This window comes from Gopherus flavomarginatus, chromosome 12 (genome assembly GCF_025201925.1).
Source record: "Gopherus flavomarginatus isolate rGopFla2 chromosome 12, rGopFla2.mat.asm, whole genome shotgun sequence".
Classification (NCBI taxonomy): Eukaryota; Metazoa; Chordata; order Testudines; family Testudinidae; genus Gopherus; species Gopherus flavomarginatus.
The window spans coordinates 19655087-19727175 of NC_066628.1; the positions used below are offsets into that span (position 1 = coordinate 19655087).

At 43.7% G+C, this 72089-nt stretch overlaps 2 protein-coding genes and 3 pseudogenes across 2 annotated transcripts; all 5 read left to right on the top strand.

Moving 5' to 3' along the window:
- The first annotated feature begins 2022 nt into the window (after nt 1-2022).
- LOC127032565 (olfactory receptor 14A16-like) lies at nt 2023-2943 on the top strand. Its single transcript, XM_050919862.1, has one exon. The coding sequence runs from the start codon at nt 2023-2025 to the stop codon at nt 2941-2943; it is 921 nt and encodes a 306-aa protein (XP_050775819.1).
- Nucleotides 2944-18347: 15404 nt separating this feature from the next.
- Nucleotides 18348-19313, top strand: LOC127032506 (olfactory receptor 49-like; annotated as a pseudogene).
- Nucleotides 19314-24291: 4978 nt separating this feature from the next.
- On the top strand, nt 24292-25274 carry LOC127032134 (olfactory receptor 10A7-like; annotated as a pseudogene).
- Nucleotides 25275-32129: 6855 nt separating this feature from the next.
- LOC127032611 (olfactory receptor 5V1-like) lies at nt 32130-33083 on the top strand. The gene has a single exon (XM_050919898.1). The coding sequence runs from the start codon at nt 32154-32156 to the stop codon at nt 33081-33083; it is 930 nt and encodes a 309-aa protein (XP_050775855.1). The 5' UTR covers nt 32130-32153.
- Nucleotides 33084-65993: 32910 nt separating this feature from the next.
- Nucleotides 65994-66935, top strand: LOC127032135 (olfactory receptor 6F1-like; annotated as a pseudogene).
- Nucleotides 66936-72089: the final 5154 nt, after the last annotated feature.

Below are 72089 nucleotides of genomic sequence, written 5' to 3' on the forward strand. Positions count from 1 at the left end.
GAAATTGACAGACAGTTTTTTAGAATGGATTAAGGGGTTTACATTAAAATAGTCCAAAAATTGTGATAAACACTATCAGCTCATTGATACTTTTCTCTCTGTATATATTAGTTTGTTGTAATTACTGTCTGTCTGTCTCTTTGTACTTTTCTCTCTCAATTAGTTTGTTTTTACTTCTCTATCTATCTGTTAGTTGCTGTTAGTTCTCTGTGTCTCTCTCTGTATCTGGTCTTTTCTTGATTGTGTCTCTCTGTTAGTTTGTTGATCTATCTATCAATCAATCAATCAATCTATCTGTCAATCAATTTGTGTCTAGTTCTCAGTTTATTGTTACTTCTGTCTATTAAAAGGCTGCAAGGGCAGTTGAGTAAAGTGGCAAAGAGTAGTGGTGACTAGAAGCAAGGACTCTTGGGTTCTATCCCCAGCTCTGGAAAGGGATTGGGGGCTAGTGGGTAAGAGAAGCAGGGATGAGAGCCAGGCCTCCTGAGCTTTATGTGTGGCTCTGGGTGGAAATTCAGTCGAGTGTGTAGAAGAGAGGAACCAGATATGGGTGTTCTACTTCTGTGTCTCATAAGGACTGTGGGACAGGAGCCCCTCATAACTTGAAGCTGAGTGGTTAGGGCACTCTGCTGGCTTGTGAGAAACTCAGGTTCAATCCTTCCCTCTGACTGATGAGAAGAAAGGGTTTGAATTCTCCCTTTACAGGAGGGTACCTGAGCCACTTGGCATGAGGTAGGCAACCTATGGCATGCATGCCGAAGGTGGCACATAAACTGATTTTCAGTGGCATTCAGAGTGCCTGGGTCCTGGCCACCGGTCCAGGGAGCTCTGCATTTTAATTTAATTTTAAATGAAGCTTCTTAAAAAATTTGAAAATCTTATTTATTTTACATACAACAACAGTTTAGTTATATATTATAGACTTATAGAGACCTTCTAAAAATGTTAAAATGAATTACTGGCATGCGAAACCTTAAATTAGAGTGAATAAATGAAGACTCAGCACAGCACTTCTGAAAGGCTGCCGACCCCTGCGCTAGGCTATCACCTGTTCTGAAATGAGACTGTCTCAGTCTCTCCTATTGAAGCTGTTCCACTTTTTATGAATAATTAGTCACTGGAGCAGGGACTTAAAATCTTCCAGACAACAGGTGAGGGCCTCAAGCACCACGCTGCAGAATCATTCTCACTTGAATTCGTTAGCCCAGTGACTCTCCATTGTCACTCGCAGCAGTCATTCATGATGGCAATGGAGAATCACTGGGACAGAGGATGAGATACAGTCTGATGCAGTCGTTAGAGGAGGGGACTGGGAGTCATGACACGTCACTTGTGTTCCCAGCTCTGGGAGGGAGTTGAGTCCAGTGGGTAGAGCCAGAACTCTTGGCCTGTATTTTCAGCTCCAGGATGGGTTTTGGATTTACTGGGTTAGTACAGGGGGTGAATTCGGAGTCAGGACTCCTGGGTTCTCTTCCAAGCTCTGGAAGGGAGTTTAGTTGAGTGGTTAGAGAAGCAGAAGGGAATCGGAACATCTGTCTCTCACAGTGAGCGTGGAAAACTGTCTAGAACAGGGGATGGAGCATCAGAGCTCCTAGGCTGTATTCCTAACTCAAGTTTACCGTGTAATTATGACTGGGTTGGGTCACTTCCATGTGAGATGCTGCTCCAGGTTAGAGCAGTATAAAGTGGGAGTAATTCCATGGCATGCAGTGAAATTACCCACATTCACAGCAGTGCCCCAGCAGCAGAATCTGGCCAGGCAGTCCCCCAATTCACCTCGGTACACAGAGAGTAGTAACATTTGTAAACTGTTATCCAGAGTTCGCCCACCTCTGGGTGACAGAGGTATACAAATACCTTGAAAGCAATTGTTCCTAATTCTTCTCTCCATCGCCCTGGTGTAAATTAGGAGTAACTCCACTGGAGTCCATTGAGCTGATTCTACTTGCTCTCACCCCAGTGTAAATCAGGAGTTACTTCACTGGAGTCACTGGGGCTGTTTTCCCCATCCTGAGAACGAAAATGTCCAACCAAACCACTGTGACTGTGTTCCTTCTCCTGGGATTCTCTGAAATTCGGAAGCTGCAGATTTTGCACTTCGTGGTGTTTCTAATGATTTACCTGACAGCCCTCATGGGGAATCTTCTCATCTTCATGGTTATAGTCTTCGACCACAACCTTCACACCCCCATGTACTTCTTCCTGATGAATCTGTCCATCGTAGATCTTGGCTCCATCTCTGTCACCATCCCCAAATCCATGGCCAATTCCCTCATGAACATCAAGTCCATTTCCTATGCTGGATGCGTTACTCAAGTCTTTTTCCTCCTCTTCTTGCTGGTAGCAGATTATTCCCTTCTTACCGTCATGGCGTATGATCGATATGTGGCCATCTGCCAACCACTGCACTATGAGACAATGATGAACAGCAGAGCTTGTGTCCAAATGGCAGCTGGTGCCTGGATCAGTGGGATTCTATACTCTGTGCTACACACTGGGAACACATTTTCATTGAGCTTCTGTGGAGGCAACATGGTGGATCAGTTCTTCTGTGAGATCCTCCAGCTACTCAAACTCATCTGCTCTGACTCATATATGAGTGAAGTTGGGGTTATTGTCTTTAGTATATGTTTAGTCTTAGGCTGCTTTATTTTTATCACTATGTCGTATGTTCAGATCTTCAAATCAGTGTTGAGAATCCCCTCTGAGCAGGGCCGGCATAAAGCCTTCTCCACCTGCCTTCCTCACCTCACTGTGGTCTCCTTGCTTGTTTGCACTGGCATCTTTGCCTACCTAAAACCCACCTCCAACTCCCCATCTGCTCTGAATCTTGTGATGGCTGTTCTTTATTCTGTATTGCCACCAATCATGAATCCAATTATCTACAGCATGAGGAACAAGGAGATGAAAGCTGCTCTGAGGAGACTGACTGGGTGTAAGTAATTCACTAAGAATTAATTTTCTGTTTTTCTCTAATAAAAGTTTGCTTTTGTAGTATTTGTTCATTAATGTCCGTGATTTCCATGACCAAACAGCTTGCACACAACTGGGTCTCATTCTGATCTCAGTTGCACCAATGCAAATCCAGATTAATTCCCCTGATATCACTGCTGCTGGGGTGACTTTCACCAGTAGAAAAGCTGGTCCAGTTATGGAGTTAAATGGGTGTATATTGTGTGCAGAAAAGGAATCAGAGTTTCATTCTGTGCGAAAACAATACCCGGTACACTGCTTGGCCCCTAGCACGTGTTCCATGGCCACTGAAAACAATGATTGGAGTTGTCTTGCTTGTGTGCATAAATCAAGAGTGGCTTCATTGGAACCTGAGAAGCCAGATTGTATCAGCCTGGCTTACATGTACATTTGGTCGTGTGAGTGATGGGGAGACTGGCTAGAATTTACCAGGAGGTTTCTATTAACCAGTGGGGCGAGATTCTGGAGCAGCCTCCAAATAGAAGTTGTGAGGGGCAAGTGACCAAATTCATTTTAAGAGAGAGCTGGACACATGTCTGAGTGAGATTGTATGACGGGGCTGGAGGGCAGGGCTCAGCAACCCTAGGTTCCACTTGCAGTGTATGTCTTATCAGGAAGAGATTCTTCCCCCCCATCCAGTGTATTCTGGGACTTTTTTTTTAATCTCTGAAACATTGGGTGTGATGTGCCAGGGCTCTGAGGTGGCACTGAGCCATTATCTCTCTCCCTTGGGTTGTTGGCTGGCTGGTTCTTGCCAACCTGATCAGCGTCTAACTGATCATCATGTGTTGGTCAGGAAGAAATTTTCCCCCTGGTCAGATTGGCAGGGACCTTGCGGGGGGTTCGCTTTCCTCTCCAGCATGTGGTGCGGATAACCTACCATGATTTTCTGGGTGTATCTCAATCATTTCCCTCCCATTGACAGATGCTGCTATGTTTTTAGCTGAGTTAAACAATCTGCCAATGGCTTGGAAAAATGTTGCCCAAGTCTGCCCTCAACTAGGTTGGCCACTGATGTATTCCTAGAATATCGGACATTCTGATACTTCTGGGAAAGCTGTGTCCTCATCCACCAGTGTGACCTTGCATGATTCCCTAGTCCGTGATACTGGACAAAACCACATCTGATTTTCTCTCAGTACCAGATAGGGGACAAGCCCCCAAAGAGGGGACTTGTGAGGGCCTGATGTAGATGAAGATGGAGGTGCTGTACCCAATGGTAACCATAGTGAAATGAGACACACAGGTGGAGAAAGCTTCTCCCTGCACTTCGTAGATGGGATACGGATGATGGTGCAGATAATATACAAGTAGGAGATGACCATCAGCAGCAGGGAGCCTAGCAACAGAGACAGCGAGATGATGAAGTCGATGAATTGCACCAGCTGGATGATGGCACAGGTGAGGTATAAAAAGTGGGCATGGTAGCAGAAGAAATGGTTGATGATGTTGGGGCCACAACAGGGCAATTCAAGTTTGATCATGGTAAGGACCAAGATGGAGAAGAATCCCCACATCCATGATCCCATCATCAACCATACGCAGACCTTTCTATTCATGATGGTGCTATAGTTCAGTGGGTAACATATGGCCACATATTGATCGCAGGACATCATGGCCAACAAGATATTCTCTGAAATGCCCAGCAGGAAATAGAAGTAAGACTGAGCCAGGCAGCCATAAAAGGAGATGGTATTCCTCTGATAGGAAGTTCTCCAGCCTAGGTTTGTTATCCAGAACATTCTCCTTTCAGCAGCCATGGGGCTGCGAGTCAGAAACAGCTTTCAACCAGCTCCTCCTTTCGCCATGCAAATTCACAGTGCAATCTGTTTGGCGTGACTCCAACCACTTCAAAGGCTGATGCCTAACTGAGAACTAAACATTGTGGTTGATAACGCTGCCACTTTATTTCCCCCAAGGGTGAGTAGGTGGACTGAACTCTGCTGAGCTTTGGAGTTCCCGGTGTGAGGATCTGAGCCCCAGTTTGATCTCTAGCCGTGCACAATAAATAGCACCCAAATGTACCAACAGTAAGAAAAGTTAGAAATAATTCAATACAGTCAACTGATTTCCCTCTCACTCATCCTGGTAAAAGCAGCAAAGAATCCTGTGGCACCTTATAGACTAACAGACGTTTTGGAGCATGAGCTTTCGTGGATGAATACCCACTTCCTCAGATGCATGTAATGGAAATATCCAGGGGCAGGTATATATATGTGTGCTAGCAAGCAAGCTAGAGATAACGAGGTCAGTTCAATCAGGGAGGATGAGGCCCTGTTCTAGCAGTTGAGGTGTGAAAACCAAGAGAGGAGAAACTGGTTCTGTAATTGGCAAGCCATTCACAGTCTTTGTTCAATCCTGAGCTGATGGTGTCAAATTTGCAGATGAACTGAAGCTCAGCAGTTTCTCTTTGAAGTCTGGTCCTGAAGTTTTTTTGCTGCAGGATGGCCACCTTAAGGTCTGCTATAGTGTGGCCAGGGAGGTTGAAGTGCTCTCCTACAGGTTTTTGTATATTGCCATTCCTAATGTCTGATTTGTGTCCATTTATCCTTTTCCGTAGAGACTGTCCAGTTTGGCCGATGTACATAGCAGAGGGGCATTGCTGGCATATGATGGCGTATATTACATTGGTGGATGTGCAGGTGAATGAACCAGTGATGGTGTGGCTGATCTGGTTAGGTCCTGTGATGGTGTCGCTGGTGTAGATATGTGGGCAGAGTTGGCATCGAGGTTTGTTGCATGGATTGGTTCCTGAGCTAGAGTTATTATGGTGTGGTGTGCAGTTGCTGGTGAGAATATGTTTCAGGTTGGCAGGTTGTCTGTGGGCAAGGATTGGCCTGCCACCCAAGGCCTGTGAAAGTGTGGGATCATTGTCCAGGATGGGTTGTAGATCCTTGATGATGCGTTGGAGGGGTTTTAGCTGGGGGCTGTATGTGATGGCCAGTGGAGTCCTGTTGGTTTCTCTCTTGGGTTTGTCTTGCAGTAGGAGGCTTCTGGGTACACGTCGGGCTCTGTTGATCTGTTTCCTTATTTCCTCGTGCGGGTATTGTAGTTTTGAGAATGCTTGGTGGAGATTTTGTAGGTGTTGGTCTCTGTCTGAGGGGTCAGAGCAGATGCGGTTGTACCTCAGTGCTTGGCTGTAGACAATGGATCGTGTGATGTGCCCGGGATGGAAGCTGGAGGCATGAAGGTAGGCATAGCGGTCGGTGGGTTTTCGATATAGGGTGGTGTTAATGTGACCATCACTTATTTGCACCGTGGTGTCAAGAAAGTGGACCTCCCGTGTAGATTGGTCCAGGCTGAGGTTGATGGTGGGGTGGAAGCTGTTGAAATCATGGTGGAATTTTTCCAGAGTCTCCTTCCCATGGGTCCAGATGATGAAGATGTCATCAATGTAGCGTAGATAGAGAAGGGGTGTGAGTGGACGAGAGCTGAGGAAGCGTTGTTCCAGGTCGGCCATGAAGATATTGGCATATTGTGGGGCCATGCGGGTGCCCATAGCAGTGCCACTGATCTGGAGATATATATTGTCATCAAATTTGAAATAGTTGTGTGTAAGTATAAAGGCACAGAGCTCAGCAGCCAGTTGTGCTGTGGCATCATCAGGGATAGTGTTCCTGACAGCTTGTATTCCATCTGTGTGTGGGATGTTTGTGTAGAGAGCCTCTACATCCATGGTGGCTAGGATGGTGTTTTCTGGGAGGTCACCAATGCATTGTAGTTTCCTCAGGAAATCAGTGGTGTCGCGGAGATAGCTGGGAGTGCTAGTGGCATAGGGTCTGAGTAGAGAGTCCATATATCCAGACAGTCCTTCAGTGAGAGTGCCAATGCCCGAGATGATGGGGCGTCCAGGATTTCCGGGTTTGTGGATCTTGGTAGTAGATAGAATAACCCTGGTCGGGGCTCTAGGGGTATGTTGATTTCTTCTGGTGTTAGTGTAGGGAGTGTCCTGAGTAGATGCTGTAGTTTCTTAGTGTATTCCTCAGTGGGATCTGAGGGAAGTGGCCTGTAGAATTTGGTATTGGAGAGTTGTCTGGCTGCCTCCTTTTGATAGTCAGACCTGTTCATGATGACAACGGCACCTCCTTTATCAGCCTCTTTGATGATAATGTCAGGGTGGTTTCTGAGGCTGTGGATGGCATTGCGTTCTGCACGACTTAGGTTGTGAGGCAAGCGATGTTGTTGTTCCACGATTTCTGCCTGTGCACGCCGGCGGAAGCATTCAATGTAGAGGTCCAGGCTGTCATTTCGACCCTCAGGAGGAGTCCATGTGGAGTTCTTTTTCTTGTGCTGTTGGTGGGAGGGCACCCGTGTATCAGTGCACTGTTCAGTGTTGTCCTGGAAGTATTCTTTGAGTCGGAGACGGCGAAAGTAGGCTTCCAGATCGCCACAGAACTGTATCATGTTGGTGGGGGTGGCAGGGCAGAAAGAGAGTCCCCGAGATAGGACAGACTTTTCTTCTGGGCTGAGTGTGTAGTTGGATAGATTGACGATATTGCTGGGTGGGTTAGGGGTACCACTGTTGTGGCCCCATGTGGCAGGTAGGAGTTTAGACAGCTTACAGTCCTTTTTCCTTTGAAGAGAGGTGAAGTGAGTAATGTAGATCTCCTGTCTTATTCTAGTGAAGTCCGTTTGTATAGAAGTTTGGTTATTAATGAGAGTCTCCAGGTTGGAGAGCTCTTTTTTGATGTTTTCCTGTTTGCTGTATAGGATGCTGATCAGGTGGTTCCTCAGTTTTTTTGATAGAGTATGACATAATCTCTCACTGTGGTCTGTGTAGTATGTAGATAGCAGTGGATTTTTTACCTTTAGTCCATTTGGTATGATGTCCATCCGTTTGCATTTGGAAAGGAAGATGATATCTGTCTGTATTTGTGCAAGTTTCTTCATGAGGTTGATGGATTTCCATTCCATACGGCTAAATGCAGTGCCTTGCATGGTGTCAAGTATGAGAGGGTAGCCGTGTTAGTCTGGATCTGTAAAAGCAGCAAAGAATCCTGTGGCACCTTATAGACTAACAGACGTTTTGGAGCATGAGCTTTCGTGGATGAATACCCACTTCCTCAGATGCATGTAATGGAAATATCCAGGGGCAGGTATATATATGTGTGCTAGCAAGCAAGCTAGAGATAACGAGGTCAGTTCAATCAGGGAGGATGAGGCCCTGTTCTAGCAGTTGAGGTGTGAAAACCAAGAGAGGAGAAACTGGTTCTGTAATTGGCAAGCCATTCACAGTCTTTGTTCAATCCTGAGCTGATGGTGTCAAATTTGCAGATGAACTGAAGCTCAGCAGTTTCTCTTTGAAGTCTGGTCCTGAAGTTTTTTTGCTGCAGGATGGCCACCTTAAGGTCTGCTATAGTGTGGCCAGGGAGGTTGAAGTGCTCTCCTACAGGTTTTTGTATATTGCCATTCCTAATGTCTGATTTGTGTCCATTTATCCTTTTCCGTAGAGACTGTCCAGTTTGGCCGATGTACATAGCAGAGGGGCATTGCTGGCATATGATGGCGTATATTACATTGGTGGATGTGCAAACCCAAGAGAGAAACCAACAGGACTCCACTGGCCATCACATACAGCCCCCAGCTAAAACCCCTCCAACGCATCATCAAGGATCTACAACCCATCCTGGACAATGATCCCACACTTTCACAGGCCTTGGGTGGCAGGCCAATCCTTGCCCACAGACAACCTGCCAACCTGAAACATATTCTCACCAGCAACTGCACACCACACCATAATAACTCTAGCTCAGGAACCAATCCATGCAACAAACCTCGATGCCAACTCTGCCCACATATCTACACCAGCGACACCATCACAGGACCTAACCAGATCAGCCACACCATCACTGGTTCATTCACCTGCACATCCACCAATGTAATATACGCCATCATATGCCAGCAATGCCCCTCTGCTATGTACATCGGCCAAACTGGACAGTCTCTACGGAAAAGGATAAATGGACACAAATCAGACATTAGGAATGGCAATATACAAAAACCTGTAGGAGAGCACTTCAACCTCCCTGGCCACACTATAGCAGACCTTAAGGTGGCCATCCTGCAGCAAAAAAACTTCAGGACCAGACTTCAAAGAGAAACTGCTGAGCTTCAGTTCATCTGCAAATTTGACACCATCAGCTCAGGATTGAACAAAGACTGTGAATGGCTTGCCAATTACAGAACCAGTTTCTCCTCTCTTGGTTTTCACACCTCAACTGCTAGAACAGGGCCTCATCCTCCCTGATTGAACTGACCTCGTTATCTCTAGCTTGCTTGCTAGCACACATATATATACCTGCCCCTGGATATTTCCATTACATGCATCTGAGGAAGTGGGTATTCATCCACGAAAGCTCATGCTCCAAAACGTCTGTTAGTCTATAAGGTGCCACAGGATTCTTTGCTGCTTTTACAGATCCAGACTAACACGGCTACCCTCTCATACTTGACACCATGCAAGGCACTGCATTTAGCCGTATGGAATGGAAATCCATCAACCTCATGAAGAAACTTGCACAAATACAGACAGATATCATCTTCCTTTCCAAATGCAAACGGATGGACATCATACCAAATGGACTAAAGGTAAAAAATCCACTGCTATCTACATACTACACAGACCACAGTGAGAGATTATGTCATACTCTATCAAAAAAACTGAGGAACCACCTGATCAGCATCCTATACAGCAAACAGGAAAACATCAAAAAAGAGCTCTCCAACCTGGAGACTCTCATTAATAACCAAACTTCTATACAAACGGACTTCACTAGAATAAGACAGGAGATCTACATTACTCACTTCACCTCTCTTCAAAGGAAAAAGGACTGTAAGCTGTCTAAACTCCTACCTGCCACATGGGGCCACAACAGTGGTACCCCTAACCCACCCAGCAATATCGTCAATCTATCCAACTACACACTCAGCCCAGAAGAAAAGTCTGTCCTATCTCGGGGACTCTCTTTCTGCCCTGCCACCCCCACCAACATGATACAGTTCTGTGGCGATCTGGAAGCCTACTTTCGCCGTCTCCGACTCAAAGAATACTTCCAGGACAACACTGAACAGTGCACTGATACACGGGTGCCCTCCCACCAACAGCACAAGAAAAAGAACTCCACATGGACTCCTCCTGAGGGTCGAAATGACAGCCTGGACCTCTACATTGAATGCTTCCGCCGGCGTGCACAGGCAGAAATCGTGGAACAACAACATTGCTTGCCTCACAACCTAAGTCGTGCAGAACGCAATGCCATCCACAGCCTCAGAAACCACCCTGACATTATCATCAAAGAGGCTGATAAAGGAGGTGCCGTTGTCATCATGAACAGGTCTGACTATCAAAAGGAGGCAGCCAGACAACTCTCCAATACCAAATTCTACAGGCCACTTCCCTCAGATCCCACTGAGGAATACACTAAGAAACTACAGCATCTACTCAGGACACTCCCTACACTAACACCAGAAGAAATCAACATACCCCTAGAGCCCCGACCAGGGTTATTCTATCTACTACCCAAGATCCACAAACCCGGAAATCCTGGACGCCCCATCATCTCGGGCATTGGCACTCTCACTGAAGGACTGTCTGGATATATGGACTCTCTACTCAGACCCTATGCCACTAGCACTCCCAGCTATCTCCGCGACACCACTGATTTCCTGAGGAAACTACAATGCATTGGTGACCTCCCAGAAAACACCATCCTAGCCACCATGGATGTAGAGGCTCTCTACACAAACATCCCACACACAGATGGAATACAAGCTGTCAGGAACACTATCCCTGATGATGCCACAGCACAACTGGCTGCTGAGCTCTGTGCCTTTATACTTACACACAACTATTTCAAATTTGATGACAATATATATCTCCAGATCAGTGGCACTGCTATGGGCACCCGCATGGCCCCACAATATGCCAATATCTTCATGGCCGACCTGGAACAACGCTTCCTCAGCTCTCGTCCACTCACACCCCTTCTCTATCTACGCTACATTGATGACATCTTCATCATCTGGACCCATGGGAAGGAGACTCTGGAAAAATTCCACCATGATTTCAACAGCTTCCACCCCACCATCAACCTCAGCCTGGACCAATCTACACGGGAGGTCCACTTTCTTGACACCACGGTGCAAATAAGTGATGGTCACATTAACACCACCCTATATCGAAAACCCACCGACCGCTATGCCTACCTTCATGCCTCCAGCTTCCATCCCGGGCACATCACACGATCCATTGTCTACAGCCAAGCACTGAGGTACAACCGCATCTGCTCTGACCCCTCAGACAGAGACCAACACCTACAAAATCTCCACCAAGCATTCTCAAAACTACAATACCCGCACGAGGAAATAAGGAAACAGATCAACAGAGCCCGACGTGTACCCAGAAGCCTCCTACTGCAAGACAAACCCAAGAGAGAAACCAACAGGACTCCACTGGCCATCACATACAGCCCCCAGCTAAAACCCCTCCAACGCATCATCAAGGATCTACAACCCATCCTGGACAATGATCCCACACTTTCACAGGCCTTGGGTGGCAGGCCAATCCTTGCCCACAGACAACCTGCCAACCTGAAACATATTCTCACCAGCAACTGCACACCACACCATAATAACTCTAGCTCAGGAACCAATCCATGCAACAAACCTCGATGCCAACTCTGCCCACATATCTACACCAGCGACACCATCACAGGACCTAACCAGATCAGCCACACCATCACTGGTTCATTCACCTGCACATCCACCAATGTAATATACGCCATCATATGCCAGCAATGCCCCTCTGCTATGTACATCGGCCAAACTGGACAGTCTCTACGGAAAAGGATAAATGGACACAAATCAGACATTAGGAATGGCAATATACAAAAACCTGTAGGAGAGCACTTCAACCTCCCTGGCCACACTATAGCAGACCTTAAGGTGGCCATCCTGCAGCAAAAAAACTTCAGGACCAGACTTCAAAGAGAAACTGCTGAGCTTCAGTTCATCTGCAAATTTGACACCATCAGCTCAGGATTGAACAAAGACTGTGAATGGCTTGCCAATTACAGAACCAGTTTCTCCTCTCTTGGTTTTCACACCTCAACTGCTAGAACAGGGCCTCATCCTCCCTGATTGAACTGACCTCGTTATCTCTAGCTTGCTTGCTAGCACACATATATATACCTGCCCCTGGATATTTCCATTACATGCATCTGAGGAAGTGGGTATTCATCCACGAAAGCTCATGCTCCAAAACGTCTGTTAGTCTATAAGGTGCCACAGGATTCTTTGCTGCTTTTACAGATCCAGACTAACACGGCTACCCTCTCATACTCATCCTGGTGTAAATCAAGAGTAACTCCACTGGAGTCAATAGGGCTGATTTCCCAGTCATTCATCTCAAGGTAAGTACATGGTGTTACAGTGACGTATGTCTGGTTTCAGGGAGAGGAGATTCAGGCCCTTTGACTCCAGCCTCTGCTGCATCCACCACCACCTGAATGTTCTTACTCTAGTCCCCGGTTGTCTCCTTCCCTCTGCCTCATACAGCTCAGACCCCCAAACAAAACTCTCAGCCCCTAATCCCCTTCCTCCCCTCTCACAACCCTCCACCTCAAATGCTCCTGGGCCCCGTTCTCTGAGATTCCCTCTCCCATGGCCCAGGGCCAATTCTCAACCCAGAGTTCCTGACTCAGCTTCCTCAGAGTTAACTTGTCCTAACCTTTTTCTGCCTATCTGTTACTATCTACTGCTTTAACAATGACTGTCAATCTCAAGAAATGCTTTTGGTTCAAATAAATGTAAGGGGACTGTTATCCCCTTGCTAACATTCAGTGGGGGTATTTTAGTTGCTAGCTCCCAGCACTAAAAGGGGAGAGATCGATGGTAAATCAGGACCCTGAGACTGACAGTCCCCAGGAACAATGGTGAGAGGCCAATGCTCCAGGTCAGCCTGATTGACAGGGCGGGCAGGCTAATCAAAGAGACAGAAGGCCAGGGTGGGTCCTATCCTCCGTGTGAGCTGAAATTGCCTAGGTCAGACAGAGTGGAGCTGAGCTAAGGTGAGAGTAGTGGCCCAAGCTAAGCTGCTGGGAACAGAACTGCAACCCAAAAAGCCAGAGCACAGCCCAGAGAGAGCAGACCTGCCCTGGGAGGAGAGCTGCAGCAACCAGAGCCAGAGGGGCCAGACAAGCAACCCAGGAAGCAGGTGAGAGCTGAGAGAGAGACACAGAAGCAGCCTGGAGAGCAGACCTGCCCTGGGAGCAGAGCTGTAGCAACTGGAGCCAGGGAGGCCAGAGAAGCAGCCCAGAGAGCTGAAGGCAGAGCAGCAGCAGCAGCGGTACTGAGGCAGTGTGGAGCTGGGGCTGGAGCAGTCTGGAGCTGGGTGCGCTGAGCAGCTGGGGAGAGCGAGGGGACCATGGGCAGTGGGCTCAGCACAGGGAGATGCCTCAGCCAAGAGGCTCTGCATGCCAGACTTGAAGGGTGATCATAGCCCTGACAGAGCAGGGGTGACACTGGGGAGAAGGGTCCTGCCACCAAGAGCCTGAGAGAGTGTGGCCACCACCAGAGCAACTGTCTGACCCACAGAGTCCCTGCAGCACAGCCAGGTCCTGAGAAGGAGGCCTGGGACCTGCAAGAAACAGACTGTGAATTGCTCTGATGTCCAGAGACACTGTTTGTGATGGTCCCTGGCACAGAGCGGGATGATGTGTTTTCCTTTAACCTTTTCCATTTTTCCTTATTCTTTTTTTAAAATTGTTAATTAAATAACTTGTATTTGCTTTAAACTGTATGATGTGATCAGTGGGTTAGGGAGGTGCGCAGTGCAAAGAGAGTACCCGGAAGTGGGGGCACCCTATCCACTGTCCTGGGTGACCACAGCAGGGTTGGGGGTTGAGCCCCCCAGGAATCCTGGGCCCAGCCTTGTTGGGGTTATGAAGACTCTGCCAGACAGGAGAATGGAAAGGGAGTCCTCAAGGGCAGGGAGGCCTCTGGGTAAAGGAAGTGGGAGCGAGGACTCAGATCCTTTCGCTAGCCCACTTCACCGGGATAGTGCAGAAGCCAGGAAAATTCCTCATAATAGTGGGACCATTCCCCCGCTTACATAAAGTTTTGACCTGACCCAAGTCTATTGGCCACAATGTGCTATAGAAAACCCAACAGTTGCCCCCGCACCTTATGTGGAGAAGATCTGTGAAGTTGGGTCTTCCACACTACAAAAGAGAGCCCAAATCATTGGATTATGGGATGGTCTAGTGTAGGGCTCTTTCTCAGTCTTTGATGTTGAAGCTGCTCCACTATGTATAAATAATAAACAGAAACATTAACTTAGCTCTTCTACATCCTAGGTGAATGCTCAAAACACTAGGCTTGAGAGTCATCCTCATGATCTTGTCCCTGGTCCAATGATTATTCATTGTCATTCATAGTGGCAATTCTTAGCCTATCTCATCTGCAGGGTCTGATCCAGTAGAAGTGCTCTGAAGTAGCCCAAATCCACACAGGGGACAGCAGGGGACCTTTAGCTCAATTGCTCACCGGGGGTGTGAGATGCCCTGGTTCAGATTCCCTCTCTGGGTCTCTAACGTCCCAGGTGAGTGTTCTAACAAGTGGGCTAAAAGCTATAAAGCATTGCTTCTTCTTCCCCGGTCATGTCTTGCAAAAAATGACAAGAGAGGATTCACATCTGAAAATCCGAAAAAGCTAGGTGCCTACCTCCAGCCCAGATTTAGGAGCTGAACTCCCTGAGAGGGGCAGGCTTAAGACACATCCCTCTCATCAGCATCTGGCTTTGGCTAATTTAAGCATCTCCCTGCCTAGCATGATGGCTTTTGTAGATCCCATTCTTTGGTGCCTGTCTCTTCCCATTCATTGTATAGGGAGCTTGAGTGCTTAATCAGGACATGTGGATCCACTGGCTGTCTTGGTCTCTTAAAATGAGGTCTTGCCACACATTGCAAGGCCTTAGTCTGTTTGTGGATCTGAGCCTTGGCCACTCAGTGAAAACCAGAAACAAGAAGTTAGGAACATAGAATCCCTCATCTCTCATATGTGTCGTTACCCCTGGGTTACAAGTTATGAGTCGAGTTGGTAGAATTGATTTCTTAAAAAAAAGTAATTTTGAGCAATATTATTGATGTTTATTTTTAAGCTCCCCCCCAATTTTTATTGATTTAGGATTTCAGAGTTTTGCAAAATCAGGGGTTTTAAGCTCTCCCCCATCACCACAATGTTTATCTTTTTAAATTTTCACAATTGCAGGAAATTATGGTGGAGGGGATCATACAATGATTATTTAATGACAGTAGATACTGACTTTCAAAAAGTTAAAGCTTTACAAAATGTTATAATACACATTGTCAACATCACATGTAAAAATATGCAAAGTAAATATCCTTAAATCAAACTGTAATAAGTTCTCAGGTAGCATTTTTCTTACTTTGTCTATCTGTCAATTTTGATTATCAATGGCAATATTTTTTCATTAGTTTGTGGGTGTTTGGTGAAATCGACATTTATTAATTTTCACCAATAAAAATTGAATCCCTCCTAGCCTAGTTATGAGGGAAATCCTCCTTTCTCCCTCCGCTGTTTTGTGTGGATTTTGGCATGCTCAGAACCCACCTACCAGATGAAGTCCTACAGGAGAAAGAAGTGCAGCAATGCCTATGTTCACCTGGTTGAGGATCCGGCTGGGAGTCAGACTTGAGAGGCAACGAGGCACCTCAAGTGAGGCAGCAGTGTGCATGCTTAGAAGCAGAAACATAAGCAGTTAGGGGACTTTTGCAGCAAAACTTTAGGCATCGAGTAAATGAAGATAATTACAGGGTTAGGCAACAGCTAAGTGGAGGCTTTGAGGATCTCAGTGCTGCTTAAATTTTGAACGTAGGTGTCTAAAGTAGTAGTGTTGTGTTAATTAAGATGGAATATGTGGGCCCAAAAAGTCAAAGGTGTTACCATAACCCTGTCACTGTCCAACATCAAACAATGTTAAACAAGGTTCAGGGTTTGATACACACAGACCTCAGCCTGCATAATCCCATGGCAAACACACCATTAAAATCCTTTTAACCTTTTATTAAGGATAAAGAAAAGATGAAAGCATAGTTAAAGCATTTGAAAGGTAAGGTATTAAATAAGGTTTTCATGTTAACAATGTCCCTCGCTCCCTGTCCTTTTAGCTGAAGAGAGTTTTAGAAGGGAAAAAAAAACAACCACCCTTATCTGTCAGTCTCCTAGATGGCATCAAAGATGGTAATAACTGTCCTTTGGAGGGAAAGTGAAGAAATTAGTTGAGATGGGCTGCAGCTATTATTGTTAAAGTCCTTCCAATCCCATTTCATTTGAGGCAGCGGTTGGGACTTAACCTGTTTATAACATTTATTAGTAAACTTTCCATAGTTAATTCCCAAGCAGGCAAAAATGATGGGCCCAATTGTCACAGCAGTAGTTAGGCACCTAAATGCTTTTCTGGATCTGAGTCTTAGTGCTAAAGGACCTGCACTGAGCAAATGGAATACAAATAATTAGAAGTGAGCATCTCCTGTTTCCCAGACCAGTGCATAACCCACTGGACTATGCTGCATACCAAAGAAGTGTAAGGAGCACAATAATTATATGGTAGGAGGCACATGAAATGAATTAAATTGCACATTAAAGGTCTCTGCCATCACTAGTGAGTCTATGACATATTAGCAAAGGCTAAAACATTCTGAAAGGTACCAGTAGTTGGGTTCACAGATGGTAACCTAGTTAAAATTTCCTGGAAAGTGTCATGATTTTTTATCTTTCCATGTACATCTCAAAAAGTAGCTCTGGGGTTCTCCAGTGAGTGGATCTCCTAGGGTACCTGTGATCATTAAAACTAATCAGCCTCACCCAGTTGAGGCAGACGTACTTCACAGAGAATGGCAAGTAGATTGTGAGACTAGAAGAACTAGAGTCAACATATGAAAGTACAATTCGCTTAGATGTGACAATACCCGCTGGACAAGTCAAAAGACCCTGATGTTGCAGGTGCTGTTTGAGGGCTTCTCATGGCTTGACAGGAAGGGAAAAATCAGAATGATTATTACTTTTCACTCTTTGAAGACGTTCAGAATAAACTACTTTAGTATTTAATCCAAAAGAGCAGGGACTAGAATTTAAAAAATTACCCTACAAGAATTTGTTTTACAGTAGTTGGTGATGACTGAGGCACAGGGCTCAATCTGTGTGTAGCCAGCTTGACCTTATGGTATCTTCCTAACATCACAGACCTAGACTAACGTGAGTAGCTGTTCTGCCCCCCTTTCTGTTTATTTATTTCCTTTTCTTGTTTTTCTTTTCTCTCTTCTCTTTCCTTTTTAAAATATCTTTTATCTTCATTTTGATAACTTTTTTTCTTATATTTTCATTTTCCCTTTCTCCTTTCTCTCCTTTCTTTTCTTTCACTCATCTTTTTTTCTTCTTTTTTGCTTTTTTTCTTTCCTTCCCTTTTGTTTTTGGTTCCTACATTTTTCTCCTTTCCTTTTTATTTTCTTTCTTCATTTCTCTCCTTTTATTTTCACCCTCTCCTTTCCTTTCTTGCTTTTCTCTGTTCCTTTATTTTAATTTTACTTGTCCTTTCTTTTAGACTCAGAGACTTAAGGTCAGAAGGGACCGTTATGGTCATCTAGTCTGACCTCCTGCACAACGCAAGCCACAGAATCTCACCCACTCACTCTTATTACTTTTTTTTCTTTCCTTATTTTTAAGGCTAGTCCAAATATTTCTATCGAAACTGTTTTTGAAAAAAAAAGAAATGCGTTTTCAATTAAACTAAAACCTTTGTGGTAAGTGTCTGCTTTCTGTGGACAATTTTTGACTTTTCATTAAGAAAATAAAAACCAGAAATTTTGAAGAGCTTTCAGAAGAAAACTTTTCTTTTTTCTTCCCCTCTCTCCCCCACACCCAAAAAAAGTAAAAAATTTGCCCAGGGAAACAATTCCACCCAGCTCTGCTCTTCTTTATTTTGGGGACTTTTCTCTCCTCCACTTTTCTTTCCTCTTCTGTTTGCCATTTGTTTCCTCTTCTCATTGTCTTCCCTTCCCTTCTCACATTGACTTGTTCTTCCCATCCCACCCATTGCCCACAGGGTAAATTTTTATTTGATGTATTGTTCTTTTGTCTTCTTCACTTTTCTTATTTCACCCTTGTTTTCCTCCTCTACAGTTTATCATTTTTTCCTCCTTATCTCTCTTCTTTTTCCTTTTATGTTCTCTTCTGATCTTTTCTTTCCTCTTCTCTACTATTGTTTTTCTACTTTTCTTTTCTCCTGTTCATCTGACACATTATTCCCTATTCCCTCCATCCTCCCTCTACCCCTCACAGATAGACCTAGTGTAGACATGCGGAACCAAACCACCATGACCGAATTCACCCTCATTGGCTTCCTCTACCCCCACCATCTGGAATGACACATTGCTATTGGCTTCCTGGCCTCTTACTTGCTGATCTTGTCTGCCAATATCATGATCATCACCATCATCCTCTTAGACCGTCACCTCCACAGCCCTGTGCACTTCTTCCTCTGGAACCTCTCCTGTTTGGCGATCCTTATTACATCTTCTGTCCTACCCAAGGTGATTTCCAGCTTTCTGACAGGTGACAGGTCCATCTCCTACCTGGCTTGTATCACTCAGTGCTACTTCTACTTCCTTCTGGGCTACAGTGAGTTTGTCCTGCTGGCTGTTATGTCCTATGACCGCTATGTGGCCATCTGCAACCCACTGCGCTACACCATGGTCATGAATGCTCAGCTCTGCTTCCAGCTCGTGGTGGGGTCTTAGGCAATGGGGTTCCTGGCTGCCATCATCCCCACCATCCCGGTCATCACCCTGCCCTTCTGCAATGCCAACCAGATTGACCACTTCTTCTGCGATGGCTTGGCCTTGGTCAAGCTGTCCTGTGTGGACACGAGCTTTGTGGAGCTGCTGAGTTTCATGACCTCCTCCACCATCCTGCTGGGCTCCTTGATTCTGACGGTGGTGTCCTACACTTATATTGTTGCCACCATCTTCAGGATAACATCCCACTCAGGACACAACAAGGCTTTCTCCACCTGCTCCTCCCACGTCATCAACATCATCATGGACTATGGGCCATGGGCAGCTGCATCTTCATGTATGTCCGGCCTTCAGGCAGCGACATCTCACTCAACAAGCTGGTGGCCCTGCTCAACAGAGTGGTGACCCTTCTCATGAGCCCCTTCATCTTCAGCATGAGAAACCAGCAGATGAAACATTCCTTGAGGGCAGCCTTGAAGAGAAGCATGAACTTCTCAAGGAAGCATATTAACTTCTGAATGGGTTTTGTGAGGGGAAAAGAAGGGGAAATTAAACAAGAATAATAGCTATAGTACTCTTCTAAGTTATAGTACTCTCCTAGGAAGTGTTAGTTCCCTGTTCAAATCCCTTTTCTCCTAAGGCAGAGGGGGAAATTGAAGCTGGATCTTTCGCCTCCTAGTTGAGTACCCAAATGGCTGAGCTAAGAGTGATGAATGAGGCATCCTTCTCACTCCCCAGGCCTCTTGCGAAAAACACCTTTGGTGCCTTACCCCAAGAAAGTGTTCACAGCTGACAGATAGGCACCTCCCTGGAATCTCCCGTTGGCTAGCCTAGATGAGGAACCCCTGAGCATGCTGGCTTTTGTCAATCCCATTTTTAGGTGCCTACCTTTCCCCTTTCATTGTATAGGGAGTCGGGTGCATAAACTGAGTCTTTGTGAATCCCTGTGAATTTCTAGGTACTAAAAGTCAGCTGCTTCAATGATTAGCACTGGAACATCTATATCCCTTTGTGAATCTAGCCCATGTTGTCTTGGTCTATTACTGGGAATGCTAGTTGATCCTGAAATATGAATAATAAATAGTAAAGACTATGAAATAAATGACAGTTCTGTAGGAGTGATTATGGGGTACACATATTGTGCCAGTGCGATGGTGCAATCATGGTGAAATGGACTGTGCATCATTATCTCTCTCAAGCTAACTCATCAAAATATGCAACAAAGAGTCCTGTGGCACCTTATAGACTAACAGACCTATTGGAGCATACGCTTTCACGGGTGAAAACTCACTTTGTTAGATGCATGTGAGTATTCACCCATTAAAGCTTATGCTCCAATACGTCTGTTAATCTATAAAATGCCACAGAACTCTTTGTTGCTTTTTACAGATCCAGACTAACGTGGCTACCTCTCTGATACTTGTCATTGAAATAAATGACTCATCTATTTAACTATTGACTCTATCTATTCAGGTGGTGATTTTCAAAATAGATTGGAGATGCAAAAGTTGTCAATACTTGACTGACTAGAGGTCAGGATTCTGACCTAGATACCTTCTCGGTTTGGTCTGGGGTTTGAGGGCCCCACTGACCACAAGGCCCCACCAATTGGCTAACGCTCCCATGGGACCTGCATGGAGCCCTAGATTGAGACCAACAGACAGATGGGAGTGTGGGCAGGATGCAGAAGGTGTCATGGGGGCTGGAGATAAAACCAAACACTCATAACTCATGCCTTGGGAAGTGGTTTCAGGAGATATTGACAATTGTGATTTCTGGATTTCAGTGCTGATTGGTCAAAGGGAGAGGAGGAACTACCACCAAAAGTTCCTGCCTGTGCCCCAGAGCAGGTGCTCATTGGATGCAGGACCTACATCATGCCCCCCTTAGCACTGCCCCGATCAAGTCTCTTAGCACTGCCCCCTGACCAACCAGCACTGAGGGGCGAGAACCAAATTTGACATCTAGAGTGTGAAAAGTTTGATGGGATGGGTGTGAAGAAATTTGTCAAGGTGTACAAGATGTGTATTCCATAACTACATTGACAGCCCACTTGGAATTTCACAAAATTCTAATTGAGGAAGCTCCCAAATGCCATTCAAAGTCAATAGGAATTGGATGATTGTGAGTCTTCGCCTTCATGTTTTAATGGAATCATGTCCCAGAATAAGAATCCCTTTCCTTAGTCCTTCCCAGTCTGTTGAAAACTGAGACTTTCTTCAGGGGAATGAAACCAGTTACAGACTCTGTCCACCAGTCTATGGTCATTCGGTCATTTTTGTAGACCTTGATGATATGGCTAAAATATTAAAGGCTGAGACTGTCAGTCACCCAACTCCCCTTGGTTTTGAATTGCATTTTGGAACCTAAATCCACTAGGATCCTTTGAAAATCCAAGTCTACAACCATGTAGGGAGTGATACCCATGCTCAGATGATCCAAACAGGACAGGGGATCTATTGATCTGCCCATAATAAGGGTATAATTGAAAATTTGGTCCCTTCTCTGAAGAGCTTTCAATTAAAGAAGACAGTTGGCCTCCACAGGAAGGAGGAGAGAGATTATGACATACATACATACTCAGATCCAGCTCCCTGATGTGCTCTGTTCTCTAAAAATCTTGACTCCCGTCTGCCCCCAAGCCACCCACCCAACACACTTTTATTGCTACACTCACTCCTCTCCCAGAGCTAGGAATTGAACCCAGAAAAGCTGATGCTCAGCTACTTCCTATAAACAGTCAATCTTCTTGGAACAGACTTCTCTCAGGTCATTGGAGAAGTGTCCTTACTATGTTATTCACAAACATATTTATAAATCAGAGGTTTTATTATTCATATACCACCTCTTCTTAATAATCATGTTTGGCGAAAATCATGGTCAAGAAAAGATTGTCTCTAAAGGCTGAGACTGTTGCCATCAGTGACATAACTTTGTCCATTTCAAAGATCTGACATCTAAGAGGAAGGTGAGGAAAAAACTTATAAAAAAAGGCAATAATGCAACTCTACACAGGAGGACAGAGTTCCTCCAGTGACCCATCAAACATCTCAGGCTATAGCTGAAGTACTGACAGTTCCAGCACACTGTTCCACTAACCTGCTTCAGCCCTGCCTTGGGGAGCCTGCATCCATGTGTCGCAGGCTAGTTCATTGTCCATGATACTTCCATGTCAAATACACTCAAGGCCTGTGCACCACTCAAGGCCTTTGCAGGTTTAGGCCAGGATTTTTAAAGGAGTGTAAGGGAGATGATTGTCCGGTTTACGCTGAAAGTTACCCCCAATGGGAATGACACTGCAGTGAATTTCACCACTAGCCCTTGGCTGCTGAGATGAACTTAACAAGAAGTTTGCAAATTATTTCCAAGGCTGTTAGTGAATACATTTTAGACATGGAAACTTGTCTGCTGGGAGCTGGTTTGAGAACCACTGCATACATTTCACATGAGACAACAAGCAGCCATCATGTGGTAACAAAGTGGAGTCATGTCTGCCAGGGGATAGATCTGAACTGGAGATTTAGAAATTAATAGTGGGAAGAGCTGATATCCCTGGAGGATGCTGTACTTGGCTTTCTGTAGATCTATCACAGCATGGGAACAGCACTGTGAATTTCCCTACACACACTCTTGACCAGTGTGCCTCAGCTCTGTCTTTAAGAAGTCACTCTAGGGATAAGAGGGGAGTTAATAACTACCCATGGTCCAGTGAGTTCTCAGTTCCATCCTGAGAATGCCAACAGGGGGAGGGGCAATTTGTTCCCAGTTGGATGTTGAGATCATGATGAAGCGAACACCATATCTCCTTAAAGTCTAGTCAGACCTCACACCAGTTCCACCAAGATCTATGCTGTTGAGATCACTGGCAATTAGTGCTTAAAGCTTTTGGCCTACCTATCAGTTATATTTGTTCTTGACATTTCTAGATACAGTTTATACATCCTTGTTACATGTTCTTCAGAAGCCTGTTCCTGAGAAGCTTATATAAATTGTCTAGGGTCTAAGGTGTCAGACCCTTATTGCAACAAACACATCTTAATCAAGATAAAGAATATGTCTACTGTAAATGCTTGGAGAACTGAGAGTAAACCAATATTCTGACCTTGATCAACAAGAACAGTTGACATTGCAATTTGGACTGGACCATCTCTGAATTTAATGGTAGTTTCTTTACTGCTGAGTTGATTTAATTGATCAAAGTGCTTACAAACAGAATACAATTAAAAATTCTCTCAGGCACCCATAGTCAGTAGAACCCTGGGGATTTTATCCCAGTAGTCACTGAACAGTACAGAAAGGATTGATGTCTGAGATTCACTAGCAGAGAAGCTTCTCGGTCAAGATAAGTCAGTTTCAGAAATGATGGAACTGCTCAGAAGTGGGAAGGTTTGACTGCTCAGAGTAAAGTATTTGTGGGATAGTCTGAGGCATTTTCCTTCTTTACTATTATGACCCCAAGTTCATTTTATGGAGCCATCAACACCTAAATTATCTCCAGAATTGAAGGAAAAATAGACAATCTCTTTCACTCTCTCTCTCTCTTTCTTTCATCTAATCACTCAATCTAATTTACTCTTATGTATCTAATCTACAGAATTGGTCTTAATTTTGTTCTTTCTGTCTTTTCAAAGGTATTATGCAAAATGTCTTTCTATCAAGGTAACTAATAGTAACGAATGATTCATCTATCTGCCTATCGACTCTATCTATTTGCAATGTCATTTTCAATGACACCTAAAATATATTCATCTACAGGATTCTCTCTCATCTCACCCAGATTTGAGAGTCCGACAGACACACTGGAAAATCTTATCTGTGAAGAAGAACAGAAATTGGTCCAGCTGTGTTCCAGTAACAGTGAGAGGTAAATCTAACCACATTTGCTGGCAGTGAAGTATAAGATTAAATGAGACCAGCCATGTGTCTGGGCTTTTTGTTATTGGTTTGTCTAGTGTTTATTCTCTCAACACTCTGGTATCTCATTCTCATTAATGGGATGGTACTGTGTGAGGTAGGGAAGTGGGAACACATGTGGAGGTGCTCTTTAATAATCATTCATAGGGCTGCATGTCTGTCACAATGGGAAAGAAGTCACAGACTCTGTGATTTTCCCATTTGTTCATGACTTTTTGTGTGTGTCCATGACTCACTCTGCAGTGGTGGCTCCTGCAGTGCCTGTCCTGCTGGGCTGTACCCAGCCCCCCACTCCAGGCATTGTGACCAAGTGCATGGGGTCGCAGCGCCGCTCAGGTGTGGCCCAACTCCCCCTCTGGAGTGGACACAGCAGCTACCAATGTCCGTTCCTGAGGTGAGTGTGGGACAGGGTGTCAGAATCGCCAACTAGAGATGAGTAAGATCCAAGGGATAGAAGACCTGAGCTGTGTGAACATAGAGAGATGAGAAAGGGGACAGGGTGAAGCTGATTATGTAACTGTTATTCTATCTAATCTATCTTTCTATCTATTATGAGATCCCATGCAAACCCCTGAAAGGGATCTAAATACCTATGTGGTCTCAACAGGACCGAGCTATGGAGGAAAACCTAACAGCAGTGACAGAGTTTATCTTTCTGGGCTTCTCAGACCTCCAGCATCTGCAGCCCCTTCTTTTTGTCCTCATATTACTCATCTACCTCTTCACACTGACAGGAAATGGCCTCATCATTGCTGTCACGGTTGCTGACCTGGCCCTCCACACCCCCATGTATTTCTTCCTCAGGAACTTGTCAGTCTTGGAGATCTGCTACACTTCAGTGATCATCCGTAAGACCTTGACCAACCTCCTGTCAGAGAAGCAGGCTATTTCTTCCCTGGGCTGTGCAGTCCAGATGTACTTCTACATTTTCTTTGGCAGCACAGAGTGTGGCCTGCTGACTGTTATGTCCTATGACTGATACATTGTCATATGCAGCCACATGCGTTACTCACTCATCATGAGCAGAAAGGTCACCCTAAGCTTGGCAGCTATGGTGTGGAGCGTGGGCAAGTTGGTGGCATGTGAGTAAACGATAGCCATATTAATGTTACCCTTCCATGGGCCGAATAAAATCAACCACTTCTTCTGCGACATCCTCCCAATGCTAAGGCTGATGAGCACGGACACATCACTCATCAATGCCATTCTTTCCTTTCTCACTATGGTGTTCACAATAGTCCCCTTAATCTTAATCATCACCTCCTATGCAAGCATCATCTGCATCATTCTGAAGATGCACTCAGGAGAGGGGAGACACAAAGCTTTCTCCGCTTGCTCCTCACACCTAATCACAGTCATCTTATTCTACTGCAGCGGCTTTATCACCTACATGAGGTCCAGTTCCAATGTCTCTGTCGACACCGATCGAGCCCTCGCCCTGTTGTACGCGGTCATTATTCCAACATTCAACCAAATCATATACAGTCTGAGGAACAAGAAGTCAAGGAGGCTCTGAGGAAATACTTGACCAAGAGTAACTTCTTTGTTTCCATAAATACAGTTGTTTTTTTCTGATCATTGAGCCCCACTGAAGTGTCTCAACTTGGGAGGTGTCACAAAGTCGGAAAATGTCTGTATTATTGCTTAACAATATGATGTATAATTTGGTTTCCCTTTTTAGTTCTATATTGGCAGTTGACTCTGGGGGGGATAGCTCAGTGGTCTGAGCATAAGCTTGCTAAACCACAGTTGTGAGTTCAATCCTTGAGGGTGGCATTCAGGGATCTGGGGCAAAAATCTGTCTGGGGATTGATCTTGATTTAAGCAGGAGGGTGGACTAGATGAGCTTCTGAGGTCTCTTCTGACTCTGTGATTCTATGACTGTGTAATGTTAAAGCAAAGGAGGTTGTAACGTGTGCTGTTAATGAACCCATGACGGGTCATTCAGCCTCTGAGGTACCCACTTCAAAGGGTTAAGACAACAATAGGCTGGGTCATCAACTGGGGGAAGAACCAACTTGGCTAGCACCATCCATGTTAGGAGGTTTTACTCTTCCTAAGGCTAGGGCTGAGATCAAAAGACCCTGAAGGGTTAAAAAGGAAGTGGTTGGCTCTGCTGGAACATGACAAAAAGACCCAGAGCCAACAGGGTGAAGAAAGACAGACAGACAGAGTGAGAGGCAGGAACTGCAGTGGTCAAGCTGTAACTTGGTGTCCAGAGAGAACAGGAGACACCAAGGGGCTGGAGGGGAATGTCAAACATAAGGAAGACAATGGGTCCTGTAGGTCTTTTTGTTATTTTAAAAATCTGCTTCTCTAAGCACTGTGCATGTTTTGGACAAATACTCCTGTTTCTGTGTCACTGCAAGTTATTCTTGACCACAGGGTCCCAACAGGGAACTTTGGCATAGTCCAAGAACATCTGGACCTGAGAGGTAATGGGTTTGGCACCCATGAAGGGGGAAACTGGTAACTCAGTTGGAGTGTGGCTGGATTTCTGGATCCCACCCCAGAGAGAAGTAGAGGCATGAGCTGGCCACCTGGAAGGGGTTCACTCCTGGGGCTGGAGAAGGGTCTCAGAAAGGGGCAGCTTACTCAGGAGGCATCCAGAAGGGCAGGTCACATTTAAAGTCTGGTCTGTATTTTATTACATCCACGTTTTAGGAAAGATGTGGACAAATTGGAGAGAGTCTGGAGCAGGGCCACCCAGAGGTTTCTGGGGGCCTGGGGCAAAGCAATTTCAGGAGCCCCTTCCATAAAAAAAGGTTGCAATAATATAGAATATTATATTCTAGTGGGGGCCCCTATGGGGCCCGGGGCCTGGGGAAAATTTCCCCACTTGCCTCCCGAGCAGCCGTGGTCTGGAGGAGAGCAACAAAAATGATCAAAGGGTTCAAAAACCTGACAGGAAGAAAGGTTAAAAAAACTGGGCCTGTTTAGTCTTAAAAAAAAGAAGGCTGAGGTGGGACCTGGCAACAATCTTCAAATATGTTAAGGGCTGATATAAACAGGACGGTGATAAATTGTTCTCCCTGTCCATTGAAGATAAAACAAGAAGCAATGGGATTAATCTGTAGCAGGGGAGATGTAGGTAATAGATTAAGAAAATCTTTCTAACTAGAAGGGCAGTTAAATTCTGGACCAGGCTTCCAAGGGAGGTTGTGGAATCCTCATCATTGGAGGTTTTTCAGAAGTTGGACAACACCTAGCAGGGCTGCTCCAGGTTTACTTGTTCCTGTCTTAGCACAGAGGGCTGGACTTGATGACCTCTTGAGGTCCCTCTCAGCCCTACATTTCTATGAATGTCTGACAGCTACAACTGCCTAAATGACTTCTAATCTCCTACCAACAGCATTTTCTGTTAAAAAAAACAAACAAACAAAAATAAAAACACCTGGGAAATTCACTCACAAAGAATTTGTGAATGCAGAGTTAGGTTTGTATAGGGCTGGTGACATAGCATGCCTGTGTACTTTAGCAATTTTGTGATTGTCACCTTCATTGAGACCTTTGTTTTCCATTGTAACCTCCTTGTTGGTTTAGAACATCCAGATGCTAGTGAAAAAGTTGCCCATCCTGACAGCATCAGTCTTTCTGAGCACTGCTGCCCCTGCTAGAGTGCAGGATGTGTTGGAAATCACTCACAGGGAGAGATCCATCACTGGCCATCAATGCATACTGATTCTTCTGTCCTGGAACAATGGGTTTTCTGCTGGCAGGGCCACAGACTTTGACTGACTCGCTACACAGAAGCAAACAGGGATAGGATTTGGAGCTGGGAAATTCCCTCAGCAAAAGCACCTGGAAACAGGGCATGGCTTTGAGACTCAGCATCACCTAAGGATGCTGACCAGAACCAGGGGTGATGAGATCAGACTGAGAGGGGTGCCTTGAGGATGCTGTTCTTCTAAGTTCTGTACCTCTGGCGTGGTGCTGTAAAATGTTTGTGTCTCTTGCTTTCCTGCTGCATTGTCCCTGAAGGATTTGTCTGGGCTCCCACTGCCAGGTGAGGGTGATGGGTATAATCAATTGGTGGATGGGAGAAATGAGTCAGTTGTTTTGTGGTCTAAGACAGGTGAACTGCAGACTCCCACTGCCTAAGAAGGGTGTCATGCAGGGGGTCCTCACCTGGCAATATGCCTAAAAGAGACCCAGAGCTAGAGATAGTGACCAGTAACTATCTAGAAAAAGAGGGGTTAGAATCACATGGGAACCATCGTCTGGATCTGAGTACAACAGACTGATACCTGACAAGGGGGAGAGCAGGGCCAGGTTGTAACAGCACCCATTGAAATAAATGAGTCAGTTCACATTTCCAAGCTATTGTTTCAGGCTCTCTGCATACTCAGACATTGCCACAGGGGGTTCACTCAGGTCATATTTGCTAGGTTTTCTTTGCAACCACACCCTCTAAAGACTTAGGGCTAGAGTCACAAGGGGGATTTAGGTGCCTTACTACCTAACTTAGGTTCCTAAGGCCAACATTTAGACACTATTAACAGTTATGAAACCCCTGCTACTTTGCCCTATAGTTGCCTAATGTCCTCAGGTGCCTAAATTTCCAGCAGTAAAGTCCCAGAGGTGCCTATATTTTTGCCAGTGGGCTTGTGGGAAGCCATCAAATTACTGACACCATTGAGCAGCTCAGCCCTGACTCATGCCAACTCCCCAGTGGCATTTACAAACTTGGTGCTCCCTCAGGTATCTCACTTGTGGGGGTCTAATCTGGTAGGTGTGCTCAGAGGTGTCTCTCAATCTCCTCTGTTGAAGCTGTTCTACTCCCCCATTAGCCACTGGGGGAGTAGTAGCCTGGATTTTGAGGCACCCCAGAAGGGGAATGGAACTTCTTAGTGGCCCAGCAAGAGAGCTGGGGCCTGAAGCGACCACAGAGGGCATGAACATTGCCTCCTGTGGAAAACCCCTGGGAGTATGGCTCAACACCAAGGCCAAGAACATTGATAGATTACAGGATTTATTAAGGACCTGAACCCAAGGAGGGCTACAGGGAGAGAAAGTGCAAGCCTGCACACACTCGACCAAGGGCCCACACTATGGGTGAGAACCCCAACCCCATTACACCCTTGTTTTCAGTTGCTTATAACTTTGCCAAATTCTTTCTGCTATCATAGCTAAATTCAATTTGGGGATGTTACTCCCTTCCTGCAGGTTCAAGGTAAAACTAAATTCTCTAGGCTCCAATTCACCCCTAATTAAAAATTTTGTAAAGCATCTCACACTATTATATCTACATGTTATAATTTAGTCACACATCACAAGGTACAAATAAGTCCTATTGACTCCCTAAAGCCTATGTGGTTCTTCCTGAAAGAGAGATGGGGTCAATTTGGAATGGGGAAAGGTGCTACTGAAGCTTGATCAGCTGTGGAGGTGACTTGAATTCATAGAGATCTTGGTCCTCCGATTTCCAGAGCAGTCTAGGATAGACTGGAGGACAAAGTTAATAATGTGTGGATCTTTTGGGAATAGGGCATTCTCTAGTTCCCTCCTAAAGCAAATGGAGTCTGGTGTCTCTGTTCACACCACACCCATATCCCAGTCTCCAGCTAAAATACCATACTCTACCCCAAATCCAGTAAGCGCTTTAAGTTTCTGCTGTCAAATGGTCAAAATAGAATTTTTTGCTCAAATAAAGATTTGTAGCTGGGATTTTCAAAGGACCCCAGGGAGTTAGGCACCCAGCTTCCATTGGACATAGTGCAAAGCTAACTGGGTTCCTAAATCCCTTGGGCCTCTTTGAAAATCCCAGTCTCCATCCTTATCATTAGGTAAACCAAGTTTGAAAATCTGGTCCAATATGTCAACAGTAGGTTTCACAGTCACCACCCTATCTGAGAAGTAATGGAATCAAAATTCATCCCTGGCATAAATCCATTGATTTAAATGATGTTAGAACAGATATTTTAGTCTGGGTATTCCTAAAGACCCCTGAGAATTATAGATGCTCAAGACCTCTTTCCATTCACAGCCCTATAGGGTCATTTATCAGGGTCATATATGGAGAGTTTATTTTCCATCCATAGGGCTTAGATGCTTAATTCTGCAGAAATTGTCAAAAGACACCAGAAAAGTGGCTGTGATCTATGCTCCACTCCAAAGAGCCACAATCTGGCTTTGGATATCAGTGAGTATAGACATACATCAACATGAACACTACTATTTCCAAATACAATTTACATCACCATTACAGAGTACAGTTACAAGTATTTCACCAGAGAACAAACTGACAATATCTCCCTCCCATTCCCCCTCCTCTCCACTGTAATTCCACCCAAAGCAGCTTCATCTTTGAACACAAATGCTCTAGGGATGTGTTCTCAAGCGTCCTTTTAAAGAATACATATTTAAGTTCTCCTTCAAGGTCTCCATTGTTAGTAATGCAGAGCCAGCATCATTTGTTTATTTGAACTGGTAAGTGAGAGGCATTTCACATATTACTATAGCTATTATAATGATTGTGAATGTTTATTCTTTCATGGATGTTTTGAATCTCCATCTATCTAGTCTATTTCACCATTTCTCGCTTTAGTGAGTTATATGAAACTTTCCGGTGCTATGGGGTACACAATTTCACTCTCCTGTAGTGTCTGAAGGGCACAGACATTTTCAGTATAAACACTTTATTTATGTTGTGCTTTTGTTTCTGAGTGTACAGCTAATTTGCAAACATGAGAGAGTATAATCTTTCTGATTTGGGTAAGGAGAAAACTAATGTATCCTGATATCAGTTAGACTTTGGCACTTTGTATGCTGAAAATTTGGAAACATAAAATAGATCAAAATAAAACATAGGGTAATTCTATATATTACCACTATCTTTTACTAATGCTTTTAATAAAGCATTCATAATCTTCATCTTCACCATCACCATCATCTCTGTCTCACAGTCAATATCGAATCTATCAGAATCAGGTGGGTAGCAAGCGCTTGTCATAATATTATTTTCCCTTTTCTTTTTGTGTGTGTTTCTTTCTGTCTCTATCTGTCCGACCATTTGTCTCTCTGTTGGAATGCTCAAAACTTTCCAGTGTTGTGGAGACAGAATATGGCTTTTCTGTAAAGCCTTGCATTAATCTTCCACGCCATTGAGGGGCATGTAGATTTCATATATGCAATCATGAGAAACTGCAATTTAAGTCATTTAGCTAAACTGAAAACAAATGGATCCCAATACCAAGAGGACTGCCATACTTTGCATGGTGGAAATATCAAGAAGTTAAAGAAAGAATAAAATGATTGCTTATTTTGTATATTTTATTATTTAAAAATAAGTTATAGTGCTCATCATTCTATCTCAACAAATTATTCACTCTTCATCTACATACATCTCTCTCTCTCTTATTCTGAGTTAATTGAAATTTACAGTTGTTGTGGAGGGTAGAATCTGGCTTTTTAGTAGAAAGATATTGTAACCTACCAGGTCTTTGACAGGTAGATACATTTCATACTTATCCTTTTATCCTTTTTTAAAATGTTTATTTTGAATGAAATCTGGAAATGTATAGCAGCTAAAGAAATGAAGATTAGATTGTTTTTATATTTTACTAGCTAGTGGTAATAATCTTTCTCTCCACTGTCACTGTTTTCACAGTACCATGCCTCTGACTGTAGTACTAGAGTTACAGTCCATGAAGATTAAAATCGTTTATTTATCACTTGAATATGTGTGATATGGTCCATGGAAGGACAAACTTTCTCCAATGCACAAGCACTAGTCCTGGCTAAGGGAAAGACTGGTATCTAAGAGTTAAAGCAAAGATGGTGAATCAGGAGCTTTCCTATGTCCCCTTCAGGTACTCGTAAAGGCGTGTGACCTACCAGTAAGGGAAGGATTCTTGAGTTCTCTCCCAAGCTCAGAAAGGGAGTGAGCTCTGCTGTTTAGTGATCTGGGAGACTCAGAATCAGGACTCCTGGGTTCCATTCTCAACTATGAGAGGTGAGTAGGGTCTATTGGTTAGAGAAGCAGAGGTTGGGAGCCAGCACTCCTGGTTTCTAATCCAAGTTTTGGCAGGTGAGTGGGGTCTAGTGGATTAGCACAGGGGGCTTGGAGACAGGTCTCATGGATTGTATTGCAGGCTCTGGGAGGGAGTGTATTGTAGTGGTTAGAGCAGTGAGTTCTAGGAGCCATGAGCATTCTTCAGCCCTAGGAATGGGGCATGCTCTAGCGGTGACATTCCTGGGGTCGAATAAAAGCTCCAGAAGACAAGCAGGTTCTAGGGTTCAGATCAGAGTCAGGGAATCAGGATGTCTAGCCTCCATTCCTGGATCTGAGAGGGAAATGGGATCTAATGGTTAGAGATGTTTAGTAGGAAGAAATTCTAGATTCCTGGTTCTGCCAGTGACCAAACTGAAATATGCAAATTCTTGTATGATAACTCCTTTTCCCTTCTTTATAGACCATTCTCCTCTCTGCTGCAGCCAGGTGAAGATGTGGTCATGGAGAATCAAACGACACCAACTGAATTCATCCTTCTTGGATTTCATAATATTCAGGGGTTACATTTCCTACTGTCTTGGGTTATCTCCATCATCTACATCTTCACCATCTTGGGGAACATGCTCATCATCTTCCTCTCCTTGGTTGAACCATGTCTCCAAACCCCAATGTACTTCTTCCTGGGAAACCTCTCCCTCCTAGACGTCTGCCAGACCACCACCACTGTCCCCCAGATGCTGGTGCACCTAGTCTCAGGCAGGAGCAGTATCTCCTATGCAAGGTGTGCAACACAACTCTACTTCTTCCTCTTTTTTGTGAGTGCTGAGTGCATCTTGCTGGCCACCATGGCGTACGACCGCTACATGGCCATATGCAAACCCCTGCGCTACACGCTGCTCATGAACAGGAAGTTTTGTGTTCTGCTGGTGTCAGTCTCCTGGCTTAGTGGTGCACTCAATGCATCCTTGCACACATTCCTCACTATCCAGCTGCCCTTCTGTGAGGCCAACAGGATCAACTACTTCTACTGTGATATCCCACCACTGCTGGCTCTTTCCTGTGGAGACATCTCATTCAATGTCACCATGATACTGGTTTCCAGCATCTTCTTGGGGTGGAGCCCCACCCTGTGCATTGGACTTTCATATGGGTACATTGTTTCAAGGATACTGAAGATACAATCCCCTGAGGGGAGGAGCAAGGCCTTCTCCACCTGTGTGTCACATCTCACTGCTGTCCTGCTCTACTATGGAAGTGGTATCTTCACCTATGTCAGACCCCTCTCTAGCTACTCACTGGATAATGACAAGTTAATCTCTCTGCTGTACAACATTGTCACCCCCATGTTAAACCCATTGATCTATACTCTGAGGAACAAGGATGTGAAGAGAGCCATGAAAAAGGTCCTTGTGAGGAAAATGTTCTTCTAAGAGAATGAAGAATACTGGCATCGGTATCTACTTCCATGAATGGGATGTAGTAAGTTAGAACATGTGGGTTCTGGGAGTCAGGACTCCTGGGTTCTGTTCTGCTTTCTGGGAAGGGAGTGGGTTATAGTGGTTAGAGAAGGGAGACACCGGGAGTCAGGATCCTAGGTTACATTTGATGACTCTTCCAGGGGAATGGGTCTAGGGGTTGGAGCAGCAGAGTTGAAGCCCCAGGACTGTTGCAAAGAGCTTTCCTATCTATGGATGAAAGCTTTTATAGAGTGCTAAATGTTTTTAAATGTGGAGGTTAATCACTAGGAAGGTTCGAGAAAGGATCCAACAATAGAACATTACAATTAACCTTAATTTATAAACATAATGTTTTTTGCTATCTGGCCTTGAACGTGTTTCACATATTTATGAAAGATGTGGACAAACTGGTGAGAATCCAGATGAGAGTAACACAAATGATAAGTTTAGCAAACCTGACCTATGTGGAAAGGTGAAAAAAGGTGGGCATGTTTAGTCTTGAGAAAGGAAGACTGACTGAGGACCTGATAACAGGCTTCAAATATGTTAATGGCTCATCTAAAGATGAGAGGGATCAATTGTTCTTCATGCCCACTGAAGGTAGGAAAAGCAGCAATGGGATTAATCTGCAGCAAGGGAGATTTAGGTTAGCTATTAGGAGAAGCTCTGGACAGGGGCGGCTCTAGGTATTTTGCTGCCCCAAGCACGGCAGGCAGGCTGCCTTCGGCGGCTTGCCTGCAGGAGGTTCCCAATCCCACAGATTCAGCGGCAGCCTGCAGGAGGTCTGCCGAAGCCGTGGGACCAGCAGATCCTCTGCAGGCATGCCACCGAAGGCACCCTGCCTGCCGCCCTCGTGGCGACCGGCAGAGCGCCCCTCATGGCTTGCCACCCCAAGCACGCTTGGCGTGCTGGTGCCTGGAGCCACCCCTGGCTCTGGATCAGGCTTCTAAGGGAAGTTGTGGAATCCCCATCACTGGAGGTTTTTAGGAACAGGTTGGACAGACACCTGTCAGGTCTAGTCTAGGTTCACTTGGTCATGCCTCAGCACAGGGGGCTGGACTTGATGACCTCTCAAGGTCCCTTACAGCCTGACATTTCTATGATTCTATGATATACATTTGACTAAAAAAGTGAAATTTTGGGCCAGTCCTTCAACTACTTAAGCATGTGGGCTCAGATTTCCGAGGGAGCCTAAGGGAGTTAGGCACCCAACTCCCATTGATTTTTCAATGAACTCCTTTATGCCTCGTTGAAAATTATGACCATAAGTAATTGTTGGATTGACTTACATCCTCTCCCCTCCTGCCAATGCACGTGAATCGCTTCACTCGTGGGAGTAAGAGCCCATAGGCCTGTAAACGCCTCTGCCATGTTTCATTTGATGCTCCATCCCTGATATGGGTGCATATTAGTAGTGGGTGAACTGAACATTCCCTATTGCCTAACTCCCTCAAAGGCTGAGGCTTGGATTTTCATGGGAGCCAAAGGGATGTATGTGTCCATCTCCCATTGAGAGTTAGCCTCCTTCAAAAAACAAAACAAAACTGCCCAGCCTTTTTCTGTCTATAAAGTTATTTCATATCTTTAGATGAGAAATACTGTGGAAGGTCTGGTCTACACTGCAAAGTTTACCAAATAGCTATGTGGGCTAGGAGTGTGAAAAAAGTCACTGTCCCTCACTGACATGCTATGCCACCAAAATCCATCATGTAAAGGAACTGTGCTGACAGAAGGGCGTGTCTGATGGTATATCTTATGTCATTCAGGCAGATGGTGTAGCTATGCCACTATGGGGCTCTGCTGACACACCAATCCCAGCCAGGAGTCTGTAATAAACAAGCCCAAAGTGACCAAAAAGTTTAGTTATAATATTTCTCATTTCCCTGTGTTTATTTCTCATTAACTTACACTAATTATGTTCATTTCTCTCTGCTTTTGTGTACTATTTAATCCTGTTATATATATTTTTTTTCTCTGCAAAATGTGTGGGGTATATTTTGTCTAAAAGGGTGTTACATAAAATAAAATTGATTTCATATTATTCTTTAGTATCTATCTAATCTATCCTATCTATGCCATCAAGAAATAAGGTGTGCATTTACCATTGGAACAACTTACCAGGGATTGCGGTACATTCTTCATCACTGATAATTTTTAAATCAAGATGGGATTTTTTTTTCCAAAAAAGATCTCTAGAAATTATTTTGGGTAATTCTCTGGCCTGTGTTATACAGGAGGTCAGACTAGCTGATCACAATGGTCACTTCTGGCCTATGAATCTATAACTACTTATAAGACTCCCATCACCACAGTATCTGTGCATCTCACTAATAGCTCAGAGAAGGCAGTGAGGTTTGTCCATTGTACATGGGTCTATTTTTATTTGGGAGGCTTCTGGCATTCTGGGGCCCTGATCTGAGCACAGAATTTCCAGGAGTTGGGAGGGTCTCCTCAGACTTGTTCGAAGAGGGGCTACCCCATCCCTCTATAGGAGAAGAGGCCTTGGGGAAAAAAGGGTCCTACAGCTGAGCAGGTGCTATTTCCCTAGAGATGTATATAGAGGGAGTATTCCCTCTCTGCTCTGAGTAGGCTAGACAGAGAGAAACCAAGCACAAGAATGACTCTATAGCCTAGTGGTTACAGCACTCAGCTGGGAGACCCAGAATCCAGTTCCCCTGCTCCAATGATTTTCATTATTTATCCACCCTGGAATGACTCCAGCAGGAGGGATTGAGTGAGCCCTCAGTCAGACTAAACCACAGGGCAGTGGTTTGAGAGGTGGCAAAGCGCTGTTCAAATCCCTTCTGCCACTCAGCATGAGAGATGTGAACCTGGGGTCTCCCATATCCCAGGTGCGTCTCATAACCATTAGGCTAAAATTTATGGAGGAGCGCCTCTTTCCCTCACTTGCAAAAAAAAGCTTATGTGTTGAACTGCCTGAGAGGGGTGGAGCTTAGCACACATTCCTCTCCTTGTCGGGTCCATTGGTTACCTTAGCTGATTCCCCAACCAGAGTTCTGGCTTTTGCAAATCTCATTCTGAGGCACCTGTCACTTCCCACTCATTGCACAGGGAGCCTGAGAGCTGAACTCAGCCTTTGTGAATCCCAGACTCTCAGTGGTTTTCTAGGTACCTAAAAGTTACGTCTGGTGACACTCAGTGTCCCCATGCCTAGTTTAAGCAAGCTTGCTCCTAGTTCTTCTGGATGGTGCGAGGCAGACAGTCCAGGAGCCTGCCTCACTCCAGTTCACCCATGGAGAAACATGGCACGGCATTAGCCCTCCCTGTGTCAACACACAAGCATCTGTGGGCTCCAGCATTCATCGTGGCACTAAAACTCGACCAGATGCAGAGGGTAATTGGCCACAGCTACGGGTCCCTCTCCCCACAGCAGTAGTGGGGCTAGATGACCATTTGTGGTCCCCTGTTGAACAGGGTAACTGTCATAGGTTTCACTCCCACTCTGAACTTTAGGGTACAGATGTGAGGACCTGCATGAGAACCCCTAAGCTTAATTACCAGCTTAGATCAGTATGCTGACACCACCCAAATCATTTAAAACAGCTGTTTATGAGTCAGTTGGGAACCTTTGTCTTCCTCCTCAAAATATCTCCTTCCCAAGTACTGTAACCCTTCCCTGGGTAACCCTGAGAGACTTCTCCACCAATTTCCTGGTGAACACTGATCCAAACCCCTTGGACCTTAAAACAAGGAAAAAAATCAATCAGGTTCTTAAAAAGAAGACTTTTAATTAAGGAAAAGAGGTGAAAGAAATACCTCTGAGATTAGCATGTAAGCTACTCTCACAGACAACAGATTTAAAACACAGAGGATGTTACCCTGGGCAAAAACCTTAGTTACACAAAAGAAAACCCAATTTGATTATCCCTCTAATGCAAATAAGACAAAGTCACAAAAGGAAATAAACATAAGCTAATTCATTCCATCTCTAATACTCACTTCCCTAGTTGATTCCTGGATCTTTTCACTCTGGCACAGAACTTAATGAATAGAACAAGGGAAGAACTTCCCTCCTTCCTCTTGAAACATCTTGTCCCTCCATTGGTTCCTCTGGTCAGGTGACAGTTAGGCTAGCTGAGCTTCTTAACCCTTAACTCTCTGTTTATGTCAGTAACAAAATCACAGAATCATAGAAATATTGGGCTGGAAGGGACCTCCTAAAGTCATCAGTTCCAGTCCCTGTGATGAGGCAGGACCAAGTCTTTAGAGTTAGAATGCTTTTCCAAAAATCTAACAAATCTAGGCCCGTTACTTCTTGCCCTACCTTCAGTGGAAATGGAGAACAATTGATCACCATACTCTATATAACAGTCCTTATCAGATCCCCCCAGTCTTCTTTTCTCAACATTACACATGCCCAGTTTTTTCACCTTTCTGCATAGGTCAGGTTTTCTAAATTTTTCATCATTTTTGTTGCTCTCCTCTGGACTCTTTCCAATTTGTCCTCATCTTTCCTAAAGTGTGGCACTCAGAACTGGACAGAGTACTCTAGCTGATGCCTCACCAGTGCCAAGTTGTGTGGGACAATTACCTCCTCTCTCTTACTTACCAGACTTCTGTTAAGATATCCCAGAATGATATTAGCCTTTTTCACAATTGCATCACATTGTTGAAACATATTATATTTTGATCCACCATAACCCCAGATCTTTTCCACAGTACCACCACCTAGTCAGTCATTCCTCATTTTGTAGTTGTGCATTTGATTTTTCCTTCTTAAGTGAAGTAGTGTGCACTTATCTTTGTTGAATTTGTTTCTGATTAATTTAGACCAATTCTCCAAATTGTCAATGTTGTTTTGAATTCTAATCCTGTCCTCCAAAGTGCTTGTTTCCCCTCAAAGCTTGGTGTCATCTGCAACTTCTATAAGCATACTTTCTACTACATTTTCAAAGTAATTCATTAAAATGTTGAATGGTATTGGACCCAGCACTGACCCTGTGTGACCCCACTAGATATGTCCTCTTAGTTTGACAGTGAAACATTCATACCTCCTCTTTGAGTATGGTCTTTCAATCACTTGTGCAGCCATCTTATAATAATTTGTCTAGACTGCATTTCCATAGTCTATTTAGGACAATGTCATGTGGGACATGTCAAAAGCCTTACTAAAATAAAGATATATCTCATCTGCTGCTTCCCTTCATCCACCAACCCAGTAACCTGTCAAGGAAGGATATTTGATCGGTTTGGCATGATTTGTTCTTGACAAATACATGCTGGCTATTCCTTACAAATCCCACTTCACTTTGCATTTCCTTTGGTGCACAAGGAGGCAATATGCTTGTTTCAGGTGCAAAGTCTAGAGGAGTGGCCTACAGGGTGATATAATGGCTCTGTTTATATCTATGTTATGTCTCCCTCTAGAAGCTGGACCCAGAAGAGAACCAGAGAGCTACTAGTAGCTAAAGGAGACCTGTTTTCACTTGAGTGGTAGAGGCCAGGTATTCCAGCATGGGATTTTCAAGGGAGACTAGAGGAATTCAAAGGCCTTTGAAAGTATCCCCTTTGAAAATCAAGAACCAAAGTTTACAGTTCTCCTTTCTCATGAAACAGCCAGTCCCCATGGCTTTTGCTTAGAGCTCGGTGAGTTATTGATTTTTTGATTCAGTGGCTGAAGCAAAAAATCTGTACAAAATTTGTTTGTTTCAGTTTCAAACTGCATGTTGTGAGGTTGGTTGGTTGTTTGTCTCACCAAAATGAAAAAAGAAAACAAAACAAAATCACTGGGCTCTAATGAAAGATTTTATATATTGATTCAAGTTCATATTATGAAATTGTAAATATTGTTTCATAAATATAATGTTGATTAGAAATGAGGTTTCATTTCCAAAATGTCACAATGACTTGTTTTGACATTTCCCCCATATTACACTCTGTACCTCGGGGGAACACCCCACACCTCCATGTTCATCTTTATAATATGATTGTGTGGCTTCCAATGCAAAGTTTCTCATGTCCGATATCTTTGGAAGGCTCATGATGCATTGAGCATTGTTGTTATAGTAATGAACTGGTTATAATTACCTGTATATAGTTATGAGATTGAAAATGTTAAAACAAGACCAGGCAAAACTCTCCAGGAGCAGAGGGACAGTTCAAACCTCACCAGGGCATGTATTGGACAAACCTGGCCCAACTTCACAGGAACAGAGGACATGGGCCTGGGCAGCAACAAAGAATCAGTTGGACTCTCAAGTGAGTCATCCACCTTCCCTTGGTCGGTTTGGGACTATGATAAGATAATACTCACCTGACTCTGAAGGGGGGGGCAAAGCCAAGAAAGAAGGAAGAACCTTATAAAAGGGAGAGATATTGGCCATGCTCTCTCTACTCCACCTCCATTTACAGATACCACCACCAAGTGACTGAAGTGCTAATCAAAGTGGTGAGCCTGGTTGAAGGGCAACCAGCCAACCTGTGGTGAGAAGCATCTAAGTTTGTAAGGGTACTGAAAGTGTTAAAATCAGCTTGAAATGTGTTTCGCTTTTATTTAATTTGACCAAATCTGACTTCTTGTGCTTTGATTTATAATCACTTACAATCTATCTTTTGCAGTTAATAAATGTGTTTGTTTATTCTTCCTGAAGCAGTGCATTTGGTCTGAGACATGTCCGTGACTCCTCTTGGGATAACAAAGCTGGCACATATCAATTTCTTTGTTAAATTGACAAACTCATATGAGCTTGCAGGGTTCAGTGGGCATAACTGGATTTTGCAAGATGAAGGTTCCTAGAGTTGTGTCTCAGACCGGAGATATTGGTTAGTGTCATTCTGTTGCAGAATCCACTCAGTGGCTGGCTAAAAGTTCTCACTCACGTACCTGGGAGCAGTTTACATGCTGGAGGCTGTGTGTGAACAGCCCAGGAGTGGGGATTCTCACAGCAGAGCAGGGTAAGGCTGCCTCCCAGAGTGGAGGATTGGAGTGACCTAGTAGATCACTGGTCCAGATAGCACCAGAGGGGAATGTCACCCCCCCAAACAATTTTCAGTTTCTTTTTTGGGCCAAAACTATTTGCCAAATTTGACTCAAAGAAAGTAGTTTTGTTGCCCTCCAAAATGCATTTTTCAGTGAATTAGAATTGCTAGGATCTTAGGCTAGCTGCTAAGGATGCTTTCTGCTCCCCTACCTCAAGAATGGTTGAAAATATGTTCCTACAGAGTTCACCCCTTCAGGTCTCAGGCTTCATGCCTCCACCTCCCGGGTGCAGAATTCTGTGATTCTCCCCCTCTTAGACTTGGGCTGCAGCACATTGTGTATTGACCATATTTACTCAGCAGATCTGACCGAATTCAGCACCTGCATGTCTTCTCTTCAGGAGCTGCGGCCAGCATTGAATGCAGTGATCAGACAAATTTCTCAAGACAAAATATTGTTTAATCTTAACAGTGGGAACGAAGCATAACATAAGAGAAAATAATTTTTAAAACAACAAAGTGTCTACTTACATGTCTATCTCACCTGGAGTCGAAGGTAGACCTACCTTATCCAGGGCCACCCAGAGGATTCCGAAGGCCTGGGGTCTTCGGTGGCGGGGGACCCCTGCTTCGGTGGTAATTCAGAGATGAGAGGTCTTTCCGCTCCGGAGTGGAAGGACCCCCAGCTGGCGAAGACCGGGAGCTGAAGAAGCTCCGGGGGCCCGGGATGCGGGGGACCCCTGCTTCGGTGGTAATTCAGAGATGAGAGGTCTTTCCGCTCCGGAGTGGAAGGACCCCCAGCTGGCGAAGACCGGGAGCTGAAGAAGCTCCGGGGGCCCGGGATCCGTAAGAGTTTTCCAGGCCCCCTGGAGCAAGTGAAGGACCCTGCTCCAGGGGCCCCAAAAAACTCTCGTGGGGGCCCCTGCGGGGCCCGGGGTCTGGGGCAAATTGCCCCACTTGCCCACTCCTCTAGGTGGCCCTGACTTTATCCCAGATGTCCCAACATCTGGAGTCTGGGCTCTGCTGAGCTGCCCCTCTCTCTGAAGCTGTGTCTTTTAATTGAGCACCCAGTCCTACTGTCCTCTTTTCTGAACCTGGTTAAACTGATGTGAGATTATACAATTTTATAATTGTATTTATATTATTGGAATAAATATACTTGGAACTGAAATAAGATTGACTTGCCTGTAATCCACAGAATCATAACTGGCTATTTTAGTGAAGAAAAATACCATATTTGTAACTGTCCTGACTTCTAACAAAAGCAACTCATTTTGATGATAGAGAACAACATTTGTAGAGGTAGTCAGGTGATAGTCCTTTTACCCACCCAAAATTTCAACAAGAACACATTTTTTTCCATTTGAACTTTTTTTTTCCATGTCCATTTTGGTTCCCAGAAAAATAAAACAAAACAAATTGGGGGAGGGAGGTGACAGTGGATTAGTTTAATTTTTGTATGAAAAACCAGAACATTTTCATCAAAGACCTGGACTTAAAGATAAAAGTACTCCAATGGAGAAAATGTCTTCAACCTGGCTACAGCACTTCTAATGAGAGAGACAGTCTAAGTTTCACTTCTGTCCAGTATGAACTAGATTGAGAAGTCATGATAGTAGATTTTCAAAGGAGTTTAAGAGAATTATGCACATTCAAAGGTGTTTAAGGGATTTAGGTACTTATATCCCATCAAACTTTAAGGCGGTTGGGTGCCTAACTCCTTTCAGCCTATATTTTTACCATCGTGTGCCACTGCTGCATGTCTTTGTCTGATATGTGTTTAAGTAAGTGCATTTTTCATGTTTGAATATCAGTGACATCAGCCTTCAAGATCCATCACAAACATCATGCACTCAGCAGCTCATACCTGCTCTACTGCATACCATCCAGCCATCTCCCTACTGGTTGTCCCTGATTACAATGACCCTACACCATTCCTTCCATAATATCTTACTCAAAGTTATTTCCATCTCAACACCTAATGTACCCAAAGTACATAATTTGCAGTTGTGGTTTCCGACACCAGGGTCTGCTTCTCTCCCACACCATTCCTTCCATAATAACTTTCTCGAAGTTATTTCCATCTTGACACTTAATGTAAACAAAGTACATAAGTTTGCAGTTGTGATTTCTGACACCAGGGTCTGCTTCTCTCCAATAAATTTTCTAACATAGGCATTTGTTTTTATTTCTTTTTCTTTTTTTCCATATTTTTCCATCCAAGAGATAAGCAAGAGTCTTCACCAGTACTGCATTCCAAAAGCTTCAATTTTCTTCTGGTCAGCAGCATTAACTTCCCACAATTCACATCCACAAATTGTTATGGAAAAAAAAATTAGGCTTTTCCTCAGTCACATCTTTGTGTTTCTTAAGTGTTAGGTATTCAACCATTGTCAGCCATGGTGTGTGAAACCTGATTTTAAAAAGCCTGGTTGACGCACAGTCCCTGCATTGGTATAAGTACTTCAGTTAGGAGTATATATATATTTAATCAACATAATTATAGTTTAACTGGATCACCCTCTAGAAGGCTCAGTTTTAGTGTTATAAATGTACCCTTTCCATACTGTATTCAGCTATCCTGGTATAAAGACTTGGGGCCAGATTTCCAAAGGTTTCCAGGCACCTAAAGATGCACATATTTCCCGGGAGGATTTGGAGAAGTTTCCAAGCATGTTAGACACCTATGTTGCATTGGCTTCAAAGGGTGTTAGGCACCTAACTTGTTTAGGTAGTTTTGAAAATAGCACATGAAGGTTCCTAAGTGCTTGAGTCACTTTTCAAAAAATGAGACTTAGGCTTCTGAGTCATTTGGGCATTGTTAAAAATAGTTCCCTAGGTTATTAGCAATTTGTTGCTCTGGTGTCCAGCTGCATGTAGCCTATAAAGGACTGATCTGCCAGACGGGAATTCCCTACTGGTGCAATAAAGTCAGGAGAGTTAGAAACACCATTACCATCCTGCAAGTGCCAAAAATCCATACATAATAGTGCAGCTGAAATGATAATATTAAGCCATGAAAACAGTCTTGATCTTGGACATGTCTGTGCACACCATCTTCACCATTGGTGGACTGTCACAGAAGAAATGGTGGATGCGGTTGGAGCTGCAGAAGGACTGGTTGAAGATCCTTCTGGTCTGAACCACTTCCATCAAGATGCTGATGACCCATGAGATGGCTGCTAGCTGCCTGCACACCTGACCACTCATGATGGCTGTGTAGTGCAAGGGGGGGCATATGGCCACATAATGATCATACGCCATGGCTGCTAGGAGGCAGCATTCAAGTGAGGCCCAGGATGGTGAAAACATACATCTGGGCTGTGCAGCTTGCCATAGAAATTCTCTTATGCCCCATCAGGCATCAGAATCTGAGGGCTAGCTCAGTGGTTTCTACACTAGCTTACTAAACTTGGAGTTTTTGAGTTCAATCCTTGAAGGGGTCATTTGGTGATTTAGTTAGGGACTCATCCTGCTTTGAGCAGAGGGTTGGACTAGATGACCTCCTGAGATTTTTCCCAAGCCTGATATTCTATTTCAGGGGTTGGGAACCTTTCAGAAGTGCTGTGCCAAGTCTTCATTTATTCACTCTAATATCAGGTTTCGCATGCCAATAAAACATTTTAATGTTTTTCGAAGGTCTCTTTCTATGTCTATAATATGTAACTAAACTATTATTGTATGCAAAATAAATAAGGTTTTTTAAATGTTTAAGAAGCTTCATTTAAATTAAATTAAAATGCAGAGCCTCCCCGGACTGGTGGCCAGGACCCAGGCAGTGTGAGTGCCACTGAAAATCAGCTTGGGGGCCGCCTTTAGCACACATGCCATAGGTTGACTACCCTTGTTCTATTTCCAAGAAGGACAGGCTCACAAGGAGGAAATACATGGGGGTGTGAAGAGGTGGGTTGAGTTTTATCAGGAGGATAATGAACAAATTTCCCACCAGAATGATGAGGTGTAGGTAGTTAGAAACACCACAAATAGAAGAATATGCAGCTCAGCAAGGTACAAAAACCCCACCAAGGAAGGTCTGGTTCTGACCAAGGTCTCTCTCAGAATGGGTCCCCTTTAGAGGTAACAAACAGACTCTGGAGCTGAATCTGAAGAACCTCAAATATGTGAATGTTAACTATACAATTAGTACTAGCTTCCCATCTGTTGGAATTCTTCAAACGAAAAGCTGCTGCCATTATGTCTATAAATATGCAGCTGAGCCTTATTATCAGGAAATAATAACTTCGGTATTGATCTATTGAAATCAATAAAGCTATGCTAATGTACATGTGCTGAGGATCTAGCCCATTGACAGCAATGATGTTACACTGATTTACACTAGCTGGGGATCTAATTCTTATGCCTCAGAGCACTTACCCTCCTCCCACCCATCTACATGAGAATTCAAAATGGGACCAGTCTTTTTGCCTTTGGGAATATTTTTTCTACAACCATGTTTACTAAATAAAATTTCCAAAATGCAGGCAAAATTCTGATTTCATCTATGCCTTCATCATGACAAGAGTTAAACTCATGCAAGTATTCCCACTGAGGTCGTAACTCACATAAGTAAGGACTGTGTTTAAAGCCCTTGGAAGTATTAAAAGCATTATGAGTCAACTGAATCTCAGATATAAGAATACTGATATCAATGGAGGATTTTGGCCCTTGGTGTGCTAAATATATTATTCTTCCCTAAACATTAAAGAGGAATTTAAATCATTGCTGTCATTATCACAAGAGCATCCTAAATGCCTTGCTTTCTCTCATTATACAAAAGAAGACCTAGGGTCAGTTCCTCAGCAGGTGTAAACCCTCATGGCTCCATTGATATCAGTAGAACCATGCTGATTTACACCAATGGAGGACCTTTGTCTCAGACCCTTGCTATAAGGAGCTTGCAATAAGAAATATCTGACTATTTAAGAAAAGACTGTTTTCTGCAGACATTTACTTCAAGATTATTTATTGAGAAGGAATTTCATACTAATGGACATTACAGTGAAAAAGAAAAATTGAAATAAAAAAATATTAATAATTATCTTTAGCATCTTCAATGTCTGGGTCACAAAGCAGTGCATCTAACTATAGTGAGCTACTAAGCAAGAAAGTGGAGGTTGGAAGGTAAAGGGACTTGGGCAAGGTCACAGTGAGTCAGCATCCCCAGAAATGGAACTGAGGTCTTCCGACATCTAAAAATATACCATGACCACAGGACCATTCCCATGGATATTCAACACACTTAGACACAGACACGGAAAGGTGCATCCCCTGCTACAAGGGGCAGCAGGGAAACACACACACACACACACACACACACAGACCAGGGCTCTTTCTCTCCATCGGTGGGCAACAGGGTCTCTCTCACACACACAGAGCAGCGCTCATCCTTTCTAGCAGCAGACAACAGGACACACAGACACACACACACAGTGAATAGAGAAAAGGAAATCAAACAATCTAAGAAAACCTGGCATGTGTGGAAGGAAAGAGAGGTGTATTTATTCCATTCACTGGCTTTTCAGATGTAATCCTTGAAGGAACATTCTTATGATACTCCTGTGAGGACGAACAATACTGCCTTGAGCTAGTTAGGCCAAAACAAAACAAAATTCACTCAGCCAACCATTTCATAAGAAGTCTGACGATGATGTGTATTTTCTAGATGACAATTGCAATGGGGTTTTACTGTAACTGGGGGGGAGCGATGCTCTCCATTTCCTCTAATGGGAGTACTTTATTTTTTAGTAGGATTGAATCACCTTTCATTGCCTTCAATCCCTTCCCCTTAATCCCATCCATGGTCATTTTCTAGGTTAGTTGTCTTGGGGGGTGGGGGTTCAAAGGGGTCTTTGGGAGTTAGGTATCAAATTCCCATTGAACTTCAATAGGAGTTAGATGCCTAACTTCCTTAGGTTCTTTTGAAAAGTCCCACAAATGGAATCTGTGAATTTTTCCTAAAGAACTTAAGGAAGCCCATATGATATCCCAGGTGTTGAACCCAGGCCTGGGAGTCCCCAGATAGCTCCCACATCCCAGCTACCACCCAAGGTCTACTGAAACTTGGGCTGAGAAGCTACTAGGACTATAACTCCAGCCTAGGTGTCTCCTGATCTACATAAGACATGGGTCTGCTGTAGCTCATGGCACTCAAGCAGTAGCAGCTTTTGCTTTTTAGCTCTGGAGGCTGCTAATTCAATCCCTGGTGAGTCACACAAATGGCATTTATCACCCAAGTGGGGATTTGAAGTGTTGTGGTCTTCAGGGGCTCGGCTGATCTTCCTTTACTCAGAAGAAGTATATAAGCCCCTCATCAGCATCCAGTCTGTAAAGGATGAAGAAAGTGTTATATATTTAGGTTAGTATCTAGTAACTCTTTAGCTCAGGCTGTACCGACTCAGGTGTTCCTTGTGGAAGTCTCAGGTTCCATCTTTTCTGACAGCAAGATGGGGGTTGAGTGACCGGAGTGCAGCAAGCGAACAGGTAAGCCTGCACTCTGATCAGTTGGATGTTAATTAATTCCCCTTGAGAAAGCTGAGGGGAGTAATTAGACAATCACGCTGGCCGGCTGGATGGGATAAGGAGTCAGTCCAAGTCTGATAAAAAGGCAGGAAGGAAGTCCAAAACAGGAAGAGAGAGCAGGGACCAGGGTTGGCTGAGCTCATTTACATGGAGGCATCAAGGGAGGGAGATCTCAGTTCCCCTCACGTCCTAGGGAGAGAGCCAAAAAGTGCTGTAAGTGTTGTAGATAGATTGTTGCATTAGGGTGGTTGTGGAAATGGTGGAGGGAACTTAAAATAACAGGGTTTGGTGAAGGCGCAACCAGTTGACTCTGTTCAGTTTCTGCAGGGAAGAAGGCAGAAGAGAAGCCATGCCCTGTGACAGGCTGACACACATAGACCCACTAACAATACTGCTTTGCATGGTCCCATATTGAGAAATGCTCTTGTGACCTGATCCACTGGTGTCCCCGTTCTCAGCTGACCTGATATATAACATAGATAGGAGACAGTACAAATCTATGAGTGTCATGAGAAGAGAATACAACAGCCTTCAACTGTGTGGCATCCATCCGTCTAACACCTGTGGGGAAGAGTAGACATAACACTATATAGAAAACCAACAGTGTCAAGGAAGTTCTCACATCCCCAGAACACAAAGAGACATCAGCAAACACCACAATAAAGTGTACATGGTGAAACCAAGAGATGAGGAAGATTAAGTTGGGAGCAGACTGCCATGGAGAGAACAAAGTCAATGGGGCTACACTGATTTTCTCCCTCTGGGGATCTGAGCACTGATATCTATGTATAAATAAAATAAAATAATGTCTTTCCTAGAGCTTTACTTAGGGCTGAAAAGTGTATGAGGTTAAAATTTTTAATTAATTATTGAGTGAAAATAAGTGTGAGACATGAGAAACTTTCAGGGACCTATGCCCAAAGGAACCCAGGGATTATCTCAGGCATTATTTGATATAAATTGCACATGTTTCAATGAGATAAAGGGAGTTTCTTAATCTCTTAACTAGGGTAGGCATATCAGGGTTTTGCAAACATTAGGTCTACCATCGGAGATGACTCTTCAGTGATTCGCTCATCCAGGGTTACGCTCATTCAGTGTCCTTTCACAATGGACTTGTGAGACAGAGTATGCTTTTACTTATATGAGTCTAAAAGCTACACGTCTGGGTGAAAACTTCACATCTGCACCAATCCTCACATAGAGTCCAGGTGACTTTGAGTTTTTTTAATCAGCTGAACTTTTTTCCTAGTTTAAAGACATTTTACTAATGAGCTATTGGAGTCTGGGACCAGGTGTGTGGGTTCCAATCTTGGCTTTTCCATTGGCCTGATGGATCACTTTTCCCTCTCTGAACCTCACAGTCTCCATTTGTAAATTGAGGGATGGTGATCTTTACCCTGTTTCCTCAGACACCTGGATGTCCCCTGATGAAAAGTGCTAGCTCAGATATAGTGTTAATGAAGATCATCATCAATTTGCGTGAAAGAATAAAGTCATTTAAAACTCTCATCTCCAATGACACATGTAGATCTGTTTTTTGTTAATATTTCAGACTGTGATGACCCCTCTCCAAAAAGTGATGACCCCGCCATCCCATGCCACCCTTACTTCTGCGCTGTTGCTGGCAGCAGGGCTGCCTTCAGAGCTGCGCCCCCGGCCAGCAGCCGCCTCTCTCATGACATCTCTACAATAGGTTTGTGACCTCCTTTTGCGTTGGGACCCCCTTATGGGAAACACTGGACTAGATGATTTAGTTGTCTCTTCTGGCCTTAAACACTACAAAACTATGAAAGTATAAAATTTCTCATCACTCCTCATGTATTTAAATATCTTCATTAAATCAACTTCTCTGGGCCTTTGTTTCCTTCCCACCTTTGTCTGTCTTGTCTATTTCCACCATAAGTAGGCTTAGCACAATTTGATTTTTTAATAACTTTGGCTGATAATATTGATGCTTATTTTAAAGCTTTTTTTTCAGTTTTTATTGATTTTACATTGTCACAGTTGAGGGAAACTATATGGGGAGGTCAGACATTGGGGGAATGTCAGACAATAATTATGTAGCAACAGTAGAAGTTGAGATTCAAAAGTTAAAACTTTATAACCATTAAAACACAAATTGTAAACAAATCATGTCAAACTATACAAAGTAAATAGCCTTTAATTAAACTCTAATAAGTTCTCAAAGAGCATTTTTCTTATTTTGCCTATCTGCAAATGTTGATTATTATAGATGGAAATATTTTGTCCATTTGTGTGTGTCCGGTGAAATTAACATTTATCGACATTACCAATAAAAATCTAATCCTTTTGGGCCTAATCATAACCTCTTTTGGGCATGGACTGTTTTTCACTATGTGTTTGTACAGCACCCCGCACAACGGGGCCTTAGTCTTGACTGGAGCATCTGGGTGCTGTAATAATACAAGATGATGATGATAATATAAATATGTCTATTAATTTTCATTCCAATACCATAACATTCAAATGAATTATATTCTAAAATTTCTCTACTAAAACTTGAACTCTGGATTTTATTCCTGGCTCTGCCACTGACAGGTTGTGTGACCTTGGGCAAGTCACTTCCCTCCTCTGTGCCTCAGTTTCCCTTCCCTTCCCTTTGTCTGCTTTCTCTATTTAGTCTGTAAGCCTTTTAGTACAGGGACTGTCTCTAACTCTGTTTCACTGTGCCCAGATCTTAGTTATGGCCTCTGGGTACTATAATATTGAAAATCACTCACTAGATGACGATCAAGAGCAGAAAGTGGTCATAACAACAATAATAATCAGGTTCAGAGTGGTAGCCGGGTTAGTCTGTATCAGAAAAAACAATGAGGAGTCCTTGTGGCACCTTAGAGACTTAACAAATTTATCCAGGCATAAGCTTTCATGGGCTAGAACCCACTTCATCAGATGCATGCAGTGGAGAATACAGGAGCAGATATAAATACATGAAAAGATAGGAGATGCCTTACTAAGTATGAGGTCAGTCTAACGAGACAATTCAATTAACAGCAGTATACCAAGGGAGGAAAAATAACTTTTGTAGTGGTAATGACAGTGACCCATTTCCAACAGTTGACAAAAAAGTGTGAGTTAACAGTAGGGGGAAATTAGTATTGGGGAAATTAGGTTTAGGTTGTGTAATGACCCAATCACTTCCAGTCTTTATTCAGATCTAATCTCATGGTGTCTAGTCTGCAAATTAATTCCAGTTCTTCAATTTCAAATCAGTTGGAGTCTATTTTTGAAGGTTTTTTGTTGAAGAATTACCACTTTTAGTTCTGTTATTGAGTGACCAGGGAGTCTAAAGTGTTCTCCTACTGGTTTTTGAATGTTATGATTCCTGATGTCAGATTTGTGTCCATTTATTCTTTTGCATAGAGACTGCCCAGTTTGGCCCTGCTCCTGTATTTTCCACTCCATGCATCGGATGAAGTGGGTTCTAGACCATGAAAGCTTATGCCCAAATAAATTTGTTAGTCTCTGAGGTGCCAGAAGGACTCCTCATTGTTTTAACAATAGTAATGTGAGGTTCAATGTATTTTATTCATATTCGTCATTGTCGTTTCACAGAAAATCTATCTCTTTCTGAATTTATTTTTCGAAGATCTGCTCTAGTTCAATCACATCTATTGGATTTGAAGCAGGAATTAATTCACAGAAGTCCTACGGTCTGTTTTAAACTGTTGGGTATCTAGACTATCACAGTGGTCCCTTCTGGTTTTAAAACCTATCAATTATTGTCTCCTTCCATCCATTTCCTATAATGCTGTTTCCTTCTCATTTCTGACCCTGTGCTGCTCTCTAGCAATCATATAAAGCAAACAGAATCTCTTTGATATGAGCTGTGCTCTCAGTCTCTCCTTTTTACTTTTCTGTCACGATACATTTCCAAATGCTTCCTGTCTATCGGTCAGAATGGCATATGGCCCATCTGTGACTGCTATTAGCAAATAGCACCAACGGCCGGAGATGGGACACTAGATGAAGAGTGCTACAAAGAATTATTATAGCTGGGTGGGTCTCACTCACTTTTGCCTTCCTCTGCAGCATGGGGCAAGGGTCACTTGCTGATTTGGACTTCAGTAAACGATGGATTCTCTGTAACTTGAAGTCTTTAAATCAAGAATTGAGGATTTCAGTAATTCAGCCAGAGGTTATGGGTCTATTACAGGAAGGGAAGAGGGAGGTTCTGTGGCCTGTCATGTGCAGGAGGTCAGACTAGATGATCATGATGGGACCTTCTGGCCCTAAAGTAGGAGTCTAAAATTGCTAAACCAAAACAGCTTTCTAGCCATGATGGGGGCACTTGAAATGTGGATGGGATTGCAGTGCCTCACGCACCCACAGAGATTTGCCTCTGTATTGTTAATTCCTCAGCAAGTATCACACATAGGCCCCAGTTCTGGTAACACTGAGGCCAATAGGAGCTTGGTCTTTGATCTCAGTAGGGTTGGGGCTCATTGTTTCGAACTATAATATCTATGTAGGTAGCTAAATGCCTCCAAGCATGATAGACTCGGAGCACTCCACAACCAATGATAAATGTAACCTCCCTTCATATATGTGGGGTAAGGAGATGGAATTATCCCCATGTTAAAGGGAGGGGAACTGAGGCGCAGAAGACTGGATCCTCAGATGCTGCAAATCCACCGAGCTATATGTTCTAGGTATTTACATAGGCCTTATCCTAGTGGTGTCTGCACATCTCACAGTCATGAACAGACTTTAATGTCATAACACCCTTGTGAGGGCGAGAAGTGCGATTATCCTTTTTTTACCAGTGGAGAAACTGAGGCACGGGCTGATTGATTTACATAAATCACACAAGGAGTTTGACTTCAATCCAGCTATAGCCCATTGACACCAGCGGGGATCTGGCCCCATTGACTCCAATGGAGCTATGTTCATTTTCTACTAGCTGAAAGTCTGGTCCAAGGTATTTAAGACAGGTTTTCCTAGCCTGCTTGTGGAGTTTGGAGATACAAGTCTCATTATTTTTGGTTTTTTAAACTTCAACCTCAGTTAGTGTCTCAGTGCACATGCAGTGTCAGGAGCAAAGCCAGGAACTGAGCTAAGGGTTCTGAGGGCCAGTCAAGTGCCTTTAACCCAATATCAGCCTTCGTCTCTGTGCAGGAATTGTTGGGTATCAGTGTTATGCCCTGATGGTGGTAACCAGCCCTGTTCTTTCTCTCCCTGTGTGTGTGTTCCTGCTGCATGGAATGAGTGTTTCAGAGTGCATATGTGTCTGTCTGTTATTGATACGTTGGGGGAAGTAAGTTTTGTGTGTGTGTGTGTGTGTGTGTGTGTGTGTGTGTGTGTGTGCGCGTGTGTGTGTGTGCGTGCATAGGGGATGGAAAGTGCAAGCTGCTTTGTGATGCACTGAGACAGCTCAGCTCTGTCCCAGGACTGGCCTGGCAGGTCAGAATTAGTAGAAATACCAGAGCTCTGAAGACAGTAGGCCTGGGCTAGCAAGGGTCAGGATTGCGACATTCGAAGAGGGGTGTGTGGGTGCATGTGAACTTGACTAGCAGAGGGCCAGAATTGAGGAGCATTTTCAGAGGTGTGTGTTTGGGGTAGGACAGCAATGACAGAAGGGTTGTAGCTCATTATTGTGATGTATTGGCCGAGCTGAGGAGCAGTTTTGAGACAGGAATAGCAGGGGTAATGTAAGTCAGGACTGAAGCATGTCACCAAAGCTGTGAAAGGAGCGAATCCTGGGATAGCAGAGGGATTGTAGGTCAGGACTAATGAGCTTCAGCAGAGACGTGGGGGCAGGCATGAGAGACCAAAGCTGGGATAGCAGGGGCTGCAGATCAGGACTGAGGGGCAATGACAGAACTGTGCATGGACGGGGGGAGCTCAGGGTGCTGCAGATCAGGATTGAAGTGCATGAGTAGAGATGTGTCGCGGGGAACCCAGGGCTGGGATAACAAGGGGCTGCAGGCTGGGATTGAGATGCATGATCAGACCTGTGTGTGTGTGAGAACCCGGAGATGGAACAATGGAGGGGGCTGTGGGTTAGGATTCAAGGCATCGGCAGAGCTGGGGTTCATGGGCAGGACAGCAATATCTGTCACAACCCAGGTACATGGCCTGAGCTCTGTCACTGAGGCTTAGAAACCTGGAATTGCGTTTTGTTCACCAAACCTGGGCCAGGCTGTCTTCGCTAACCTAGTGGGAATCTGAGGTTTGTTTACATGTCAGTTTCATTGCAGTCATCCCTCCCTCTTACATTCCCTCACTACCTGAGGGCCTGATGGAATTTACAAAGGAAGGGATCACAGTTCACAGGGGCTGGGAATGAACAGCTTGACCCCTTTCACTTTAACCATCAGGGGCTACTTGACATAGGAACAGACCCACCCCTTCCTTTGTCTAACTTTAATCAATGCCTCTGACTTTCTTTTCTAATGAGCCCTGCATTTCCCGGCAGCTTTTCCATTCTAATGGCCCTCAATGGGACCCATTAAAATAATGAGTACTTGGTTTCTGCCACTAGCTCATAATTCCTTGAGAGGTTTGTTAAATCTCCAGCCAGTACCCAGCTCTCAGCTGGGTTTAACATTCCTCAGAGTGCTTGATTAAGGCAAGTGAAGTTTTAATGACCTGTGTGTCCCCCTGTACATCTCTATAGAGTCACAGATGCTGCATGCCTAATTGGAGAGATTTCTTTTTAGTAGGTGTGTTGCTAATTGGGGTGGTTTTGACAAGCACACAATGAAGTAGCTTTTATTATTTTTTAATTATTTTTATCTGAGCAAAGCATCAGTGAAATTAACTTGTTCCAAGTGAAATTGATCAGGGGTCCTGCAAATGGGGCATCTGTCACAAGATCTGTGAGCAGACCTATAAAAACAGCTGCATCGTTAAGGTCAAGCACCTTATGCACCATGGACAGACTCTTTATTGCTACTTCTCTGATCAGTCACCAGGGACCAACAGAGCACTTGTTAAAGTCTATCCCCTTGTCACTGCTGCCCTTAGTTAGTCATACTGTGAGGCTCGTCACTTCCAATTCCCACCTGCTTTGACTGTGAAATTAGCTGCACAGAGTGAGAAGGAATGTTCCTTAGTTACCAAAAATCAGGCTACATCTTTCAATTTAATGTAATGCCTTTGACTGTCACATGTCCCCATTCAGAAGCCCCTGCCCACTGAAGTCCACTTTCCATGGGAATGGGTCCATTAGTGGTAGATTAGATAAGAGGAATGTAAACACTACTAGCCAGGTGGCTGAAGAGATGATTAGACAAATGAACAGCATGCAAGGCAGAGTCACAGAAGTGAAGACAGACAATTGGCCAGACCAATGGGTAGATAACTGGATGGACAAAGAGCAGAAGGAGGAAAAAATGGACAGACATCTTGATGGACAGATAGGCAGCAAAAAGGACAATTAGATGGATGGACAGATGATTATACAGATGGATGGATGGATAGTTAGATAAAGAGATGATTAGATAGATCATTGGGGATACATGTGCACATGTTCTCTCCCGCTGGCCTCACCCTTACCCTCTCCAATTATGCAGTGTGCTGCATAAATGCCCTGAGCTGATCATTTCTATAGGTCAGAACCCAAAAGTTTGTTCACACTCCATGCCTATTGTCCCTTAACGTGGCTTGTGAGCCTGCCGTTAAGGAGGCCAGTTGATGTGGTCCACAGCAGTGGTTCTCAAATTAGAGCTACCACTTATTCAGAGAAACCCCTTGGTGGACTGGGCTGGTTTGTTTACCTGCCGCGTCTGCAGGTTCGGCCGATCGCAGCTTCCACTGGCCGCAGTTCACCACTCCAGGCCAATAGGGGCTGCGGGAAGCAGTGGCCAATATGTCCATCGGCCCACTCTGCTTTCCTCAGGCCCCATTGGCCTGGAGCTGTGTGGCCACTGGGAGCTGCAATCGGCCAAACCTGTGGACACAGCAGGTAAACAAACCGGCCCGGCCTGCCAGGAGCTTTTCCTGAACAAGCAGCAGCCCTAGTTTGAGAACCACTGGTCCACAGGATTGTGGTTTTCATGTGACTGCTTGTCCAACTAATGACAAGTGAATGACCAGGGCTGTGAAATTCAGTTCTGGATTATGAAACTCCCCACCTTTATTGGGGGTGTTTGGATCTAAGCTTCTTTTGTCTCACTTCCTGAAGTCCAGGAAGCTTCATTCAGGCCCATTGCTGCTATGAAATAGACTGAGACCACCAAGTGATTCACAGAGAGGCCTGGACAGAGCTCTAAGACAGTGGCAATGCACAGCTGCTGCCAGTGATGCAGATGACCCCCTGGATATATCAGGCAGAGGTGCATTTAGCATCAGCCAGTTGCAGTTACTGCACAGTGGAGCACAATTGTTCCTGGACATTAGAGGTACAGGGGAGAAATCAGGGAGACATTGGAACTTCAGGCTAGATCATCACACTCATTTTCACCAGCTAACTTGGGTGTCCTCAGTGGAGCTACATTCATTGACACCAGCTGAGAATCTGGCTTCAGCTGCTTGTTACACAGCAAATCACAATTCACATGCACAGAGCAGTCACACATGAATACTAACCAAGCATTCATTTCCCAACACTCACACACTGATACACATTCAGGCACAGAGGGAGACACAGAGATACACACACATACAGAAATACACATAAGCATGCACACACACACACACACACACAAAATCTACATAAAGAGGTGCACATATAAGGATCCTCGCACACAGTATCACTCTAACACCTGCAGAAGGCCTTCTTTTTCAGTTTTTACCAATTTTTACTGAAAATTTCTCAGATTTTCCAAAAACTATTTTTTTTACCAATTTTCACCTGAATTTTGCACCTCTCAAGTACGTGAAAATACTGATTATGTCAAGAAACTCTAGTACATTACATCAGGTAGATGTTTATGTTAATAATACATTTGTTTCTGTTAAATTACGGCAATGTAGTAAAAGATCCACACACATAAAAACATGCACGTGCATATGTGTATGTACTGTTCATGAAATAAATCACAGCATTAAACTGCTTTTACTTTCTATTCGTTGTTTTTCTCAGTTCTCCCACCTTCCAATATTAACCTCAATATTTACCCAGAAACTGTGAGGTTAATTTATTTGCATTGATTTTTCAGCTGCTTTTTAAAAATTTTATAATAAACATGGATCAATTTCCAGAAAATGTTTAACAATATATTATTTAAAAAAATGAAAACAAAGGGCCTTGCATGTACACCACAAAATAAAAAAATCATTCCCTGGTTCACACACTTCATATCACCTGTCCTTCCACTGAAACATGTGAGGTCATTTATTTCCCCGCCCATATATTCCCATTAATTCACATATGTAATTTTAGGATTTAATTTTCCATTCAATTTAATTTAGAAGACTATCAAGTGTAAACATATGTGCATCAATGGAATTTCTCCTGATTCATGTCAAGCAGTCCCAGTTCCCATATTTTCAATGTATAGCATTTGAGCAGGTGTAAACCAAAATAAATTAACTCACTTCCCCATCCCTCACCCACTGCTGGCCTTAATGCCCATTATATGATATAGCCTCGCTTTTCTCATCCACTAGGACTCACTGCTCCATTCCCACTGCTGAGGAGGTGCCTTTACAGGACAGCAGCACCCATGGTACAAGTATCACATGTCACACAGCTGTATGAAGGTTAAGGGCCCTCAGGTAAGTGATATGTTTTCTTGGGCAAAGCAGTGTCACTTGCATTCCTCCCTTATTTCAGGGCCATAGGGGCAGACTGTGCTGTCATCCGCTAGACAAGGCTTAGGGATGGGCTTCACTCTGCTTGTTTATAAAGCCATTGGGCACTTACTGCAATATCCAACACATGACAATGGCTTGAGATCAGATCCCCGTCTATAGGTCTGCCTATTTAGCTAACCCCGTTATTGTCGTGTCTGTTTCCTTCTTACCTGATACAAGGTAGCCTTTATTCTGAAGTTTTAAAGTATCGAGTAGGCATCAAGACTGGGATTCTCAAGGAGACCTGTAGCAGGGTGCAGTTCTGCAGCATACTCCCTAATGGTGTGGCACTGAAGTCAACCTGCCTCAGTTTCCCTCCTGAGTTTTCAATGATTCTTTCGTCTTTTAGCACAGTTTAGTTACAGAGGTGACTCAGCCCTCTAGCTAAACCTTCTGCTCCATCCCTTCTAATGCAATCAAAGTCCAAAGGAAAACTCTAATCTTCTATCCTAAATCTGTGATGGGCCCACAACAGCCTTTGGTCCATCTCTTCCTGGTCTCAGCTTCCAGCCCCCCTGGGTTCTGGTTAATCCCCTCTTTCTCCCCTTAATATCAGGGGCTGCTGCACCTTCTACAAGAGTGGTAGCATGAGGGAACCCACACCCACATGATAGGGGCACTGGCTGGACTCTGTTCAGGCTCTGAAAGCTTAAATCACTCAGGGATCTAGGGCACACTGGCAGTGAGTGTCTGAAAGGGAGTGCCTGGTCCAATATTCAACACTACCCTCTGCTATGGGCCCTGGTCCTGGGAAAGGAACTGTCTCCCACTGTAGCCACAAGCTGACCCATTTCTCCTCCCCAAGGCCTCTTCCTATATTGCTGCCCTCCTTCTGGATCCCTTGGGACAGGGTGATCCCAGTCTTCTGTCCTAGAATTATGCTTCGCTTCTGTCAGGCCTTGCCCCAGTGCCCAGCTTCCCTTGGGAGAGGACTCCACAGCCCTCCTTCATGGTCCTGTGCCGTGGTCCTCACCGACTTCCCGAGCTAACCCTCCAACAGCATTCAGGTTCTGCCCCAGATAGCCTCCCTCCCAGGTTCCCCAGACTCTAAGCTCCCCTTCACTGAGCTCCACACAGTGTTATGTGGTGGGATTTGTAGTCACCGAGCTAAAATACCGGAGTGCACATTCTCCGTTGTGTTGGGGAACAATTAGATCATAGAATCATGGAATCATAGAATATTATGGTTGGAAGGGACCTCAGGAGATCATCTAGTCCAACCCCCTGCTCAAAAGCAGGACCAACCCCCAACTAAATCATCCCAGCCAAGGCTTTGTCAAGTCTGACCTTAAAAACCTCTAAGGAAGGAGATTCCATCACCTCCCTAGGTAACCCATTCCAGTGCTTCACCACCCTCCTAGTGAAAAAGTTTTTCATAATATCCAACCTAAACCTCTCCCACTGCAACTTGAGACCATTACACCTTGTTCTATCATCTGGTATCACTGAGAACAGTCTAGATCCATCCTCTTTGGAATCCCCTTTCAGGTAGTTGAAAGCAGCTATCAAATCCCTCCTAATTCTTCTCTTCTGCAGATTAAACAATCCCAGTTCCCTTAGCCTCTCCTCATAAGTCATGTGCTCCAGCCCTCTAATTATTTTTGTTGCCCTCCGCTCTTTCCAATTTTTCCACATCCTTCTTGTAGTCTGGGGTCCAAAACTGGACACAGTACTCCAGATCAGGCCTCACCAATGCCAATTAGAGGGAAATGATCACTTCCCTCAATCTGCTGACAATGGCCCTATTTATACAGCCCAAAATGCCATTAGCATTCTTGGCAACAAGGGCACACTATTGACTCATATCTAGCTTCTCATCCACTGTAACCCCTAGGTCCTTTTCTGCAGAACTTATGCCTAGCCATTCGGTCCGTAGTCTGTAGCAGTGCCTGGGATTCTTCTGTCCTAAGTGCAGGACTCTGCACTTGTCCTTATTGAACCTCATCAGACTTCTTTTGGCCCAATCCTCTAATTTATCTAGGTCCCTCTGTATCCTGTCCCTACCCTCTAGCGTATCTACCACTCCTCTCAGTTTAGTCTCATCTGCAAACTTGCTGAAGGTGCAGTCCGTGCCATCCTCTAGATCATTAATGAATATATTGAACAAAACTGGCCCCAAGACCGACTCTTGGGGCACTCTGCTTGATATGGGCTGCCAACAAGACATGGAGTCATTGATCACTGCCCGCTGAGCCCAATGATCTAGCCAGCTTTCTTTCCACCTTATAGTCCTTTCATACAATCCATATTTTAATTTGCTAGCAAGAATACCGTGGGACACCGTATCAAAAGCTTTGCTAAAGTCAAGGAATAATATGGCCACTGCTCTCGCCTCATCCACAGAGTCAGTTATCTTGTCATAGAAGGCAATTAGGTTAGTCAGGCATGACTTGCCCATGGTGAATCCAAGCTGACTGTTCCTGATCACTTTCCTCTCCTCTAAGTGCTTCAGAATTGATTCTCTGAGTTAGGCAGAGGAATGCCTATCTTCCCCTGATTCCCGAATCATATTCTGGCATAGCGATCTGGACACCTAGAGGGAAGCAGCTGTGAACACACCCAGAGGCAGAAACATAGGTATCTGGGGATCTTTTCAGGCAAAAATACAGGTGACAAGTGATTTTAGGTACGTAAAGAGTTTGGTGGCAGTCGAGTGAGGGCCTTCTGAATCTGAGTGGTACCTGATCTTGGGATTTAGATATCTAAAGTGGAAGTTAGGCACCAAAACCCCTTTTTGATTCTCGCACCTAAATAGCTTTGAAAATCTGGCCCTAAAAAATAATCTATGGGTCTGATCCCCAGCTAACTGAAATGAATGGTCATCTTTCCAGTGAGTTCAATGGGCTTTGAATCAGGCCCTGTGTGGATATTACTAATTCACATTTAGGCTCCAATCCTGCAAACACTATTTATGTGCTAAATTTTACTACTGCTTCCAAACACCGGATGGCAAAAATCCATGAAAGTCAGTATGTACAGCTTTCCTCTGGGTCTCTTCTTAGGGAAAGGACACAGAATATCTACAGCTACTCTCTGAAATGGAACCTCAATGATGGGGAGGGGCTGGAGAGGGGCTTTGACCTGGTCTTGGGGTTTTCCCATTCTTTGGCACACCTCACAAGACTGGACATAGGTAGAAACATCCTTGCCCATTCACCCCCAATGAAATGACTTCCCCAAACGGTCTTTGGTTCTGTTCACTCCAGCATGGCCACTAGGATGATCGTGGACTAAGCTCAAGAGCTTTACCCAATACATAGCGGGAACTACCAACTGTCTTTGAGGATGTTGGTCCTCCTGTGCCCACCAGAGTTTCCTTGTATAAAAGTCCTTTTTCTACAACAAATCAGGACCTATTAGAAGAGCTGAGAGATGGTGGGGTTGCTCCATACTGCCATTCAAGCTCTCTTGAGGCTCTCATCTGCTTTCTGCTCTGCCTGGAACTGTTCCATTGACACTGGATACATCAGTTCCTTATTGGATTGTAGACTTGGGCTTGGTCCCCCTGGAAGTGATGTAGGTAATGGGGTTGTTTCTGTTGACTGTGAACCGCTTTCCGCTGGTGCACTAGGTTGTATTTCAGGCTCCGGCTGAGCCTCTTGTTCAGGTTTAGCTGCTTCTGCCAGTGCAATCTTGGTGGTGCACTCTGGCGTTGGAGTTGCAGATGGCGTTGCAAGTGCTGGATTCAGTGCTGGCAATGGTTCTGGTGCTGGTTGCTCCATCAGTTCCAGTTCTGGGACTGGTTCTGGTTGGGTCTCTGGGACTGGATCTACTACTGCTGCCGCAGGCATTGGAATGGGGTTCAGTTCCACCACCTCAGTCTGGGTCTCTGATAACACTGATGGAGCCCTGATAGAAGGCTCAGGAACAGGGATAGGTGTGAAGGCTTGCTTACCCTGGTTGCGGGTGACCATATTCCTACACTCTTGGCTAGCTTAACATGGTTGGCCAACTCTTCCCCCAGCAGCATGGGAATGAGATAATCATCATAGACTTCTGTGCCTCACCTTCCCCATCTGGGGATATTGACACTTAATCTATTTGAGAATCCCACTTGAACAGTGCTAGGCATTATTATTTCAAAAAAATATAGATGTCAGTGTCTGTGGGCCTGATCTCCCTCCCACCTGGTTTCTCTAGTCTAAATCAGGAATATTTACCCTTATATCAACGGGCCAGTTTCCCAGCTGGTGTAACTTGGCCGTACCTCCACTGAAGTCAGTGGAACCAGATCCCCAACTGGTGTGTATTTTCATAGCTCCATTGGATTCAATGGGCCATTTCCCCATCCATTTAAAACTAGCATAGCTTCACTGAGGTCAATGGGATGAAATGCCCAGCTGGTGTAAACCAACAGAGCTATGTCAGTCTACAGCAGCTGAATATCTGGCATGATCAGTATTTCCTGACTAAGAACTATTCAGTGGGCTGTTCCTGCCAGCTGTTATTCCTGATAGTACTTACCTCAGAGATCCCAAAGTTATCAGTGAAACCACTGATGTCCGCAGACCTACTCACATGAGTAAGGCCCATTTGAGTGTTTGCAGGACTCAGCCCCTAACTTCTGTGGTTAAAAGAAGGACAAACAACTGCCCTGATAATTCACTCACACCAGTTTTTTGCACTGATCTATCTCCAATGACTTTAATGCAGCCACTCATCATTTACCTCAGTGAAAGTGATGGGAGAATTTGGCCTGATATATCTAGTGATGGCTAAAATTCCAGATCTGATTCTTTATCACAGGCAGGCAAAGTGTAAAGGAGTTAAACATATAGCTCCCATTGACCCACTGACTCTCTGTGGGATTTGGACACCTAACTCCCTTCATTCTTTTTCAAAATCTCAGTTGACATTTTCCTGAGTAGATTGCTGTGGTTGAGATTTTCATAGATCACCAGTTTCCCTTAACTGAAGTGGGAATCCAAATCCAGTAGGCTGGGATTCACAAAGGAGCGTAAGGGAATCGGGTCCCCAATCCCACTGAAATTCAATCCCACCTAGCTCCCTTAGGCCCCTTCTGTAAATCACACCCTGTGACAGCCTTGAAAATCACAAGCTGTGTGTTTTGGATGTGCTGGATCAGGCTGGCCAGATAAAATACACTTGCTTGACTCAAACTTTATATTCATCCACAGGACATAAATAGTGTGAGCAGCCTCTTAGATATGTTCTAGGAATTATTATGGAGAAGTTATGTTGCCTCTGTTATACAGGGGGTCAGACTAGATTAGCACAGTGGTCCCTTCCGGCATTAGAATCTATTAATCTAAGCACTGCATTCTTCCCCAGATCTTTATCCGGGGGAAAAAAGGGGGATTAGTGGGTTACAAATTGTTGTAATAAGCCATAGATCCAGTACCTTTATTAAGTCCATGATTTTTAGTTTCTAGCAAAGTTATGAATTTAAGCTCCCAAACTCATCCTTTGAGGATGTCGTTCAGGTTTCCTTTGAGGACAAGGACTATGAGGTCAAATATGGAGTGACTGTTTTGTGACAAGTATTCACCCATGAGTGATAGGGTGTTTTTTTTGTCTTTGTCATGCAACATCTGGACCAGTAGGTGTAGAGCATCCTCCATCTTCATCCACCAGAGCTTTGGTCTATCATGTGAAAGGTAAATATTCCTAGTTGGAAATAGAACTGTGGTGCAACGATTCAATGTTGTTTACACTGTGCAGACATCGGGCTGCTGCTAGAAATTCCCTGATGGATAATAGTTAATAAAACAAATCAGCTAACTAGGGCCTGTCCACAGTCTTCAGTTCTGCTACTCCCTGCAGATAAAGGCAATCGATGACACTGATGTTCTTTACTGTGTGCATCTACACAGTACAAAACCACTGCAAGAAGCATGAGGTCATTTGTTGAAATAACTGTATATGCACAGAGAAAACAGTGAGTAGTGTTAGATCCACATAAGACAACTTTGCCTGCTGAATTTCTGAGAAGAGTTAAATGATGCATTCTGGTCACAGCACTTTTGAAGGTACAATATGATCATTCTTAGTTAAGAGTAAACCACCTCATTTTCTATTCTTTTCATACCACACCAATTGCCATAATATTTAATGTCTCTGTATAACGGGGTTAAGCATTTGTAGGTACAGAAAATATGGGATTTGTGAACTGAAATATTGTTTTTATTATTAAGGTACTTAGTAATGAAAGCAAAGTTCTAGATTCTGATATCACATAACAGATCTATAAATCTGAAATTACTCCCTCTAAAGTCCATAGTATAGCTGGTCAAAATATTTTGAACACATTTTTCCCTCTTTGCCCAAAAAATTGCTTTGTATCAAAATTGAAATTTTACTGTGGGAAATTGAAAAAAATGTGCAAAATTATATTGAAACAAAAATATCTTTAAAAAAATCAGTACAAATATTGAAAATAGGGGAAAAATGAGTGAAATAAAGACAATTTCAGAGTTTTGTTTCCAGAAAATAGTTTTGTTTTTTTTTCATTGAAAGTCAATGGGATTTAGATTTTGTCTAGATAGGGGAAATTGACTGACATAACTATTCTGGACTAATTTAGCTATCATGGAATAACTCCCCCATATGAACACTGTATTCAGAATAAAAGTGATTTTAGTCTCGAAAAAATCACTCTTGCTTTATAAGCAGAATAATTATTCTGTAATAAAGTAATTTTTATTCTGGAATACAGTGTTCACATGGGGAGTGATTTTGAAATAGCTGTTGCAGACAGCTTATTCCACAATAGCTATACTGGTTGATTTAAGTCCCATTTAGGCAAGGATTTCAACCCTTAAGAGCCTAAGTTACTTTTAAAAATAGGACTTAGTCTCCTAAAGAACCTCTTGTCTTGATTGTGAAATGAATCAGCTGTGTATGTCTCAAAACCTTGCATCTGGCAGCATTTCAAAGTTTTCCCTTTTTGTATTAAACTGTGTTGTCCATGTCTTTTGCAGAGAAAGGTTTGCCATTTTTTGCATGTTGAATTGGTTTTCTTAAACATATGCGGCACAAGATCTTTAACACTTTCAAATTGGCCAAACTCCATTGAAGACACTATGTAAGATTTGCACTAGTTTGACTCTGCGGTCTTAAGTAACAGAAGTTCCCATTGAATGTGATGAGACTTTTCAGTGGATATGGACTTGAAAATTAGCCCCTAAGATTTCTACAATTAAAAACATGCTTACTGCTTACTATGGGGAGCATGCATTCACATGAATTCCACATCTTCAGCTGGTGCAAATTGGCATAATTCTATTGAAGTTTTTTGTAGTTATTGAAGGATTTCTGGTCATTTTTTAACTTTGCCTACCTATACATTTCAATTACTATAGATGGAAATATTTCCGCTCAATCTGTATGTGTACTGTGACATCGACATTTACCAACATTTGCCAAAAAAAATTAATTCTTCAAAGCTGACCTATATGTCATAGGGTTTGCAGAATCAGTAGAGCTCCTCAAAAAATGGAATTTGCATCTGGTAGGAAATTTTGATACTTCAACATTTGTTTTCGTCCCAAATTGGGGCAAATTATTGAAATATTTTAAAATTTGTCAAACAAAAATTTCTTTTTTTTCAATTGAAAAAATGACATTTTTGATCACCATGAAATGTTTCTTTTGACATAAAAACATTTTATTTTGAAATAATAAGTCAAAATAAAAAAAATGAAATGTCAAAATGAAATGAAAAATGTATTTTGATATTGACATTTTGACTTAAATGACATTTTAAGTTGAAATGTAAATCTAACACTACTTTTCATGAAAATAAAAAAATAAATCTTGCGGTTGTTTTCCTTTCAATTTCATTTAAATTACATTTTAAGATGGGAAAATTTTTGTTCCTCCAATTTTGACCATGTCTGAGAATTACTCACTATTGTGTGCAATCATATACAGATATTATCAATGCTGGTTTACATTTATCATGTCTACCACCACCTTTTTCCCTTAAAAAAGAAAAGAGTCTTTGTGGACCAGAGGAGTTCATTTCAAATATAAATGTTTCTCAGGTTTGGTCAATGTGAACTATAATCATGTTTCCTTACTCTGTATCCTTGACACCATGATGGGTGAAAAAAAGGAAAATAACAAATGTGTCTTTATAAATCAATGTAAGCTAATATGGGTCTGCAAAGCCTCAATTTTAATTATACAGTTTTCGCATGTTGAAACTAAAGGGCAAAATTAAATTTTCTACTGGAGAAAAAACTCTTATTTATGAAGAATAAAGAGGGGAAGGGGGAACACTAATAATTAGGACCAGCCAAAAAAATTCCATCAAAACATTTTTTCTGCAGAAAACTGGATTTTTGACAAAATGAAAATTATAGAGGAAAATGTCTGCTCCTCTAAACAAACAACACCCCCCCAAGAAAAATAATAATAATCTCGACCCATTATTTTTAATTTCAAAATCAAACACTATCAATTTTTGGTCAAAATGTTTACATTTTTAGCAGTTTTCAACAGAAAATATTCAGGTTTTCACTAAAAAAAAATCGGCTTCAGCTAAAAATCTGCAGTTTTTCAATGAAAGTTCTCAAAAATGTTGCAGAGAAAAAAAGATATGACCAGGTTTACTCATAATTCATAAAAGTAAAACCGGCAACTTTATGCTTTCTCCAGTGCTGTCCCACAAATCTACTTCATTATCCATCTGCTATTCCTTCCTCAAGACACTTCCTTGTCATGATATCTACAAAAAACTTGACAATGGTTAGGCTGTTGGTATGCAGAGACCAATGCCTATCAATTGAACATGAGATTCCAGTGCGACGCTATGGCCAAAAGGGTTAATGCAATCCTGGTATGCATAAACAGTAGGCGCAGAGAGGTTATTTTACCTCCGTATTTGGTTCTGGTGTGACCGTTGCTGGAATTCAGTGTCCAGTGCTGGTGTCCACAGGTCAAGAAGAAAGTTGATAAATTGGAAAGGGTTCATAGAAGAGCCATGAGAATGATTAAAGGAATTGAGAACATGTGTTATAGTAAAAGACTCAAGGAGTTCAACCTATTTGCCTAACAAAGAAAAGAATAAGGGGTGACTTGATGACAGTCTATAAGTACCTTCATGGGGAAGAAATATTTGATAATGGGTTCTCCAGTCTAGCAGAGACAGGCCTAACATGGTCCAGTGGCTGAAAGTTGAAGCTAGACAAATTCAGACTGGAAATAAGGTGTCAATTTTTAACAATGAGAGTAATTAATCATTGGAACCATTTACCAAGAGTCATGTTGGATTTTTCATCACTGACCATTTTTAAATCCAGATTGGATGTTTTTTTCTAACAGATCTGCTCTAGGAAATATTTTGGAGAACTTCTCTGGCTTGTGTTATACAGTAGGTCAGACTAGATGATCACAATGGTCCCTTCCAGCTTTGGAATAAAAAAATACAATCTCAGTGTTTCCTTGTACTCTCCCGTATGTATGTCTACATCTGTTGTCCCTAGTCTGATAATTAGACTGTAAAATCCTTGGGGCAGAAACTGCCTTTTTGTTCTGTGTTTGCACAGCATCTGGTACAATTGGGTCCTGGTCCAGTACTGATACTTTTATGTGATATGGTAATAAAATAAATAGTAATTAATAATTATTATTAATAAAGCCCTGTTCTCAGAGCTAACAATATTCTTCTGAGTTTCTTTTTCTCTCTGTGAAGACATGCCTGATGTAGAGGGGGAAAACCAAACGACCATCACAGAGTTCATCCTCCTGGCATTCGGTGACCTTCATGAGCTGAAGATTCCTGTATTCATGGTGTTCCTGGCTATCTACATAGTAACAGTCACTGGGAATATCCTGATCACTGTGATGGTATCATATAACCACAACTTGCACAAACCCATGTACTTTTTCCTGGGCAACCTGTCTGTCCTGGAAGTCTGCTACACTACCAGCGTCACCCCCAAGATGCTGAAAACCCTCCTGGTGGTGCAAGAAGACATTTCCTTTTCTTCTTGTCTCCTGCAGTTCTACATCTTCAGATCTCTGGTGATTGCCGAGTGCTTCCTGCTTGCTGCCATGTCCTATGACCGTTACTTGGCCATATGCAAACCACTGCATTACACCTCCACCATGAGCTTCCAGCTTTGCTTTCAGTTGGCAGTGGGATCATGGGTCAGTGGGTTCCTTTAACTGGTGGTCACCATGCCCATGGTTTCTAGGTTACCCTTCTGTGCTTCCAAGGAGATCGACCATTTCTTCTGTGACCTGACACCCATCATTAAACTCTCCTGTGGGGATACCTACATGGTCAGGATACCGGCTTTTATCATAGCCTCCCTTGTGTCCTTCTTGCCTTTCCTTCTAACCCTATTGTCCTACTACAAAATAATCTCCACCATCCTGAAGATCCCTTCCACCTCTGGGAAGCAGAAAGCCTTCTCCACCTGCTCCTCCCACCTCATTGTGGTGTCTGTGTTCTATGGCACACTTATGGTGGTCTACGTGACTCCCATAGCCAACCAGTGGCCAAACTTAAACAAGACCATTTCCGTGCTGTACCCAGTGGTGACACCACTGATCAACCCCATCGTATACAGCCTGAGAAACACGGAGGTCAAAGAGACATTGAGAAAGCTTCTCAGTAAAAATCCATGCTAAGTGCCTGACCGGGGGTTCTGTCCTATCTTGATTGCTAAATCCTTTTTCACCTTATACACACAATTCGTCTCATTGAAGTCAATAGCCCAAAGTCCAACCTTTGTCAAAGCTGATAAAGGGATTTGGATGCCCTATACATATACTACTTAATACCAAATGAAGGATGTGCCAGTAGCTAGGACACTAGCTTGGAAGTTGAGAAAACTACTTTCAGTTCCCTGCTGAAGTACATGTTTCCTGCGTGAGCTTGGCTAAATTCTCAGACTGCAAGGCCAGAAGTGACCATTGTGATCACCTAGTCCAATCTCCTGTATAACACAGGCCATAGAATAATCCCCAATATAATTCCTAATGCAGATCTTTAGGAAAAAAACAAAATCCAGGCTTGATTTAAAAATTGTCAGTGATGAAGAATCCACTACAACCCTTGGTAAACTATTCAGAACAGGGCAGAGAGCTATGCTGTGCTTACACCTGGATTGGCACCCAGGAGGTAAATTATGTATTTAGCAGCAGAGGGGAGATGCAGATTTTGTATGTCCTGCCCCTTGTGGGCAGTGCCGGTAGTGATTAGACATGGGGAATACTTCATCCAAATATTGCCAGCACAGCCTCAACCATGTGCCCACATGCCTTGCCACTGACCTCAGCTAGGTTTCATATGAATGCAGGTGTACACATAAACAAAGCAATTTATAGAACAAGGGCCTTAGTTTCCTATTTGCCAAAACCAGTAACCTTACTTTCCTGCACCCCAATATTTGATATTACATTCAACAGACACAAACACATATGCAAAAATGACCAGCAATGACATTAACATTGTGATCATTGTGTTTTAGATTTAACACCCCAAGGAGATGAGATAAATTCACAGAGTTTGATGTTTCTGCAAAAATGACATTGCTGGTATGTAATTTGAAATCATGAGGTCTCAGAGTTTACATCTCATTAAGATGAATGAGGGAAGAGCACACCACTCTTACAGGTATCGGTCTTGATTATGCCTGGCCTTCCCCCCTGTGCATTGCACCTTTGTAATGTCAATGCAATGTAAAACTCTAGTAAATCAGAACTAGGGATTGCCATTTTATGTTTCTTTGTACAGCATCTAGCACAATGGGAATCTGTTGTTGTTGGCTTCTAGGAGCTATGACAATATCAATGTTTAATTCATGGATTTTAAGGCGAGAAGGGACCATTACAATCATCTCAGCTCTAGCTCTTGTGTAATACAAACCAGAGAGAGCAGCAAAGAGTCCTCTGGCACCTTATAGACTAACAGACAGATTGAAGCATGAGCTTTCGTGGGTGAATACACACTTCGTCGGTACCCACGAAAGCCCATGCTCCAATATGTCTGTTAGTCTACAAGGTGCCACAAGACTCTTTGCTGCTTTTACAGATCCAGACTAACACGGCTATCCCTCTGATACTTGAAACCAGAGAGAGCCACCCGGTCATTCCTACTTCAATCCCATACACTGTGATTGAGCTATAGTTTATCTTTTTAGAAAGAGATGTCCAATTATGATTTAAAGGTTTCTAACCATCAGAGGAGTGAAGTTCTGGAACAGCCTTCCTTGGGGAGCTGTGAGGACCCCATGTGGGGGTTTTGTTTGTTTTTTTGTTTTCAGAAAACCAGTGTCATTTTCACTGAAAATATGGATAACACATTCAGCTCAGCCTACATGAGCAATGAACAGGGTCGGCTCTAGGCACCAGTAAAACAAGCTGGTGCTTGGGGCGGCATATTTCCAGGGGGCGGCATTTTGGCCATTCTTTTTTTTTTTAACTCACTTCCTCCTCTCTCACAATCCTGGAGAAGAGGAGCCACGGAGCAGCTGGGGACTCAGCATGGGAGCTGAGAATGCACGGGACACTGGGAGCTGTGGTTCATTGCCTTGCTCCTTGCCTACTGAGCCAGCCCTGGAGCAGGGAAAGAACTATATTTCCCAGTAATCCCTTGGCTGCTATCAACAGGAAAGGGAGAGGTAGGGACTGAAGTAGCTGAGCCATGCTGTGAGTCTAAAGGGATGGCACTGTGAATGGGGAAGAAGTGTGCCCAAGGAAAAAAGGCTTTGTCCCAGATATCCCCTTCAGAAGACTTCCCCAGACTGCATTAGGGATACTGGTGTGACCTTAGCTTGCAGCCCACAAAGAAGGAAGTGGGTGGTCTAAATGGACAGTGCACCTCTCTATCTGAAGCCTAGCAAGGGAGGTATGTGGATCCCACTTGAACCTGGGTAGGCAACCTATGGCACACGTGCTGAAGGCGGCACGCGAGCTGATTTTCAGTGGCACTTACACTGCCCAGGTCCTGGCCACCAGTCTGAGGGGCTCTGCATTTTAATTTAATTTGAAATGAAGCTTCTTAAACATTTTAAAATCCTTATTTACTTTACATACAAAAATAGTTTAGTTATATATTATAGAGTTATAGAAAGAGACCTTCTAAAAATGTTATAATGCGTTACTGGCACGCAAAACCTTAAATTAGAGTGAATAAATGAAGACTCGGCACAGTACTTCTGAAAGGTTGCCAAACCCTGCAGTAGAATTTAAAATGAAAAGAAAGGGAGGAGAGGCTCTGCTAGGGGACTTCGGCAGCTTTAGATACAGTATCAGGCATGTAGAAGTATTTCCACTTTTGAGCCATGGAAGCAGAAGTTGACTTTTCCAGATTTAGCTAATATTCAGAAAGGGAATCTAGCACCTACCTTCCAGATTTGAACACCCTGAAAATTCCGGAGTGCTCAAGCTCAATTTGGGCAGGTGTTACTTCATTTCTCCCAAATCAAATATACTGATCCACTGTAATTTGCTGTAGAAAAAGTAGGATAAGAAATGAAGAAGCAAGAAATGCTTCCCAGTGGTTTTTAGGACTGGAATTGCTATTTTCAACAGATATCCTCCAATCACACAAGCTGAAAATTGTTCCCCTTTACTGCAGTCCTGTAACCATATGGGAACCAGTCCCATGTGTGTTCTGTGCACATCCAAAATTCCTGCTGAATGACCCACCCTGGGAGGGAGTTACCAGTGACCCAGGGTTGGGACGGCAGGAGGGTGCAGGTTGCATGGGAGACCCCAGGGCTGGGGTGGCAGGGGATTGCGGCTGTGTGGGGGGAGTCTAGGGCTGGAGCAGCAGGGGAGTGCGGGGTGGAGCCCAAGGCTGGGGTGAGAGGCAGCCAAAATTTTTTTTGCATGGTGTGGCAAAAAACCCATATCTGGCCCTGGCAGTGAAGATTTACCCTGGTTGTTAGAGAGCTCAAGTTTGGGATTTTAAAGGTTTGGAAGGGAGCAAGGTGCTTAAATCCTATTAATTCTCCAATTGACTTTAAAACCCTAAACTAGAACAAGTCTACTAGTTCTCTTTATTTGAATGTAAACCCCCAGACGTTCAGAACCCAGATCTGCAGAGCTACCAGGCAGTTAATAGCTCCAGGGTGCCTCCCAACAGCAACTATAACCAGCTTGCTTTCCACTTCCCATGACCCTCTGTCTACACAGATCATAAGTGTAGAACTGATAAATGAAATTGTTTTCAATTGTTCACTTTATTAATGTAACTTCTGTTCACCATTCACTACACTTGCCTATACTGTAACTTCTGTTCCATATTGTAATTCAAACCCCATTTTAAAACACTCACTCCATTTTGTAAAAGCTTCCTCCAACCTTCATTTTTGCAAACCCTGCTGTAATCTTATTAGTTTAGTTTAGATGTGTGAATGAGGTATGTATGAATGATGGAATCAACCTCCAACCCCAGCCTGTCCTGATGAGTTAAAGTTCAAATACCAACGGCTGAAGACCTAGACAACAGCCCTAAACAAAGTAAGAAGCATCCACCCTAAAAAGAAAAGGACAACAGAACAACAGAAGGAAGATCAAAGCCAGGTTCAAGGCTGAAAGTCATGCCTGCAATTGATGGGTGATCAATCTAAACCCAGAGGCAGCGTGACACAGCAAGACCTATAGACTTTGAATCCAAACTAAAAGCCTATAAAAAAGAAGGGTGAGATGGGTAACATTCTGCTGCCAACATGGAAGAACATCGGTGCCTGCCCAACAGAGATCCAGCTCAGCCTTGTGCCCAGCTTTCCTGGCCAGTTAGCTGCCACAAGCTACGAACCCAAGCTGCAAAATCAAGCCATGAACTTAAGCTGTCTTCAGGACTGGTGACTATGCAGCAGCTACAGAACACCTGATGAATGTGGGTGTGTGTGTGTGAATGTGTGTGTGTGTGTGTATAGGTATTAGGTATAATGTGTGTGTATAAGAATTAAGATATTAGTTATTAGTCATAAATTGTTATAATAATAAATGTGGCATCTTTGCCTTGTCCCCTTTAATAAGATCCTGCTGGTTTTTACTGGTCTAGTATAATTGGTACAACATAGGAAGTTCCATTTCCAAGGTTTGACAGACGGCAGCCCAATGATTCCTCATTGGCTCCCTGCCCTACGTAAACCCAAGGGGCACTCCAGGAAGCGTCCAAATAACAATGTGGATCTCTGTAGCTATTATGACTGTTCTTGTTCTATGCTCTTGAACTTCTGTCTTGACCTTGGACTTTATCTCCTGACTCAGACCCTGAAACCTGACTTGGATTTTAACACTCAATACTGACCCAGGCCTGGAACTGACCACAAACTCCTTGGCTACTCCTAGCCTCAGGTTTGCCCTGCTTTGACCCTTGGCCTTGACTGCCTTTGTTGAGATCCTGACATTGATAGTCTTTCAAATATCACTGGGGACTGGGCAGGTTGTGTAGAGTGATCTGTGTGTATTCTGTGAGGTGTAGTCAAAATTTATATGTGATGAAGTGGAGGTTTTCTGTAATAGTTTGATAAATGACATGCAAGGCAGTGACTTACTTGCTTAGGCATTGCTACCAAGTGGATGTAAAAGGGTTAAAAGGCTCTTGGGGCTTAACTCTAGTCACTGTCTTGGAGGGGGAGGTCATTAAGGAACATCCGGAACTGACCTATTTCAGTGGAGGATCCAGAAAGACAATGAGAGCCCCAAGGACTGAACAATTTACACCTGCCCATGAACAACTCCGGGCAGGCGGGACATGTGAAATCAGCATGGGTCTGCAGGAGGAGGAGGATGGGCCAAGAAGTGTCAGGTGGCTGGGTTAAGGGC

Excerpts from the sequence above, each read along its gene's own strand:
- LOC127032565 (XM_050919862.1), top strand. The coding sequence starts at position 2,023 with ATGTCCAACCAAACCACTGTGACTGTGTTCCTTCTCCTGGGATTCTCT.
- LOC127032611 (XM_050919898.1), top strand. The coding sequence starts at position 32,154 with ATGGAGAATCAAACGACACCAACTGAATTCATCCTTCTTGGATTTCAT.